General features: G+C 43.5%; 2 protein-coding genes across 3 annotated transcripts; one reads left to right on the top strand and one right to left on the bottom strand.

The window, feature by feature from the left end:
* The first annotated feature begins 20850 nt into the window (after window positions 1–20850).
* Cnih1 (cornichon family AMPA receptor auxiliary protein 1) lies at window positions 20851–32596 on the top strand. Its single transcript, XM_038310355.2, has 5 exons — window positions 20851–21035; window positions 24754–24822; window positions 28717–28829; window positions 30018–30161; window positions 31643–32596. Exons 1-5 carry the CDS (start codon window positions 20955–20957, stop codon window positions 31668–31670), a joined length of 435 nt encoding a protein of 144 aa, XP_038166283.1. The 5' UTR covers window positions 20851–20954; the 3' UTR covers window positions 31671–32596.
* Window positions 32597–36771: 4175 nt separating this feature from the next.
* Cdkn3 (cyclin dependent kinase inhibitor 3) lies at window positions 36772–49226 on the bottom strand. Of its 2 annotated transcripts, none has more exons than XM_038310384.1 (8): window positions 49170–49226; window positions 47145–47227; window positions 44926–44981; window positions 44501–44545; window positions 41299–41521; window positions 39933–39964; window positions 38602–38702; window positions 36772–36977 (listed from the first exon to the last, which is right to left on the bottom strand). In XM_038310384.1, exons 1-8 carry the CDS (start codon window positions 49176–49178, stop codon window positions 36891–36893), a joined length of 636 nt encoding a protein of 211 aa, XP_038166312.1. In that variant the 5' UTR covers window positions 49179–49226; the 3' UTR covers window positions 36772–36890. The 2 variants fall into 2 exon arrangements, with proteins under 2 accessions (XP_038166312.1, XP_038166311.1); XM_038310383.1 differs by having other exon boundaries at window positions 38602–38705.
* Window positions 49227–71598: the final 22372 nt, after the last annotated feature.

Consider the following 71598-nt stretch of genomic DNA (forward strand, 5'->3'; position numbering starts at 1 on the left):
TCATCTCATTTAATAAATGGAATTAGAATTGGTGACTTTTTTTGTTCATATTCCACCCCCACTCTTCTCTGGTGCTCGTGTGTGTGTGTGTGTGTGTGTGTGTGTGTGTGTGTGAGAGAGAGAGAGAGAGAGACAGAGAGACAGAGACAGACAGAGACAGAGAGAGACACAGAGAGACAGAGACAGAGACAGAGACAGAGAGAGATAAAGAGAGAGTCTTCTTGTACCCCTAGACCTGGGAATTGGGCCTCACACATCTGTCTGTGTTCTCCCACCAAGCTGCATCCCCACTTCATCGTCCAGTCTCTTGACAGAGGCAGACTTCTATCTGAGATCCCCAGAGGTTGCCAGTGTGGTCTGGTCAGAAGGAACATTCGTGCTTACTTGTAAAACCCTGTATGTAAGTCTGTAATGGCTTCCAGACCAGTTCCCAATGAGAGGGATGAAGTAGATTTCTTATACTAAATTTAGTGAGATTTTTGCAGACAGATTTTGTTGCCCTGTTGAAATGGCATTGCCATGCTCTATGATCAGACTTTAATAATAACTTTATTAAAATATAATTCACATGGGCTAGAAAGATGGCACAACAGTTAAGAGTGCTTGGTTCGTAGCTGTGCAGTGGGGCTCAATCCTTTATTCTAGCACTTGGGACACAGACACAGATGTGGTATGGGACAGTTGTCTATATTCTGTCAATCATGTTTTAAATAAATGCTGACTGGCCGGTAGCCAGGCAGAAAGTATAGGCAGGAAAACCAGACAGGAAGTAGAGGTGGGGCAATGAGAACAGGAGGATTCTGGGAAGAAGGAAGCTCTTTCAGCAGTCCTGCCCAGACCACGGAAGAATCAGGATGTGACCTGCCCTGCTGAAAAAGGTACTAAGGCATGTGGCTAACATAGTCAAGAATGATGGGTTAATATAAGCTACAAGAGCTAATAAGAAGCCTGAGCCAATGGGTCAATCAGTTTATCATTAATATAGACTCTCTGTGTAATTTCTTTGGGACTTGCCGGCTGTGGGAACTGGGAAGGATGGAAACTCCAACAAGCCTGGTCCTCATGTTACATAGGTGGATCTCTGTGAGTTCAAGGTAAGCATGGTTTACAGAGTGAGTTTAAGGTGAGCCTGGTTTACAGAGTGAGTTCGAGGACAGCCAGAGTTACACAGAGAAACCCTGTGTGACCAGACACTTAAAAGAAATTCCACACTAGCTCAGACTTGAGAAATAGTTATTTATTTAGGGGTAAACTTACAAATCAGAATCCTCTGCTTGACTTGTTGAATCACGCAATCCAAAATGAGCAGCCAGAAGAAAGGAGCAAGGGGAAGGAGAAAAGGGATGGACACAGATTTTTCATCCGTGTATATAGTATAAGAGGCCACATCCCAGTAGGTGGGAACTTACAAGCTGCAGGTCTTCCTACAGCACCTCCCCCTTTTGTTTAAATAAGAGAGTTCTAAGCCTAATACAAAATTATATACAATCAGAACAAATATCCTATTCTAACTAGCTTAAGTCTTGTATAATAAATAACTTGGCCAAGTCATGAGAGGAAAGTAACTACAATTATCTAGTCTTCAACCCCATTGAAGATTCGAGAAGGGAAATAATATTACTTAAGTAAGTAGGAAGTGCAATCAAGCAACTTCCAAAATGTGCAACAAATGACAGAGACAATTGGCTACCTGGATAACCACCCAAAGTCTCATTTGCAACATTGAAGCAACCAACTTTGGCTAAGCCTATAATAACTGACAGACCATTTTCAAAGGCAAGAAAAAATTTTCAAAACTGTCTTACCCTGTCTTGGCAGGATTTGACAGCCCTGATTAACCATTTCCAGATACTATATATCTTGTCAGTGGTTGAGGCATGGGCATTTCTTTGCCCAAAGACCAGTTTTTGCCAAGAAGAAAACAAGCTCCAAGTGGAGTGTCTTTGGTGCAAGGGAATAGATCGGTGCTGTCAGGAGCAATTGTGTCTCACTTCAACAGAACTCTAAGTTATTTAAATGCCATTTTCTACAGCTCTTTGAAGTAGTTGAAGAGTATCTATCTATGCAGAATATAATCTCTATCTAAAGAACATGATTAGTCTAACTATAAGTATGACAAACATAGATGATTACTGAACCATAATTCTTAATACCTATATAAATTAAAGACTAAGACAATAAACAACTGTGCAATAAATGAGAACAATGACCTCCAGATGAAAATAATGTATAAGTATCTTGATCAGAGGTAGAAATGTACACTGCAATATGATAAATATATATCAATATATAAAAAATGATTTAAACAAAGGTAGAAGCATGCATGCATACAATAATCAATATAATTTAACTTTGTATCAATATACAAGAATCTATACCAATGTAATTGTCTATAGATGATAACTCACAAGTATTCACTATTACTATTATTAGTGTGAGTAAGCTTATACCAATCTATGAAAATTATCCCATCTAATTATCCTTTTTTTTTCATAAGGATCCCTAAGCTTATAAAATTAACTCCAACCCCCAACCCTATAGCAATCATAATCAAACCATAAATGATGTCCCTAACCCTGAGGACAAACTTTGTTGGTGGGGGGCAGAACATCATCTTCTAGAATTACTTCCAGATGTCATGGGGGTGATGTTCTTTCTATGGGATCCTGTGAAAGTAAAATGATGGTTAAGTTCAAAGATTAATGTCTGGTATGATTGCAAATAGTCTCTGAATATTTTGTGGAGGTCTGGCCAGAACATTGTAAAAATGCACACCATTTCATCTAACCAAGTTGGAATCATCTTGTTCAGCTGGTACCCAAACAGGTCATATAGTAATGCTATCAGCATCATGACATAATATCAACCAGGTGGAGTTGCTGTTGTGGGGCCCCATCTTCTTCTTCGATACTTCAAAGATTACTGCAGGAAAATTCATTATTCATTGTGGAAAACTTACGCATTATTTATATAGATGTATACAGACATATACTCAATGAAAGGTATGATAAAGACAAAAATAGATATGAAAGAAAAGTAAAATTTTTTTCTAAATTCTTTCTTATTTCTGTCCCATATCATGGCTCCTGACATGAAATAAAAACTCCAGATTTTTCTTTTAACAACATGCTTGGATTTAAAGAAGGACAGAGCCTTTGTCCAACTCCAAACCAGTTCTATATATTCCTAAATATATACATTCATACACACACACACACACACACACACATATATATATATAAATGTATACACTCTGTCATTTGTATTTATGAACCATATTTTATTTTCTTGATGATCCTTATTGGGTAGTTAGTTTTCCATCTGTCATCATTCAAACAGCCAGGGTCTCTTGAATTTTTGAAGATGAGTATTTTCCTGCAAAGACAAGAACAGAACCCTGCCCCCATCCTATATGCTTTCCTTACCACCTGTATGGTTATCGTCAATGTGGATGAGCTGTCATTTCTCCTTTCCAAGAAGTTTCTCCTCTTCAAACCAAATCTTTATTAATTTTGATGGTATCCATAATTTTTCTTCTCCTGTGGAAACAAGAGCAAAACCCCTTCCCCAACACAGCACATCTCCTGGCTTCCATTGTGAGGTCAGCACATCCTTGAAATAAACCGGTTGATTTATAATTCAGCAGACTTTTCCATTATCCAATGTCTTTCTGCTGCTGTTGTTCCTTTCTCATTAGTGTTAAGAAAATTCAAGGTTAATAAAGCATTATGTAATTATTTCTGGGGGCATTTTCCACCCCTTTTTGTCTGTTTAACATATCTTTTATAGTTTGATTTGATCTTTCTATAACTGCTTGACCTGTAGGATTGTGTGGTATACCTGCAACATGCTTAATATTATAATAAGCAAAAAACTGTTTCATTTTCCTAGAGACATGCTGGACCATTGTCTGTCTTTATTGGTGCAGGTATACTCATGATAGCCATAACTTCTAATAGATATGTGATTACTTAATGAGCCTTTTCTGAGCTTAAAGCAGTTGCCCACTGAAAGCCTAAAGAAGTATCAATGGTGCGGTGTACATATTTTAATTTTCTAAATTCTGCAAAGTGGAACACATCCATCTGCCAGATTTCATTCCTTTGAGTACCCTTTGGGTTGTTAGTCCCTGCAGGTAGCAGTGTTTGGTTATAGAAAGAGCAAGTAGGGCATCTCTTTATAATCTCCTTAGCTTGCAGTCATTTAATGAAAAACTCTTTCTTTAAACTTTTGCTATTTATGTGATTGATGTTTTTTATGAAATTCTGAGACCTGTAACACACTACCAATCAATAATTGATCAATTTCTGCATTACTTTGTGCTAGAAGACCTGGCAGACCTGTATGGGATCAAATGTGTGTTATGTACATAGGACAAAGCCTATTCCTGATAATGTCCTGTACCTGGATAAGTGTACGGTCAATTCTGTATCATCTGGTATAAATTCAGCAGTTTCAATATGCAAGACAACTCTTTCTACATATTGTGAATCAGCAACTATATTAAGAGGTTTTTAAAAATTCCTTAGCACCATGAGAACAGCATATAATTCTGCCTTCTGGACAGAATTATAAGGGCTTTGTTCTACCTCACTCAATTCTTCTGATTTGTAACAGGCCTTCCCTGATGGAGCATCAGTATAAAGTGTACAGGCTCTAGTTATTGAAGCATCACATACAATTTGAGGAAGAATCCAAGAAGTTCTCTTTATGAGGTTAAGTCTATCGCTTTTGGGATAGTTGCTATTAATTTCTTCCCAAAAAATTAGCACAAGCTCTTTGCCATGGTTCATTGTCTTCCCATAACTTTTTTATTTCCTCAGTAGTAAAAGGCACTATAATTTCTGCTGGGTCTATACCTGCTAGTTGACGAAGTCTCAATTTACCTTTTATAATTAATCCAGAGACTTTTTCCACATAAGTTTTTAATTTTTTACTTGGTTTATGCTGTAAAAGATCCATTCTAAAATAATATCTTCATTCTACATTAAAATTCCCATAGGAGAAATTCTGGGAGGCAATATACAACTTAGATTTGGATTCACCCTATCCCCATGTGCCTTCTGTAATTTTTCTCAACCATTGTCAGTTCCTTTTCTGCTTCAGCTGTTAATTCTCTGGGACTATTCAAATCTTTATCACCATCTAAGGTTTTCTTTAAATGAATTATTAGATCAGGTGTTATCCCAACAGCCAGTCGTAGACTGGAAATGTCTCCTAACAATCTTTGAAAGTCATTCAGAGTCTGTAACCAGTCGCTCCTAATTTGTGCCTTTTGTGTCCTAATTTTCTGCAACCTATTTTATAACCTAGGTAATTGACAGAATCTCCTCTTTGTATTTTTCAGGAGCAATCTGCAGTCCCCATTTAGGTAAAACTTTATTTCCTTCTTTAAACATTCTTTCTAAAGTATCCATGTTTGAATCAGATAGCAAAATGTCATCCATGTAATAGTAAATTATAGACTTAGGAAATTGTTTACATATTTTTCCAATGTCTGACTTACAAAGTATTGGCACAATGTAGGACTATTGAGCATTGGAGGACAATCCATTGATATCACCTAGTAGGCTGAGAATTATTGTAAGTAGGCACTGTGAAGGCAAATTTTTCTCTACCCTTTTCTTGTAAAGGTATAGTGAAGAAACAATCTTTCAAATCAATAACTCTAAGAGGCCATCTTTTTGGTAATAGAGAAGGCAAAGGGATTTCAGTTTGTAGTGAGCCCATAGGTTGAATAACCTTATTGACCTTATTGTTAACTGAATCATGATGTATGTGCTCAAAAATATTTTCTGAAACAGGGTCTTACTATGTTGTCTTGGCTCTTCTGGAAATTGCTATGTAGATCAGGCTGTCCTTGAACTCAAAGATATCTAAGAGCCTGCTTCTGACTGAAAGATGGCTCAACAGTTAAGAGGGCTTTCAGAGGACCCAAGTTCAGTAAACAGCACACAGTTCTGATGCCTTACAACAGCTTCTAACTTCAGCTGCAGGGGATCTAATGCCCCTTTTGCTCTGCCCCCTCCCCAAGATACCAGTAACATTGTACATATACATGCATAAGTAAAACTCAAATCTTTAAAACTACATGTTTCTTACCTGGAAGGAGTGTTGTTTTGAAGAAATGCTCTAATGTATTTGTTTTGTCTTGGATTCTGGTACTCTGTAACTCATTGCTGTCCTGCCTTAGCCTCCCAACTAAAGAGGACCAGCAGATTCTTGGACCTCAGCCAGGTCGTGGTGATACATGCCTTTAATCCCAGCACTTAGGAGGCATAGGCAGGTGGATCTCTGTGAGTTCAAGGCCAACTTGGTCTACAGAGCAAGTTCTAGGACAGAAACTAACACTACAGAGTAAACCCTTAAGTTTCAAGTAAAATCTTGAAAACACACACACACACACACACACACAAAGATTCTTGGACTGCAATCTCATATTATTGTAGCTTCATATATTGCAAGTTGATTTAAATCAGAGGAAAATATTGCTTTGTTTACGATACTGAGTATTAACTCAGGGCCTTGCACATGCCAGGCAAATGTTCATTTATTAAGACACAGCCTAGGTCAATTTTTTTTGAGACAGGGTCTCTCTAAGTTCTCTAAATTGTCCAGGCTATCTTAAAACTTGAAATTCGTCATCACCTTTCTGAGAAACTGAGATTAGAGAATATGACACCATGCTTAGATCTCTTCTTTTAAAATTATACATTTAAACACTCAAAGTGGTTTTTAAAATTTAAGCAGTGAAATAAAGGACATGGGCATTAGTAATTGTTTTAAAGTGTATATGTGTCTGTGTTTCTGCATTTGGGTATGTGCACATGAGTGCGCTTGTCCCTGGAGGCCAGAAGAGCTCCAGGTAGTTGTTGTCTGCATGATGTGGTGTTGGCAACTGAACTGGGGTCCTCTGGAAAATCAGACACACTGAACCACTGAGTCAGTTCTCCAACCCCTTCAAAGTGTTAATATTAAAAATTTTAATTTTAAAAGTTTACAGCTTAAACATTAACCACACAAGACTATAAAATTTAAAGATTAACAAGTAATGAACACAGATACCTTTGCACTCATTGTCTAGTCTGAGCTCCAAACGCAGAGGCTCTGAGAACGGTGCTCGGTATTAGCTAAAGAGTGTCTCCAGGTACAGGGCAGGCTGTGCTGGATCTTCAGCCTTGCTCATTCTTACACTTTCTGAAGTTGAGGTAAGAAGTTGGAAAGTCAAGTTCTAAGGAAGTTGTTCTTGAAGGCGACATAGACATAGACATAAGGCTACGAATTGTTGTCATGGGGAGGCAGAAACATCATCCAGCTACACTCTACCATTGCTCTACTCCAGTGGTTCCTTGTAAAGGCAGTGGTTCCTTGTTCAGCCCTTCTACCAAAAAAGGATGCAGCTAGAGGGCTATGAACCAGAAAGCCGTTCTCACCAGACCTCAGTTGTAGTAATGAGCAGTGGGGCTGTGTTTCTGCCGCCCAGCTTCCGGCTGCCTGGCTAGCTTATGCCCCGAAATAACAACACACAAACTGTATTCATTTAAACACTGCCTGGCCCATTAGTTTCAGCCTCTTATTAGCTAATTCTCACATCTTGCTTTAACCCATATTTAGTAATGTGTGTAGCACCACAAGGTGGTGGCTTACCGGGAAAGATTTAGCATGTATGACCTGGTGGCTGGCTCCATGGTGTCTGACCCAGAGAGGAGAGGCATGGCGATTGCCCAAGGCATCTGCCTCACTCCCAGCATCCTGTTCAGTCTACTCCACCCACCTATGTTCTGACCTATCAGGCCAAGCAGTTTCTTTATTAATTAACCAATGAAATCATCAGATAGATAGAAGACACACCTATGTCACTCAGTCTGCTGACTACTTGATGTTGGACTTCCCAGCCTTCAGCACCAAGGGATAGAATTGTTTCTAAGCTACTCAGTCTATGATATCTTTTTACAGCAGCCATAGCAGACACGTGGCGTGTTCAACCTTTTGACATTGCCACAAGATGTCATTTACAATATTGATGCTCAAAATTGGCAATTTAAATTTTTAGAAAGTCACATAAAATTTCATAATTTTTTTTGAGACATGTGGGACAGTCTGACTGAAACTCACTCTGTAGAACAGGCTGGCCTCGAACTCACAGAGATCCACCTGCCTCTGCCTCCCAAGAGCTGGGATTAAAGGCATGTGCCACTACTGCCCGGCAAAATTTCATAATGTTTTAAGTAGGTTTTTTTTACTTTGTTTTGGCTGACTTTTAAAACTATACATTGCTGCACTCAGCCCATGAGCTGTGGGTTGAACATGCCTGGTAGAGCAATACAGAACTTTTGTATGATTGTAAATAGCTTCTCACTAGTGTTTGGGAAGGGAAGAAAGTCCCTGTAGGGTGTGGCTACTATTCTACTTAAATGTCGTTTTTCTCCGACTCATAAGTAAGTTATGTTCTCAGCTTATTCTAACGTTGTGCTTGCATCTAGGTTCTGTTGACTGTTCTGGGTCCTGTGCGTTACTCTCACTTGCTGAATGTCCTTGTATGTCTCATATTGAAGCACCTGAGGGGCATAGAATCCATGTAATCTTTTGGGAATTGTTGTCATGGGGAGGTAGAAACATCATCCGGCTAGACTCTACCATTGCTCTACTCCAGTGGTTCCTTGTGGAGGCAGGGAAGCAGAGTGCATGACCCAGGCACAAGCCCAGGCCAGTGGGAAGTGGGCACAATTGGAAGGACTCTTGGTCTCTGCACAATTGTCTTCTATGACGTAGGAGCTTGTGAGTCCTCGTGAGTCCTTTGGTGCCACAACTTTATTTGACAGCCACATCTCCAGTCCAAGGTCACCTCTTATGGGCCTTGTAGCCAGAACCCCTAATCCCAGCAGGCATCTAGATGCGTATTGGAAGACTCACAGCCATCAACTGTGCACTAATTCCTATACTTAGCTAATTTACTAACAGCTGGCCGCACACATAGGATGGACATAAAGAATTTCTAAAGCATCGACTCAAAAAGACTCTGAATTTTAACTAATTAAACCTTAAAAAAATGCCAACTAGTGAGTAAGAGAGACTCCTAACACTTCAGAAAATTGCAGCCCAGAAAGGGACAAGACTTCCTGGCAGCTCCTTCCCACTGCATCCTTTTGGTAAACAATGGACTGTGGCGTCTGGTCAGGTTGTTCCTTACAGCCCCCATGAGCCCGCCTGACTCACTGGTCCACCAGACTGGTCGCGGTGCTCGAGTTGTGTCAGTATGACACAAACATAGGCGTGTCTGGGATGGGGAACCTCGGCTGAGAAAATGGTGTCTCCACGATCACTTGTGGGCAAGTCTGTCAGACATTTTTTTTAATTGATGATTGATGTGAGTGGGCTCAGCTCACAGCCCACAGTGGGTGGTGCCACCCCTGGGTAGGTGGCCCTGAATTATGTCAGAAAGCAGGTGAGCAAGACCACTCCTTTATGGTTTCTACTTCTCGTCTCTAGGTTCCTGCCCTTAACTTCCCTCAGTGACATATTCGAGTGCGATCTGAGAAATGAAACCTGTAATAAGCCCTTTGTTCCCAACCGAACTTACGGGAATAAGGGTTCTGAGTGGTGAGTGGAAGGACCGAGAATGTGAAATCAAGAAGACAAAAGCAATAGATGGGACTGGGAGGTCTTGTGTAAGCTGATGACTTAGGCGAAGCAAGTTCCTTAATATAACATCCCAGGGCCGTGGTGGCGCACTCCTTTAATCCCAGCACTCGGGAGGCAGAGACAGGCGATTCTCTGTGAGTTCGAGACCAGCCTGTTCTACAGAGTGAGTTCCAGGACAGGCTCCAAAGCTGCACAGGGGGCTGGAGAGATGGCTCAGAGGTTAAGGGCATTGTCTGCTCTTCCAGAGGTCCTGAGTTCAATTCGCAGCAACCACATGGTGGTTCACAACCATCTGTAATGGGGTCTGGTGCCCTCTTCTGGCCTGTGGGCATACACACAGACAGAATATTGTATACATAATAAATAAATATTTTTAAAAAAAGCTGCACAGGGAAATCCTGTCTTGAAAAACAAACAAACAAACAAACAAAAGAAGTATAGCATCTTCCTATGGTTCTCAACCTTCCTAATGCGACAACTGTTTTATACAGTTCTTCATGTTGTGGTGATTCACAACCATCAAATTGTTTTTGTTGCTACTTCATAACTGTAATTTTGCTACTGCTATGAATTGTAATATAAACATTTTTGGAGATAGAGGTTTGCCAAAGGGGTGGTGATCTACAGGTTGAGAACCGCTCTATACTATTTGTATTGGGAAAATGGGCCATTATCAGCAGAGAGCTAACTCAGACAGTGTTGGCAAAGAGAACACAGGGTGCCTTAGATACAGCTGCCTTAGGACTGGTAACTACAGCTCTTCAGAGGGAAAGCCAGGATCCTAGGAACTGAAACCTTAACTCTTTCAAGGCCCCGTGTCTTAAGGTTTCTATTGCTGCAATGAAACACCATGACCAAAAAGCAAGTTGGGGAGGGAAGGGTTTATTTGGCTTTTACTTCCACAGCACTGTTCACCATTGAAGAAGTCAAGACAGGAACCTGGAGGCAGGGGCTGATGCAGAGGCCATGGATGGGTGCTGCTTACTGACTTGTCCCCTATGGATTTCTCAGCCTACTTTTGGAATCCAGGAACACGTGCCCCAGGGTTGCATCACCCGCAATGGGCTGGACCCTCTAACATTAATCACTAAGAAAATGCCCTACAGGCTTGCCTACAGCCAAGCTTTTGTTCTGTTTTATTTTAGTGAGAAAGGGTCTCACTATGTAGCTATGGTTAGCCTGCATCAAACTCCCAGAGGTCAGACTGCCTCTGCCTCCATCTACCATGCTCAGAAAGACCCACGGGTTTTCCAGATGTGCACTGGTCTGTAGGGACTGAGACTATGCTGGCCTAATGTTGTTCAGCCCATGTTTAGGAAGTCATGTCCGTGAGACCTTAAGGGTGTAGCTTCTCACATTTATAGGAAACACAATTTCACAGCCACTTCCCCGAACCTCTGGCTCCTACAGTCTTTCCATCCCCTCTTCAGTGACCCCTGCGCCTCAGGTGTGGGAGCTGTATCAGAGCATCCACTATTCTGTAATGGCCCCTGTCTGTTCCAAAGAGAACTTTCCTTGACGAGGGGTGAGAATTACACTTATCTATGGGTATAAGGACAGATATTTAGCAAATAGCTAGGGATTATATTAGTTTAGTAAAGTGGTAGTTATAGGTTCTCCAAGATCCATGACTTCACTAGCCCTAGGTGGTTGGCTAGCTTCCCAGTACCAGGCATAATTTCTGTCTTGTTCAACAGGTCTTAAGTCCAGTTACAGAGATTGGTCACTACCGAGTTATATGTGGCACTATACTGCACCCTTAAGGTTATTTGCCATACTGGTCATTGTGGTGCGTATGTATCCTAGCTGGGTAGGACTATTGGTTGCTTACCTGTTGGTTTTCCGTTGGCTTAGTGGCTGCACCTGAGTCTACTGATACTTTACTACCATCTGCAACCCTGCTGTCCGGCTGCCCTGCAGCCAGTGCTCCTGGCGGGAGTTCTAGTCCTGCCTGCACCAGCTCGGTCGCTGCCACCAAATGAAGTTTTTACCTGAGTCTCTATTGTTCTATCTATCAATAAAGACTTGGGAGTAAGATGTTGGGGTGAAAACCTGATAGGTCAGAGGGGCCGAGAAACAACCAGCTGACCTTCCTTTTGGCTGCAGCCCCATGAAGAGAACATATCTCCATTCGTCCCAAACCAAAAAGACCACAAATCTCTAAGTCCTTTCCTACTCCTTCTTGTGTGACTTTCTATTTGTCTCTCTATGGCTAATTCTTGTCAACTAGTTGCTGGTTCTGCCCCCATTCAAGGTTGATTTTATTAACACAGTCTTGGGGTTTCACAGTGTGATCAAATATCCTGCAACACTCCCCTATTTTGGAAGCTTGCATGGTACCTTCCGGTACAGTGAAAACTAGCCCTTAGGGGCAAGAACAAGAGCCTGTAATGCTTAGAGATTCTCTGGGACAACCCTAACCTACAACTCAAAAAATGTTCTCATGCCTGGTGTTGGGTTTTTAGGGTGATCCTTGACTCTTGGAGGAATTGTCGTCCCTTCAGATGAGAAAGTCTCATTTAACTCTATGTGCGTCTTTGTACACAAACGCATATGTGTTACTGGGATTTTTTAAAGGTATAGTTCAAAGTATGATTCCTTGTGACTTTCCCAGACATGCTTACCATTATTGGCCCCTTCTCTCTTCTCCTGTACATCTCCTTCCTCCAATCAGCCCCCTCCTGCCCCACTCAGATCACTCAGACCTTGTTATTCCCTTCTCTGTTGCATCCTCAGCCTCCACCCTGGCAACTGCCTCTTTTTCCTTTCCTGGCTTTCATAGTTACCCCAGGATATGTACTGAGTGTATAATTTTATCTAAACTCATTGTACTCTTAAATGGGAAATATGTTGTATTTTATAAAGTCATACCTCAATAAAGTTGACTTTAAGAATGAATACAGATATAAAGAGCAATGTGGAAGAATCTCAAGCAAAAAAGAAACTCAAACATATGTTGAGCCAAGAAAGACAAAACAAAGAAGACATAAACAATTTCATTCAGTAAAATTCAATAACATAAAACATCTATGTTCTGTGATGAAAAGCAGAGTATTTGTTACCTGGGAATGGGACACAAGGGAACCTTGTGGAGTGTTGGCAAGACCTTTGGTCTCCTGAGGGAGGGGTGTAAATATAGAAGGGACCACTGTGTATTGTGTGTCTCATTGTCCTCAAACTTTACCTCAATTAAAATTATAAAAAAGACATAAAATAAGAGGAATGCAGGGGTTAGTTTTATGTCAACTTGACACAACCTAGAGTAGGAGCGAGCGTGAGTTGAGAAAATGCCTCCATAAGATCTGGCTGTAGGGAAGCTTCTTAGTCAGTGATTGATGGGGGAAGGTCTCCTCCCATTGTGGGTGGTGTCATCTCTGGGCTCATGGTCTGGGGTTCTATAAAAACGCAGCAAACCATGGGAAGCAAGCCAGTAATGCATGGCTCCTGCATCAGCTTCTACTTCCAGCTTCCTGTCCTGACTTCCTTCAATGATGGGTTGTGATGTGGAAGTGTAAGCCAAATAAACTCTTTCCTCCCCAGCTTGCCGTTTGGTCATGGTGTTTCATTGCAGCAATAGAAACCCTAACTAAGACAAGGAACAAATAGACACAGGTTTTGCACATATGAGACTGTTGGATGAGTCATGTCTGTATGCTTGTACACTAATTGCTTTCCTAATGGTTGTGTAATAGGCACTCCTTGAGCAAAGGCCACACTGGATGACATAGCTATCTGATATTGAGAAATCACATTCTGCCAGGTTCAATGCTTTCTCTTTGAACATAGCCTTGGCCTTATGTTTTAGGGAGGTATATTGTACTGGCTGCTTTTGTGTGTCAGCTTGACACACATACAAAAGCGAGGGTCATCAGAGAGGAAGGAGCCTCTGTTGAGGAAATGCTGCTGTGAGTCCAGCTGTAGGACATTTTCTCAATTAGTGATCAATAGGGGAGGGCCCAGCCCACTGTGGGTGGCCATCTCTGGGCTGCTATAAGAAAGAATGTTGAGCAAGTCATGTGAAGCAAGCCAGTAAGTATCACCCCTCCATGGCTTCTGCATCAGCTCCTGTCTCCAGGATCCTGACCTGTTTGCGTTTCTGTCCTTGACTTCCTTCAGGGATGAACAATGATATGGCAGTGTAAGCCAAATAAACCCTTTCTTCCCCAACTTGCTTTAGGGCCATGGGTTTTCATCACAATAATAGAAACCCTAACTAAGACATATATAGTGAACAGAAATGTATTAGGTTTCTATTGTTGTGATAAAACAGAAAGCAATCTGGGAGAAAGGGGTTTATTTGGTTTGCATGATCTGATCACACGCCATCATTGAGGCAGGTCAGGACAGGAACTCAAGCAGGGCAGAACCTGGAGGCAGGAGCTGAAGTAGAGACCATGGAGGAACACTGTTTACTGTTGACTTCTTTTTTTAATATGCCATGGGACTGTCATCAATTAAGACAGTGCCCCACAGGATGGCCTGCATCCCAATCTGCTGTGGGTATGCTCTATATATTCTCAATTGAGGTTCCTCTTCCCAGGTAACTCTAGCTTGTGTCAAATTGACAGTAAATAAAATAAAATAAAACAAAAAATTAGCATGGACAACCAGTTGTCATCTCTTTTTTTAAATGGTTCTAACAAGACACCATTGTTCTAGGAGGCCACTTGTTTGTTCCTGGCTGCTAAGCCCCAAAATAACCACACAGAAACTGTATTAATTAAACCACTGCTTGGCCCATTATCTCTAGCTTCTTATTGGCTAACTCTTACATCTTAATTTAACTCATTTCTATTAATCTGTGTATTGCCACATGGCTGTGGCTTACTGGCAAGGTTCCGTCATGTCTGTTCCCTGCAGCGGCTACACGGCATCTCCTGACTCCACCTTCTTTCTCCCAGCATTCAGTTTAGTTTTCCCACCTACCTCTATTCTGCCCTGTGCAGGCCTAAGACAGTTTCTTTATTAACCAATGGTATTCACAGCATACAGAGGGGAATCCCACATCACATCATGACCAAGGCAATGTTCAGAAGAGTAAATTAGAAGTTTGAGCAGCTGGTGGGTGAGTCCATGACCATCATGGCGGGCAGCATGGCACCAGAGCAGGAGCAGAAAGCTATGTCTTCGTCAGCAGCTAGGAGGCAGAGAGAGCTACCTGGGAATGGCTTGACTTTTAAAACCTCAAAGCCCATCCCAAGTGACACACCTCCTCCAAGAAGGCCACACCTCCTAATCTGTTCCAAACAGTTCTACCAATGGAAGACCAAGCATTCCAAATCTTTAACATCCTCATTCAAGGCATCTCAGAGTGCAAAGGAAAGTCATTCATCACTCTCGAGGAATGAAAGTTACCTTTTCCCAAGACCATGGGCCAGGAAAGGATCCTCCTCTGAACAATAGCAAAGGGGCCATAAACCCTTGAGCAAACTCTGTGGTCTGCCAGTGAGAAAGAAGTCTATGTTCTGCTATGCTGGCTCCATTGTTTCTGGAAGAGCATCAGGACAGGGCAGGGAGGTGCCACAGAGTTGTCCACCTCTGGCAGCCAGGAAGCAGAGAGGGTGACTAGGCTAGGGACATGGTTTGTCTTTCAGGACACATCCTGTCTTGTCATTGTTCTCTTGCTCTAAGAGGGCATCATGAACAAGGCAGAAGGAAGCATTAGTTGGGGCTTCCTTACAGCTTCAGAGGGTTAGTCTCTTGTCATCATGGCTTGGAGTGGAGTTTGGCAGCAGACGGGCATGGTACTGGAGTGTAGCTGAGAGCTCACATCTGATCTGCAAATTGCAGGTAAACAAAGAGAGAGACTTGGCTTGGCATAGGCTTTTGAAACTTTAAACCCATCCATCCTTGGTGACACAGCTCCTTCACCAAGGCCATACCTCCTAATCCTCCCCAAATAGTTCCATTCTAGGGACCAAGTATTCAAATATATGAGCCTATGGTGGTCATTCTCATTCAAACCACTACATACCACTTGTGACCTACTTCATCTAATTAAGCCCCTCTTCCTGCTTTCTGCTATCTCCCAATAATGCCATCTCACTACGACGCCATCAAGGAATCCATTGATGCTTCATTTCCCCAAAGCCCTACCTCTGAATACTGCTAGATCAGAAATCAAACCTTTAACACAGAAATCTTTTCAAGGATCACTTAATGTCCAAACCATAACAGTAGATTAGGGGCAACCCATAATTCCTGTTCCTTTTCTTGGTTTCCCCAATTTCATAGCTATTCCCTCCAATGTTTATGTCTTGGGCACATGTGTAGATTCCTGTGTTACCCACAGCCACTTGTGATTTCCAGGTAAGATTTCTATTTTTCCAAAAACACAAACCTCTTACGGCAGATTGAGAACTGTTGTCCTACAATCTTCTTTGTGCATGGAGGATCTTTAGCCAAGGAGCAGTTTTCCATCCTCCTGTAGTGGTTTGAAAGAAAATGGCTGCCATAGGCCTATTGGGAGTGGTACTACTAGAAGGTGTGGCCTTGGAGTAGGCATGGCTTTGTTGGAGGAGGCGCATGACTAGGGGTGGGCTTTGAGGTCTCAGGAACTCGAACCAGTTCACTTCCTGCTGCCTGCTGATCCAGATGTGGGGCTCTCAGCTCTGTCTCCAGCACCATGTCTGCCTGCATGCCACCATGCTTTCTACCATGTCGACGACAGACTATACCTCTGAAACTATAGCCAGCTCCAGTGAAATGTTTTCCTTTCTAAGAGATGCTGTGGTCTTGGCATCTCTTCACAGCAATGGAAACCCTAACTAAGATACCCCCCATTGTTCCACCTCTATGGGAGTCCCTATGAGTCCCTCTCATAGGAAGTTGAATGAAGGTAGATTGAGATCTGTCCAAGACTTGCCCTTTTCTGTTACCCCCTATCTTTAAATATCCTACTCTGGCCTCTCCTGGCAGTGGCTGAAGGATTCCAGAGCCTCCTGAACCAAGAAGGATTGATTCCTTAGTGTGAACTGGATTGGTACTGACTAGAATGCTCTGGTCTTCCATCTGGAAGAACAACGGGCGAAGTGTATCCTGTTGTCAGTTGGCAGCACCTGCAGACAGGTAGGTGTTAGGAAAAAATTAAATGAATGAAGAACGAAATTTGGTTGCTAAGAAACTCCCTAGATTTTGGCAAAATGGTGCTGGTTTCTGAGGTCCTGCACATCCTCTTAAAACAGCTTAGTATTTCCCCTTCATCATGTAACACCAGCATTACCTAGTTTGGGGCAGACACTAGATGTTATAATCTGCTGACTGGTCTGTCACTTGGGTACCCTGACCCTTTAAGAGACAAGAGACGAGCCCTGCCCACTCCCAAACCTCCTCCCAGCCTGCTTCCCCCACCCCCAAGAGGTAACTACTGCCTCCCTCTCCTCCCTTCCCCCCTCCCCTCTCTTCTGGAGAGGGAGCTCTCTCTTTTTCCCCCTTCCTCCCCCTTCCCTTTTCCCTCCATAACCCACTAAATAAACTCTATACCCAAACTCTCTCTGCCTGGCATATCTTGTCTGATTCCCATGGAGACCTCAGGCCATCCACTAGTGGATCCAATGAGGCAGCTGCCCCATCTCAGGTCACTCACGTGTCTTTATAAATGATAACACTAGATGCTTTGTAGGATTTATCTTTTAGATCACCAATGTCTGACTGGCAGTGTCTAGTTATATGAGTTGGAGGGCCTGATTAATAGGGGGTGTGGAAGCAAACTCATGGAAAGACAGCTTGAGCCAAGAAGGAAAAGAGCCCCAAGAGACAGAAGGAAAGAGAGTGCCTAGGTCAGTCAGCATCCAGCTCCATCTCTATATATAGTAGAACCAGGGTCTTAATGTGTACTACAAGTACGCCTGTGATTTGAGAGTTAATGTAAATTTCAGGTGAATCCTGGGAGCTGTTTGGGCCCAGGGCATAGATTGTTCACTGTTGGTAATGGCCCTCCAAAACGTCAGGTAGACTTATTAGTTCCCTTGTCTATTGCCTTGCATGGTTGATTGATTCAACTGGCTCTTTGCCCTCATTAAAGAGCATGTGTTCGCCAGCAGTTTACAGCTGCAAGATATTCTACACAGTTCATTCGGTAGATTTTATTTTTGTGATGGCAGACATATCCTGTATGCATAGTAACTCAGTCACATGAGGACACTGAGTGCTAGCAACATGACCAGTGTGGCCCAGTAACTACTTTTAAAGGTTTGGTTTTGGTTTATGTGTATGGGTCTTTTGCCTCCACATCCTATATGTGTGCAGTGCCAATGGAGGCCAGAAGAGGGCATCAGATCCTCCAGGACTGGAGAGAGCCTATCTGAAACGTACACTTATCACATGCCATATTATCCCGGTGATACAGACCTTTACTGTTCACTACCTTAGCTGCGTGTAGTATTTGAAGTTCAGCTGAGGGCTCGAGAGTTGGCTCCAGGGGTAAAGGCATTTGGGTAACCCTTGAGTTCCGTTCCCGGGATCCACATGGTAGAACTGATTCCTCTAATTTGTTCACTGACCTATAAGGAGTCGTTGCATGGTCTCCAGGAATGGACCTGACTGGGGGTCAAGTAAATGAATAAAAGAACAGAGTAGCTGGGGTCAGATGGACTGGGCTCTTGGGTGGAGAAAGCACAACATCCTCTGTGTGTTTATTATGTACAGTGAACAGGGAGAAGAGGCTATTGCTTACAGCTGAACAAGGAGGCATCCACACACAGAGCAGAGAAAGGTTTTGCCATTTCCCTGAGTCTGGGGGTGTGGTTGGATCTGTAGAAAGAAGCGGCAGGGCTGCGTCCCGCCACCCGGCTAGCTTTACCCAAAATAATTACATGGAAACTGTATTCTTTTAAATACTGCCTGGCCCATTAATTTTAGCCTCTTACTCACATTTTGATTAACCCATATTTAGTAATCCGTGTAGCACCACGAGGTGGACCACTTACCAGGAGAGATCTTAACCTGTATCCATCTCGGAGAGGAGAGGCATGGCTACTGCATATGGTGACTGAAGCGGCTGCCTTCTCTTTCCCAGAATTCTGTTCTGTTTACTCCGCCTACCTAATTTTCTGTCTCTTAAAGGGCCAAGGCAGTATCTTTATTAATAATGAAAGTAACACATAGACACTCCTCCATCATTTCCCCTTTTTCTGTTTAAACAAAAAAGAAAGGCTTTAACATAGTAAACTTCTATGTAACAAAACAGTTATCAAGCAAGAATTACAGTTACAATATTTAAATCTATTTTATCTTTTATCATAACTAAGGAAAACTATAACTATTGAACCATTTAACTCCATCAAAGACTCCAGAAGGATATAATACTACCTAAGTAAACAAGTCATATGCAACTTTTAAACTCTAGAAATGACAGAGACAACTTGCTGCCTGGACAGTCACCCAAAGTTCCTCTGTACCATTGGGGCATCCATCTTTGGCCTTCAGGCCCATAGTATCCAGCAGACATTTCCATGAAGCAGGAAATTCCAAAGGCAGTTCAGTCACTTTCTGCTGTGTCCTGCAGAATGTCTCGCAGACTCTTTTATGAATCAGGAACCCCAAAAGACCATCTCACCCTTAGGCAAGTTCAGTAGTTCTCTCTCTGTGGGTTCTTTGTGTCCAGTTTATACAACAGTTCAGGCAAGAGCAGTTTCTTGCCCAAATGGCTATCAAACTCCATAAGGAGCCTCTTTGATGCCCATCTTCCTCTTGAAGTAGATTGGTGCTGCCAGGAGCAGACGTGTCTCATTGTCATGAAAAACCCTAAGTTATTAAGACATTTAAAATGCCATATTTTGTAGCCTTTGAAAGATATGAAGAATGCCTATTTAACTAAAATATATCTCTATATATCTAGAAAATCTAACGACTAAAAGCTTGACTATTATCAATGATTATCCATTAACAACCTATATTTCCTAATTATACATTACATTCTTAAATGAACTACACAATCACAATACCTTAATCAAGAGCAGAAATACATATACATATAACAAAACTGACCTTAAAATCTATACCATCTGCCATTTTCCTGTGGACCTGAGGCTTTAGAATACTTGATATGGCCATGCCATGTCAATAATAGCACACGGTCACTCAGGGCTTCCTCCTCTCACCGCAGACCAATGGGTGTGTGCCCACACAATTCAGAAATGAATGTAGCATTAAAATAAATTTTAATTGATTAAAGTGAGGCAAAATTTACAGTTCAATTCCTTACCCACATTAGCCACTCTGCATCTACAAGTAGCCAGTGGCTGTTGTATCGGATGGATTCCAGTAGGGCAAGTGTCTACCACTGCAGAGAGTCTCTCAGACAGATTGGATATACCTTCTAAACCATTCTATACAATTTGCTAGTGTGAGCAATTTCTAGTGCAAATTTGGCATGTCTTTCTTGCTTAAGAAGCCTTGAGAAGTTCTCACTTCCACCAGCAGCAGTAGGGGGTGAATTGCTTCTGTGGGTTGCAGCCCCCATTAAAAGTGAAACAACTTCTGTTCTGAAGAAATTTTATTTTGTTTTTGTTTCTTTTTCTCCACCACAGCCTTTCTAATTTGCAGTATTTATGATGTCACAGGGTTGCAATGAGAAAAATAAAATCTTTGAAATCCTGTGATAAGCAAAAGAGTTTGAAAACCTTGGCGGTCTGGTTATAACCTGAGCTCCTGCAGGACCTCTTAAAAGAGCTGCACTGCACTGAACATATTTTGGTGTCCAAGAATTAACCTCTCTCTGCTCTTTCACGCAAGTTCCACTAACAGACCCAATGCTATTTGCACACAAGTTTTCCTTTCCTTTTTTCCATCTCTACCTTTGCTCATTCGAACCATTTCCCCGTATTACCAGCGCTCCATTCTCTTTGCCTGGACTTATCATCACATAAGCTTCAGATTAGCTTCAAGGAGGGATAGGTGCTCAGAGGAGGGATGGGTGCCCTTCTATGACCTTTCAGAGCACGCACGGTCACCTGCTTACAGGTTATAACATTGTTATTTAGTCGCTCCTTTCTGGTAGTAGATTAAACCTTTCAATACAGGCATTTTTAAATTTATTTTTGCATCTCAAGCAGGAGAACAGTCTCTGGAACAAACTAGGCATTATTTAACGACAATTCAAATAAACTAGATCAACTGTTGACAACAGAACTGTTAGGCAGACGCCGGCCAAAAGGGGGCGCGCACGCAGGCGACCCTGTGCGCAGGCGCGCCGGGCGGAGGCCGCGGCGGCGGCGGCGGCTGAGGCCGGGGGAAGTGAATGGTTTTACCCAGAGGGCCGTGCGCCGCCTTTCTCCGCTGGCCCCGGCGTGCCTGGCAGCTCCTCCCCGGCCATGGCGTTCACTTTCGCGGCCTTCTGCTATATGCTGGCGCTGCTGCTCACCGCCGCGCTCATCTTCTTCGCCATCTGGCACGTGAGTAGCCGGGGCATGGGGAAGGAGGGCGAGCGACGGCGCAGCCTCTCGCGGCTGCGGGCCCGCGGCTGAGCGGGGGCCCCGGCGGCCGGTGCGCGCCAGGACGTGGTCCGGCCGCAGGGGCGGCGGACGCGGCCCGGCCGAGGGGTCCGGAGGGCCCCGGTGTGCGGAAGCCCGGTGTCCCCGCCGCCGCTGCGGGCCCAGGCCGCGCTCCGCTATTCGCGAGCGGGGCTGGGCGGGGCGGCCGGGCGGCGCCGTGGCTGCGCCCGGGCTGCCCGCGTCCTCCATTCGGGAGGATGCCCAGTGCGCTCCGAGCGGCGACTCTCGGCGTGAAGTTTTCCGAATTTTTATCCTTGAATAACAGCTTGCCTTTTAAGGCTTCCTTGGAGCACGGCCAAAATCAGAGAGTTAGAAGCTACTTTAGCTGCATTTCCAACTCTGCTTTGCAGCACTACCCGATGGGCGCTTTTCTAGTAGGACGACACTGTGGCACGGATACTGGTTCCTGGTGGACTTTGAAGCAGCTTGGATTGATTACTAAGTTGGCCACATTTCCGAGTTTTCCCCTTAAGTCATACTTGAATCGCGGGAGCTTTTCAGGAGTCAACCTTCTAACCCATCACTGTGGCCAGGGCTGATTGATTTAATAGAGGGAGTTTTAATTTGATTTTTGAAAATTTCAGAAACCTTCAGCTCCTCATATCATTGTAGAGTGGACGTGCGTCTTAACTGTGCCTGGCCCCGGTGACAGTTCTATTTGAGATGGTTTCTCTACCGCCTTAGTACTGAGAGCTCCCTGGAGATCACCAATCTTTAAAAGTTGATCTCATTTGTTCCTACCCTTCCAATACCTTCTGGAATAATGGTATAATTTGAATGAAGAAGCGGGTTCCATCACCATCGTGTACCTGACCAAATGGCAGCAGTAACATGTAGCAGAAGTCTCAGAAGTCGAGCGATCCCACAGGCTCCTTTTGCTAAACAGTGCAATTGTACTTCTTTTAGAGCCTTGTGGAATGGGGAGTGCTGGTGTAGGCTGTCACTGGGTCAGAAGTGACTGTTACTTCAAAACGCTCGTTAGTAGGAACCAAAAACTGGAATGGCATCTTCTCCCCTTTGGTGGAAGAACACTAAGATAATTTAGAAATGTGAGCTGGCCCCACCATGGCTTCCCATGAATCTGTAGATGTGGCTTCACAAATGTCCTTTGGGACGGTGGAGATTAATAGAAGAGAGTTAGTTGTTCTGGGCGCGTTCCCCACATTTCCACATTCTATGTTTAAGAAGCCCCCAAACTGCACTTTTAAAAAATGGGTAATTTCATTAGAAAGGAAGATGTCTAGGTAAGGTAGAAGATACTTTTAAGTACTGTTACAGACTTAGAGATTGTACCACAGATCCGTGGAGAGCTTTTAGACCCAGGGATTCCTTACTTCAGATAATTACTGTACTCTTTGGGGAATAATTTCAAGTATATGTCTAGTGTCCATTGCTCTACAGAGACCCATTCAACAGTTTACTTGAAAGAAACTGTCCAATCAAAAAAGGTTTTGACAGGGATGTGGCTCCGTTGGTGAACCCTCTACATCTCAGACTGCATCCATCCCACCACACAATCCAGCAGAGGGCTGTACCGCATTCATCCTGGGCAGAGGGCTGTACCACATCCGTCCCACCACACAAACCAGCAGAGGGCTGTACCCCATCCGTCCTGGGCAGAGGGCTGTACCCCATCCGTCCTGGGCAGAGGGCTGTACACCTGTCATCCCAGCACTGAGGAGGTAGTGACAGGATAACCAGAAGACCCCCAACTCTTTCTTGGCTACTTTTGATTCTGAGTTACATGAAGCCCTGTTTCCAAAAATGGTTTTGTGTTAATTTGCTATTAATTTGAGTCTTGCTAAATGCAATAATCATATTATTGAAGTTATGGCCCTTGTCTTGAACTTCTGCTACTAAAGTAGACTTGGGATTATCTGTAGATAATTTGATGTAGCTGACTATTAATATTTACAGCTGATCAAAGCTGCTTTCTGCCAAACTACACATTTGTACTTTCAACATTTATTGTGCTAGAAATCATTGACAAAGGAAATCCCTTTTGTTAAGTTCTTTACATTGAAAATTTTTAGCCTAGTGGTTTTTTTTTCCTACTTTTTAAAGCTCTCTTCCATTCAATAATGTGCTGCACATTAATTCTTTAGACCCTGGGCCATAGTAATGTACACAGTGAAAACTTTGCTGCCCTGAATATTATATTTTTTAAGTCTTTTTTTTTTTTTTTAAACTTGAGGTGATCTTATTTTTGTAATCCTAGGACTGTAGCAGGGTGTGCTTAAAGGTTCCATGGAAACCGGGGTGTTTATTGTGGCTTAGCATAGTTTGCTGCTTCTGTTCTTCCTCCACCAAGTGTGAGTTGTAGGTGGCTTCTGTAAAGTTCGTTTCCAGGCTGGTGGAAAGGTCACATGTGAATTCTCTTGCTGCCTCCACACCTGGTTTGAGGCCCCATTTCTGCTGTTTCCCCAGCTTCAGCTCTGCTGCTGGCAGCAGACACTGCGCACCGGGGGCTGGTGTCGCCTCTGGCTGAGCAGGGGCCTCCGCCCAGTAGTCGTCTATCTTTTTAAGTGATTATTTTCTTAATATTTTTAAAATTAAAATGTAATTATATCATTTCTCTCCATTTCTTTTTTCTCCTCCAGTTCCTCCCATGCCACTCCTCACATCTTCTGGTTTCCTTGGATATTACATTTTAATATTTCAGTTACTTTTCCTTCTATTTCTGTTTAGAGTTTTTATTACAGAAGGCTAGGGTATTTTATATATGTCTAGAGATTAAGAAAACCTGTACTCTTTTGAAACAAAGATTTTTAACTGAAAAGTGAGCACAGTGAAAGCTAGAAATATGTAACCATTGATCGCTGATGACAGCAGGCAGTCCCATACACATCTGAAGGCAAGAGAGGCAACAGGTCCTCACAAGCCTTCTGCTTTGACTTCTGACACCTGAGTTAATGGCACAAAGTGTCGGGTATCTCCAGCTTTGATTCTTTGTACATTTTAAACTTTGCAGTTCCGTGTAAGGGTGTTAAGACACTTAGGTGCAAAGCTGTGTTCACTTAGAAACATGAGCCTTAGCAGTGTATGTGATTGGGAATAAATTGAATTGTTGGAGTCCGTTCTAGAGTCTCAGAGCACTCTGCCGAGGGAGAGGGTTGCACAGATAATTAAAAATGGTCTTTCTCCCCAAGGCCCTCACAGTCCCCGGGAGCAGACACATCTGCATGCAAATGCAGTGTTCCAGAGCGAGAGATGCCAGACTAACAGGGTTGCCAAAGAAGAGATGCTCACAAGGATACAGTTTGATTCAGGGAACAACTACAGTGGGAGTGGGACCAGAAGAGGGGTTTTCAGGATGAGGACCACTTGGAACCAGTAGCTGTATAGGTAGGAAGAGCTCTTGCGCATAGAGGAAACAACTGGACTGGAAGCATTGGGTAAAATGAAATTTGAGGTCACAGTGGGCTCAGATCGTTGTAGTCAGCAATGGCATGTTGTCAGGGCTTTAATTCTTGTTCTTTTTGGCACATTGGAGTTTTTGTGTAAATTGGTACCAAAATGTTATACTTTGTTTTATTCTGCAATGTTCTGATGGTTGGGGCAGGCTTGTTGTCGCTGTATGTTAAAATGAGTGGTTCTAACTGTTGTAATTTCATTTTAGATCATAGCGTTTGATGAGCTGAAGACTGATTACAAGAACCCTATAGACCAGTGTAATACCCTGAATCCTGTAAGTTATGACATCACATTTATCTTTAGATTTTAAAAACTTACTTGCTTTTAACTTGATGTAACCTGAAGATGGCCAATCTTCTCAGTAGTGTGCTGTCTCGAATGTTCTTGAAGTAGGCAGAATAAAAAGTCCCCTTTGCTGTCAGACTCGACTGTTGTGTTATTAATTTGGTGATGTCAGCCGCCGTACTAACATTCTTCCAATCTGCTTTTTACATTGTCGGCCAAAGACAGTTGAAAAGGTCAAAAAGATTAAAAGAGTCAAAATTGCACTAAAGGTGTGTACTGCTTTTTTAAAAGTTGAATGTTTTCATGCCACATCATTTCGCGGGTGGGCTAGGGCATTGTATCTGTATTGTTCTGCTCAATGTGCTTGTTCATACGCCTGTAGAGGGTTATGATTTCATGAAACTTCATATTTTATGCAAATGTTTGCTTGCTGGCCCAGTCAAGTAGGGAAAGCTGTTAAATGCGTATGCTTTTTTTTTTTTATGTTATGGCCATAGGCACATCTATATTAAATTATGTAGTGCAGTATTTGAAAGGCGGCCAATGTCAGATTAACATTAGTCCTGGGGACTTCTTCTCAGGCTGGGACTTGGACACGTGGACTCTAGTGGGGACTTAGCTGCCATGTCTGCTTTCATCTCTGCTCATGTGGCTGGTGGAATAAATGGGTTCATGCATTTGCTGTCTCAGCCTTTGTTGCAGCTCTGGGCTTGGAGCACAGTCTTGTTTGTGGTGATGCCTCAAGATGGTAGAATTTTGTAGCTAGCAGTTTGTATATAAATGTCCCAGTCTATTGTATCTGCCTCGGAGTTCTGAAACAGTCTCCTGTGATAGATTTATTGATAATGTGTCTCTGTGGTGTTTTGGGTTGAGTCTAGATACATTTTAGCATCTGAGGAAAATTCTCTAGCCTGTGGGTTTGATTTGGCCTAATTGGTCAGAAACTGAAGAGCTGCTTGTGATATGGCAGCAAACAGTAGAAACAGGGTTACCCCTCAGTGCTGGCTTAGGACTGGAGGAGACCAGCGCAGGCGCGTTCTCAGGCTCGTACTTGGAGAAGCCAGTGTGCCACTTGACCCTTGTAAATGTGAGCAGTGCAGCAGCTCTCCAGTGCGTCCGTGGAGAACGTTTACAGTCAGGCTCCGTGTAGGCCTCCAGTGTGTCCGTGGAGAACGTTTACAGTCAGGCTCCGTGTAGGCCTCCAGTGTGTCCGTGGAGAACGTTTACAGTCAGGCTCCGTGTAGGCCTCCAGTGTGTCCGCGGAGAACGTTTACAGTCAGGCTCCGTGTAGGTACAATCCCAAGTTTTAATTTCCTGGCCCCCTTGCTCGTAAGAAGAAAGACGCCAGAGCTGTTTTCTGTTGGAAGGTAACTGGTGTGCATCGTAGAGAGTCTTTGCCTCAGTCCTTAAAAGCGGTTGTCAGGCAGTCAGAGCTGGAGTCTCTGTTGGTCTGTTAGTACTATTTCATGGTCTTGGGCGGTTTGTTAGTTCCGATATTGAGATGTGAGATTGCTAGCTAACATCAAATGAACACTTCCCTGGGTGTCAGGCCCGGCACAGAGCGTTTCCCTGGAGTTTTTCATTCACAGGCGAGTAGTTACTCTCGAGAGTAGGACAGTTGATTGAGTTGCTTTATGAGGTCAGGGTGCTCCGACCAATGCTAGGTCAGAGGTTAAGGCAGAGACCGCAGTTACAAGCTAGACATCCTAATTTTTGAAGCTCAAACTGTGTTTTCTTAATTTATTGTAACTTTAAGAGGGACAAATTTCATCATTGAATATAGTGTGTGACTTCTGACTTTTCTCAATGGAAAGGAATTCATACTGAGAGAAGACATGTGTTTGGACGTCTGCAGCTCCCAGAGGGGAAAGGCCGTCGTTGTAGCCCCAAGAGCTGTGTTTTGGAGAGGGTGCCGACAATTGGCTGAACAGCAGTGCATCTGACAGTTTTCCCTATTTAAGTTTGTTTTGACAGTTCTGCCAAAGTATGGGGGAAGACAAGCATTATTTTTAAAAATGTAAACTTACCAACAGAATACAGTTGTACATGTTTCAGTCCGAATCATTTCAGCCATGTTTGCAAGAGCTACTTTTTTTCTGGATACTAGTCTTAATACAAGCTGTGGGTCATTAATAGAATGAGTTCTGTGGTAATTGAATGATCGGAGAGCTCAGCTTTTTGTGAAAAGTACGTGATAGATGCTTCTGGATGTTTCTGAGGAGCCACAGTGGGGTCTGGTTCTTACTGGAATGGTCAAGCTGCAGGAGAATACAGGAGTAGCCTCTCTAAGGGCGAGTCTGGAGTCTGGGGCGGGGGTGTGCGACTCCAGAGGCCCATTCCCCTCCCCTCAGTCTAAGTAGTTGCAAAGTCATTCATTTTATTAGGCCTCAGTGGCTTCAGGTCTGAAGTAAGCTGGACAGGGTTTAAAGCAGCATCCTGTCCTTTAATTAAACTGCTGTTCCAAGAGCAGTTTCAGTGAAGCTTGTAGTGCGTGCTTTTCTTGGTCCATTCTGGTTCTGGTTCCTGAGTTTCAAAGACGTCCTTTGACATTTTCTTGTCTATAGAAATTTAGCCTGAAATCAGTACATATGTGAAGATGCATGCATGCATATGTGGAGCTTATATTAGATACTTATTATTGCCTAAATTTGTAGAAAACATCTGGTTAGTGACTTAGATTAGTTGACTCTACTAGGATTTTATTTAAAATAATGTTGATTAAAAATCTGATGGTGGGATTGCGGATATAACTCAGTTTTGAGTGTTGCTCAGAACATGTGACATACCCTGGGTTTGATTTCTAACTCTGGGTAAAGTTAATTCACCATATATGGCTTTCATCTGGAAAAAGTAATATGGGGTATTAGAAGATGGGCTTGAATATGCAGGGTGATTTTATTTTCACAGCAGGGCTTACACAGGAAGGACCTGACTCACTGTTTTAACTTGGTGCAAAGCTAGTTGATAACTTGGACTTTGCAGCTATGACTTAGGGGTTTCAGCTAGAAGTAGCGTCAGATAGTTTTAATATTTTATTTAATAACTCACTGGATTAGTTTGAACCTTTTAGGATAAAGAGTGATTTAAAACATCATTAACTCTTTTTTATAAATGCATGTTGTTTGAATTAATTTTTCCTCGTTACTACTTACCAAAAGGCTTCTTTTCTTTTTGAGGTCTGAGATTCTATTGGTCTTCGGCTGTGTAGCATTTTGTTAATCGGTAGGCATTAGAGAATACAAAGGCTAATGGGAACTCTGGGACCTGGCAATTTCTTCATGGTTAAGAATCGCGTCTTTTCCCTCCTACATTGCAGAAAATGTGTCCCTTGCATTGTGTGGCTCGGTGTTCTCCCCAGCTGTGCTGAGATGTTGGCTGGCTTTCCATCGCACAGTCTGTGGGAAAGTGATGTGACCTGCTAAATATTGTACATGCAACAGTCTTGGTTTCGTCTAAGGCTTAAAAACTAACGTCAACTTTAAATGGGAGTTTGTTTTATGGATTTTTTTTTATCATGTTGCATGTGCTCTGGTTATTATTTCATTTTTGTATTCTTATTGCTGAATGATGGAAATAAAAGCATTCTACTTGATTCACAAATAATCAAACAGTCTGGTGGTAACTGCAGTTTAACTTGCTTCTCTAAGGACCTGAGTTTTAAATATCTCATCTTAGTGTTGTAGTAAAAGCTTCATATCCCTTGGCCAGTTTGCTATAATCACTTTCTGTAAAAGGTCAAATATGGAGGTAGGACTCCATAGCATCTTTGATTTCCAGTTCTAGGAAACAGTGATGTTTTAAAATGGAAGCGTGGTTGCCACTTGCTTTCCAGATAAGCAGCTGCAAGCCAGGCAGTGTGATAATCGCTTTGTTTTCCTTTCAGCTTGTCCTTCCAGAGTACCTCATCCATGCTTTCTTCTGTGTCATGTTTCTCTGTGCAGCAGAGTGGCTCACACTGGGTCTCAATATGCCCCTTTTGGCATATCATATTTGGAGGTAATACTTAAATACACTTAAATGTTTTCTTAACTAACTTTTACTTTGGCTGTGGTTGCTCCAGTCATCTTTACTACTGTATATCCACAGGCAGATTCGGAGCCGGGCTTGCTTCCATAGTCCTTAAAGGAGCTTTGACATAGCACGTACAAGTCTGACGTGTATAAGTGAATTGTCTGTCATGCACATGTGCACGTGTGAACTCAGAGATGAAGATTTAGCACTTCGGTCTCAGGAGATTTTCTGAGCCGAATGTCAAGCTGTTTCCCTCAACCGACAACCTTTAGTGGCTCAGCCTAGTTCTGCCATTTGAAACGTCATGGAAGCCCGAATGTGCAATACTTGTCTTTTTTATACTATAATTTTCATTTCTTATTTTATAACTTTTAAAGCATTTAGTATTTTATAGATGAAATCAGATTATATAAGATTACACAATTAAGCCTGACCTGAATAGAGTTTTTTCCCCATTGCCCATAAGTTGAAAGCTTTGTTTGAATGGGAACATCAGAATCTCCTATCTCTCACTTTTAGGAGACGTGTTTAAGACTGTTCCAGTGTACAATGCTATTATGTCTATAACCGAGTGGAGTTTTCAGAGAAACTGTACTCATGGCTAGAGGTGGAAGGAGCAGGGCTGCAAAGCAAGCGTGGCTGATGTAACACGGGGAGACTCTGGGGAGGGCCCTGTTCCTTCTTGGAGTGTAAAATTATGTTGAGATAAAAACTTAAAAGAAATACTTCGGGGCTCAAGAGATGGTTCAGCAATAAGAACACCAGCTGTTCTTCCGGAAGACCTGGGTTGGTTCCCAGCACTATGGCAGCTTAATACTGTCGGACACCCTTTTCTGGCCTCTGTGGCACTGCATACACGTGCACATGGTGCACATACATACATGCGGCAAGCACTCATACACATAATGCAGATATCAATCTTAAAAAGAAGAAGAAAGCAGACACCTACCTTTCCCTTTTACAGTTACTCCTGTTCTCCTGCACTCTGAGCTCCAAGAGACCAGATGTAGCATCCCATTCTTGTTATTTAGTGTCTGTAGTTTTAAGATTTAGATGTAAAGTAGGGACTTGGACCTGCAAGCAAAGGTGTGCCGTGTGTCTGGAGCCCTGCTCCCTGTAGCAAGTGCTGGAGAAGAAAACCCCTCCCTTCTGTGATGACTGTGTTTCTTTCAGGTACATGAGTAGACCCGTGATGAGCGGCCCTGGACTCTATGACCCAACGACCATCATGAATGCAGACATTCTAGCCTACTGTCAGAAGGAAGGATGGTGCAAACTAGCTTTTTACCTTCTAGCCTTTTTTTACTACCTATACGGGTAAGTTTGAAACCACATGGCGTTCATAACCATAACCCCATAACCCAGTTCCGGGGGTTCAGTGCCCTCTACTGGCCTCTGAGGGTACTGTACACATGTGGCACACAGACATGCAAGCAAGACACCCAAACACATAAAATAATAAGAGTATTAAAAATTAGCTATTGTAAGTTGGAATGACTAAGTTCTGTTAATTTATATTTATTATCTGTTAATTTTCTATTCACATTTGTTTCTAAATACATGTTTCCGTTATAGAAAAGGGCAAACGAAGTGTTAGGTTGTTGAGAGGCTGTTGTCTGTGCACCTGGAGACTTTGCCCGTAGGTGAACTATGGTGATAGGTTCAGTCTTTCTGGGTATGACCTTTACTGCTGTGCCGGCTCTAGCTATAACTAGGTCCTGAATGGCGAAATCCCATCTCTTTTTCTTTCTAATTTTCAAGCTCTTAATTTTTTTTTTTAAAGACAGGGTTTCTCTGTGTAGCCCTGGCAGACCTGGAATTCGCTCTGTAGACCAGACTAGCTTCAAACTCAGAGATCCACCTGCCTCTGCCTCCCAAATACTGGGATTTAAGGCATGTGCCACCGTGGCCCCGGTGGTCTTGAGTGTTTTAGCTAACTTTGGGTTCCTGGACTGTAGTAGGCATTTAAAGTATACTTGCGGGAAGAAAACACATGAATACTTGGACTGGAGGTGCATGTAGTAGGCGGTGCTCACCAGGACATTGTTTTGTTTTAGAACTGTCCATGTCTGCTCAGCTCCTAGTTTTGTTTGGGGATAAGAATGTGTACCATCCCCGGTACCCCCACCCATTTTTAAAAAATGTTTTTTATTATTTTCTAGACTTTCATATACTATGTTTTGATTATATTTTCCCCTCTGCCTTTTCTCAGTTCCTTTCTAAAGTTACTGTTGATACAGAATTGCCATTGTTACTTTGTGAGCCTAAATCATGTATTTACTGCCCCCTACTGTCACACCCCACCCCCCCGTTGTATATCTTCTTGTGTCCATTTCTGTTGCTTAGAGTTGTTCTAGGCTGTAATTAGAACATTCCTCCCTTGACCGTTCCCTTGCATAGAATGGGACCAGTAACAAGCACAGCCCCCTGAGTGCTTGGAGGCTGAGTGAGGTCATGCCTGGGGAGGACGAGCAGCTGCAGCACCGAGCCGGCTCTCCAGATGCTCTTCCTGTGATGCTGGTCCAGAGAGAGCGCTGTTTGGATGGCTTCTCTAAGTACTGGTCCTCATTGAGTGCTCGGTCACACTGTTCTGCTTGTTAAAATTTGAAAAGAATTGGGGCAGTAGGCAAAAGTCCATAAATGCAACTTAAAACCACACTCTGAACTTGGCAGTGGTCTTTTCTATGATGCTATGATACCGTTTATGGGCAGGATATATAAAGCGGGCTCAGCTCTTTTGTGCTCTTAGTTTTTGTGATCAGGAGTGTTTGAATTAACAGCTTCTTTCTTCTTTTCAGCATGATCTATGTTTTGGTGAGCTCATAGAACAACACAGAAGAATCGGTCCAGTTAAGTGCATGCAAAACGCCGCTGATGAAGGGATTCTATCCAGCAAGGTCCTGTTCCCAAGAGTAGCCTATGGAATCTGATCAGTTACTTTAAAAAATGACTCCTTATTTTTTAAATGTTTCCACATTTTTTGCTTGTGGAAAGACTGTTTTCATATGTTATACTTGGATAAAGACTTTAAATGGAATTACGTATAAATTAATATAAAATGATCACCTCTGGTGTTGACAGGTTGAACTTGCACTCTTAAGGAACAGCCATAACCCTCCGAGTGATGTCATTAATTACTGACTGCCCTGAGTCCTTTGGGAGCTTGGTTTAGAGGGCTTGTTGGGCTCCAAGATAAATTAGCTGTAGATATGAGGTGCTTCTGGTGAACTGAAAATATATGTCTGACTTGTGGGGAAGGCCATAGGCTTCCGCACTGATCGCTGTAGATGATTATGTATGGACATGACAGTAGGAAGAGTGGGATTTCCTTCCCTGTCGACTTGAATAGTATCCCTGTATATTGCATGAGAGAGGGATCTCCCTCATTTCCATCAGAGTAATACACTTGCTTTAATTCTTAAACATAAGTGATAAAAACATATGCTGAATTACCTGTAAAGAATGCATTTAAAGTGATTTTAAATGTATTTTTATTTGTAAGACATTATTTACTAAGAAATTGGTTATACTATGCTTACTCTTCTAATCCAGTGGTCGAGAATTTGCAAGTACTTTAGATTTCCAAAGTGAATGAGAGAACTGTGTAACCACCTGCTGTTCCTTCGGTGCAACCCAATAAACTCTGAGATGAAGATGCTTTCCGGTGCGTTGTTTTCGAGATCACCAATGGCTATTCCTCATGCTCAGTCAATCCATCATAATAAAAGACATAATGTCATTTTAAAATTTAATCATCATATTGTGTGTTTTCTTAAAACAATACTTCTGAATCCAAAGTCTGAAGAGTTTTGAACAGACAGACCCATCACTGTCCATTTGGGGGGGTCCTCCCTGCTGCAGACACAGGACCATCATCCTCTCGCTGATTCTCCGGTTATGAGGTGTGTGAAGTCTGAATGTCTGGTTTCCATAAGCATTCTCAGAGTGAGGGTGTAGGCAGCTGGGAGTGCTTAAGTGTTTAGAAGTTTCTTCAGCAACTGATGAAAGGCAGCTGAATTGTAGAGACCCCTGATGATGAGTGCGGTACGTGGACATGTGCTGTTTTTACTCGAGGAGGTCTTGAACTGCCCTGTTCTTAGTGCAGTGGCCTTCCCGGGATGGGGAGAGACGCTGCCATCTGGGCATTAGGTGACAGGGTAGAGATGTGGAAGATGGGAATGAAGAACCAGTCTCAGGAGGGCCAGGCTGTGTTGCAAAGAAAGCTTTACAGACTACCTAGTAATCTGCAGAGCACATGCTGGGGATTGCCCCTCCAGTTTGTGCAGGGATTTATTGGGCACGCGCTGGACACTGCAGACTCACAGTCAGCCATTTTGTTTCTAAACCTTCTAATTCTGTCCTAGACCCTCCTCACTTCCCTTCTGTGTTCACCAGGACTATTGACTGTCAGAGACCTGGCCGAGGTTAAGATGCAGGGACAGGCACTGCCTTAGAACTTTTGAGAAACTTCTCTTATTTTGGATCTTTAGGGTTAGTTGAAATTTTATTGGTTTTCTTTCAAAGTCAGATACAGTTTCCAGCTGATTCTTGAGAGAGCAGTGAGCCTCACCATGTCGCGCGAAGATGTTAGTGTCCAGATGTGGTTGTGACTTAGAAGGGCCAGGTGCTTGGGTACAGCCTCACTTGCCTCTTCAGTGTTTTCTGGAAGTGAAGTCTTCCAAGGAGAAAGCGGAAAACAGAATCCCTGGCCATTTTCTCTGTTCTGGTTTGTTCTGTAGGTTAGTCCGTAGGGAATGGTGCGGGCCTGCCCCGTCGTCCTGGGCTGGGCCGAGGCAGTTGACGACAGATGCTCACGTTGTGCTTCCTGTAGTGCCCTTCATCTTAGCACCGGTTCTCTCGCTCTCAGAGTCGTTTCCCTGTTGTGCCTGTCTTCTTGTGTCACATCTGGAGCAGCAACTGTTCTTTGTAGATGCTTCTGCGTTAGGCCTTCCGCAGCAAATGCCTGCTTAGCTGGCTGTTGCATAGTGCTGTGTCATGCCAGCAGGCTCTTTGAGGCTTGAGTTACAGGGAAAGTGATAGGAAATGACCTGCTAAGCCACTTTTAACATGTATTTGAGCATTAGTAACTAAGTTTCACTTACACAGTGACCTGTCTGACTTTTCATTCAGGTTTGTATGTTGAGTAACAGTCTGACTGGGAAACCAAGAACAGGTCATTGGCAAGATGTGTCTCCTCTCAGGCTAGGAGCTAACATGGAGCTCCTCCCCCAGCTCCGTATGTTATGAGGGCCTATCTAATGTATAGAAAGGACTTAAAGTTGTGTGTGCTTTTTTTAATAGTGTTCCTAGATATAATTAGTGGAGCATAACTAGTGACTTCTGTGTATCTTTCTCCTTGCAGGGTAAGTAAGCTTTTACTGTGTGACTATAGAACTTTATCCAGCCCATTCAAATGCTCTGTATTAAAAAGTATCTATATCCAGCTATTTGTCACTTAATATCCACAGATGTACAGCTCAATAATCAGATGCAAGTCAGAAGTTTGCATAACAAAGATATTTTAGAGGGGAAAGAAAACTATTGCCCCATTGCCTAGCCTTGTTCATAAATGCTCATCTCCGCTGGAAGCTGTAATAATGTTGGTTTCAAGCGACTTTGAGCTGTTTTATTCAAACCGATTGATTTGTGGCCAGATGAATAGTTAGAAAGTGTCTGATAGTTAGCATATAACCTAGGAAATGGCTCTGAGTGAATCTTCCGAAGTGATGCCTAGAGAAGATGTTCTGTTCCTGGATTTCTTGACTTGTTTCTCAGAGCCATTTGCTGTGACTACAGTTCAGAAATCTCCAGTGTCTGAAAGAAGTGTGAAACAGCTGCCTATTTATTCTGTTTACTTCGGAAAGTGATATCAAGCACAAGCTGTGAGTCTGAGGTAGAGCAAGGGATTTGCTCTGCGTTCATTGATAACATTATAGAAGACATGAGCGTCTTGACATGCAGAAGACCAGTGTCTCCCAGATGACAGTGTAATTATACAGTGCCTTTTCTAAATACTCATATTTGATTAGTATGCTTATGTGTTCTGGGAATGAGTTTCTTAAATGGGTTGATGACAGTAGAGCCTAAAACTAAGGAAAACACGAAATCACGAAGTGTAGTCATGGTTTATTAAAGCCTAAGCTTGGAGGTGGTGCAGCCCTCCCTTATGCCCTAGAGCGTGCTCGTTTCACTTTTGCATATTTCATAAAAACTGTGTCAAATACTCCTTGTGTCGTTGATGGGTAGTGGTTGAGTCCATGTAGTCTGTGTGCTGATTTCAAATGTAGCGTGCACAAGACTAGGACCCTAGATTGTGTGCCTTTGTGTCCCTATTGCCTTTGGTAGATCATCTACTTTGGGCAGAGAAAGTACTTTCCCTAGAATATTGGCATTGTACTTTATTTTTGTTTGTGTTTTGCAGAGCAGGGTTTTTCTGCCTTAACAGCCTTGACTGTCCTGGAGCTCACTTTGTAGACCACACTGGCCTCAAACTCAGAGATCTGCCTGCCTTTGTTGGGACTGAAGATGTGCACACCACTGCCCAGCCGGCATTGCATGTTTCTAAACCTCACCACACAAGTATATTCCATAACTGTTTCCCTGCTGTGTGTAAAGTAAAAATTTTCCTGTGTGCATGGTATTAGAATAGTTTAGTCAAGCATCTGAATGTAGAAGTTTGACAGACACTTGCAGTGGGAACTGAGAGGTACTTTGAAAATCCAGTTGTTAGATTACTCAGGAATGAGCTTTGTCTTAGGAGTAGTGACTGCAGAAGTTGCTGGAGTCTGGGGCTAGGGAGGTGTCCTGTTGATGGAGTGTTTGCCCTGGAAGCTGAGAACATGTGTTTGCTTCTCGATACTGAGGAAAGGATCTGATGTGTACTTGTAATCTCAGTGCTGGGAAGATGAAGAGTCCGGGACTCACTGACAGTCTAGCCTACTTGGCAGGGTCTAGAAAATGAGACCCTATCTCAAAAATCCTGGTGGACAGATCCTGAGGAACTCGTTCTCCACACACGGAGATTTGCTGGTGTCGGTCTCAGCCGCTGCCTAAAGATTCCAGGTACTGAGATTTTAAAATTAGTTGAAATTGCAGTGTGTACAAAAAAATGAACACACACACACACACACACACACACACACACACACGAAACTTTTGGGATTGTATTGAGGTTTTTTTTTTAAAATGTCCCTGGATTAAACATTTGATACTAGTGCTGTATAATTCTCCCATCTTTCTCAGTATATTTTAAAGGAATCCTAAATTCTAGAAGCTAGTTAGTTAGTTGTGGTAGCGCACACCTTTAATCCCAGCACTTGAGGTTGAGGAAGGCAGAGGCAGGTAGATCTCTATGTGTTTAAGACCAGCCTGGTCTACAGAGTAAAAGCTTGTCTCAGAAATGAAAAGAAGAAACATCCCAAGTGTGCATGGAAGCACTAGGTTGTCCCCACGGTGGTGAGGTGTGCTGGGAGGGAGCCGGCTCTAAACTTAATTAATTAATTAATTAATTACTTAATTCTGTAAGTAGTGAAGTAGGAAAAAGAGAATTTCAAGAGGGGGAGGGTAAAAGTTTTTTAAATGTAGTGAGTAGGGTGTGTGAGAGATGGTTCAGTGAACAGAAGCACTTGCCACCAATCCTGATGGTCTGAGTTTGATCCTGGAACCCACGTGAAGGAAGAGGAGAACTGACTTCTGCCCCTTGACCTCTAACCTTCACCTGTACTGTTAACTGTGGGTGTGCATACAAAAACTTCATTTTCACTGTGTCACATGCCTACCAGTGACCGTCGGAGGAGGCCAGAGCGGGGTAAACAATGAAAGCCCAGTATTTTTCCTTTCTTTCCCTGGTGTCCTCTAGGTAAGCGAGAAAGTCAGTGCACTTCCAGAAAGACAACTGTATCAACTGTGCAAATTCATGACCCAGAGCTTGGAGGATCCACACATAACATTTATATTCAGGATGGTAGCACTAGTAGTTTTGCTTCAATACAAATTATGCTAGAGAACTTGGGAACTTCACATGTAGGCATGTATTTGACATCTTCATTATCTGGACACAGATCTTGATAGTGAATCTCTTGATGATAGATATGTAGCTAATTTATCCCGGAACTCATGAAGATAATTATATTGCTGGAAAAAAAAAAGTAAAGATACGTTGAAGTCCAGAAAACTAGGACCAGAGTAGATAGACCCCATACTTGCTAAGAACAGGAGAAGGAGGTACTAGCCAAGCCAGGAGGTGGGAGGGGCAGGGTCAGAGTAGAGGTTGGGTAAGGAAGCTACACTTACCGAAAGGCAGGATGGAATTCACGAGGGTTTTTAGTCTATACAATGCTCCTTTATTGCTGAGACTAATAGTCAAAGGGCATCTTCTGTCCAATGTGGAAGGGCCTACTTTTTGCTTGTGTGTGTCTGTGTGTGTGTTTTCACTACTGAATATGGAGGAGGGCATTCTCTCTAACAACAGTGACACAGTCTAACAGGTGTTCATAGAAGCCCGAGCTACTTGTGTTCCCTGCACCCCTTTGGTTTTTTGAGACAGGGGTTTTTCTGTAGCTTGAAGCCTGTCCTGGAACTGGCTTTGTAGACCAGGCTAGCCTCGAACTCACAGAGATCCGCCTGCTTCTACCTCCCGAGTGCTGGGATTAAAGGCGTGCGCCACCACCGCCTAGCTGCTACTGGTACTTTTGATGACAATCCATTTGGAATAATTTTCATAAATAAAAATTTAAAAACCAAACATTATACAGATAAGCTAAGTAAGTGCTTTTTGACGATTTATTGAAGTTGAAATCTTTCCAAAAGACAGCTCTGATAGCTACCATCCCTGATAGTGAAACCCTGCCGTGCTGGCTTTCCTCGGAAGAGGTGGGGAGGGCCCATTAGCTACGGAATGTCCAGGTAATGAGCTGACACCCACATGAGTGTGGGCCTCATTCTCGGTGACACATGTATAATGCGTACATTATCGGACCATGGCTCTTGTTAGAAAAAGGAGATTGAACTTCCTAAATTTGAAGTATTTGATGCTAACAGAATAAAGGGAGTTCTATTTTTGGAACTTCTGTAGAGAAGTAGACGCAGTAAGGTGTATTTTATGAATGGCCATGTTTAAAGCTTGAGAAGCAGTTTGCTTGACCTGAATGAGTTAGTACAGTAAGTCCCAGTACTTGATGCTGGTGTAGTCCGCTAACCCAGGGAAGGGAGACTGGGCCACAGGCAGCCTGCGGGTGAGGATTCATGAGCACCAGGCTGATGACAGGCTAAGCTGGTACCATGGGGTGGGGGGTGAGGGGACAGATGACAAACAGCACCATCCGTGATTGTCACATCCGGCGGGCGTGGTGCTGCTGCCTCCTTCCTACTTGTTTCTACATGTTCAGGAGAACGGAAGGCATCTGGTATCCATGGCAACAGACAATAAAGTAAGCACTGCTGCGCAGTTTTGATACCATTCATCAACCTGTCAGGGGCACGGTAGGATCTTTATATTGCTTGGGCTGCAAGTCTTCCCAAGAAAATGAAGGTTACAGTAGCCATTTCCTGACCGAGTGTGATCATTATCCCCAGAACTGACTGGGGCAGAGCTGAGCAGTCCCATCCCTCAGCGAGCAAAGCGCAGAGTTTAACATGGTCATTTTGTTCTAAATTCAGTGGCTTGTGCAGATAGCTTGGTTGTATTTACATGTGAATGCAAAAGGTGAACCCATACATGTGCATCAGGATTGGGAATGTCGGCTGAAGGCCCTCTTACCTTGATGGTCTGTATGGCCCCAGATCCCCTGACATCTCGAAGGCTGTCTATGGCTTGCTGTGGTGATACTGAGTCAGACAAGTATAGGAGGAGACAAGCAGCTACTGAGAACATGACAGAAGAACAATGGGTTATTAAAAACTGGTTTGCTTTTGTTGTAAAGAGGCTAGATAGTCATTAGACTTCTGTGGCCACAGCAAACTCTGTTCAGTGTGACTGCTAACAGACAGACCCTATAGTCTGAGCTCTTGAGGCTTCCGTGATTCATACTAATGGCTTTGTTGCTACACACGTTTCTGTGTGAATGCGGGCTCCATTTCTCTGTGTACAGAGCTAGGAGTAGAGTTTTGAGTCACGGTGACTGAGAAACAGACTGATTTTAAAGAGCATTTGCGCTGTTTTACATCCCCAACAGTAGTGCTGAGCTCCTGTTTCTTGGAGTGCGTGCTGATTCTTTCCATTTTAACATTGCAGCCATAGCTAGCTGACATCGCTGGGCACCATTCTCATGTGCTTTTTGGGGGAAATGTTTACTCAGGCCCTCGCTCGCTTTAGTTGCCATGTTGGTCTATCTGTGTGGGTCCACTACATATTCTAGATGTATTCCCTTACCACGTGCATGCTGTGCGACCCCCTCTATGTACAGTCTTCTCATTTCGGCAGTATCCTTTCATGTGTTGTTCACTTGGATCTTGTTTATCCTGTTTTACAATAATTTTTTTTGGCAGCACACTTTAAAATTAATACACAGAGGCTGGAGAGATGGCTCAGAGTTAAAGAGCACTGAATGCTCTTCCAGAGATCCCGAGTTCAATTTCCAGCCACCGCACGGTGGCTCAGAACCATCTAGTGGGATCTGATGCCCTCTTCTGGCATAAAGGCAGACATGCAGAGAGAGCACTCATACATTTAAAAAAATCAATTAAAAAATTAATAGAGAGTAACTGTACTATGTTGTTGTTTCCTATTTGTTTGGGGTTTCTGAGTTAGGGTCTCCCTGTAGAACTCACCACAGAGCCAAGGATGACCTTGAACTCCTGTTCCTCCTGCTGTGCATCTTCTTTAGCATCTTCTGCCAGTGTCATAACACTCACGGGAAGAACATTAGGACCCAGACACAGTGCTAAGCCTTGCAAGTCATCCTCCTAGGCCAGGCCGAGAACAGCTGGCACACCCACCCAGGCTTTCCAGGAAAAGCCAAGTTTAAGGCTTTACTCAATCTTGGTAAACTTACATTGTGCTTTCTTTCCTGAACTATAAAGGGAGACAAGGTCTCCCAAAGGAGTTTGCCTTTTTTGAAGTTAAAGAGTTAGCGAAAATCTATTTCTTACCAAGACAGGATCTTCCAAGTCCTCCATAGCAGCTGAAAGGGAAAGAGAGTTTTGAGAGCGTCCATTTTCATTCCATCCCAGTACAGCTCGAGACTTCCTCTCCTCTCCTCTGCCCATGTTACCTCTCCAGCACCCGGCACAGCTAACCATGCGCAGCTAACCACCCCAGAGCTGTGTGTGCTCATTCGTATGGGGAGGGATTCTGAATACCTGGAAGGGCCTTAGTGACTGCTGAACCCCAAGACCTATGGCTGGGACACGGAGCACTAAAGAACTAGGAATCAAGGCTGTCTCTCTTTTAGGCAAAATTTGAGTGCTTCTGGACCAAGTGCCAACCACACAAAGATGATCTGTCATCTGTCTCTAGGCGACAGATCAGTGTTAGGGAGGGGCTGGAATCCTGAAGCTGGCCAAGGTCCTCAGCTTGCTTTTTTAATTACTTGTGTTAATAATAGAGGGTTGCCTAAGGCAGTGTTTATCCTGGGCTTAGAACACAGGCTAGCGGAGGAAGAGACCAGTGGACGCTAGTGGAAATGACCTAGCACTGTGAAGATGTCAACAGTTCTGCAAAACAGCCATCAAAGCTGGACAATCATTTCAAAGACTCTAAAAAAGTATATTGTAGGGAAATAAGCAAAAGCCCAGCCATTGGGTGCTTTTACCTTATGAGCCTGAAGCATTCTCCCAATGCAGGAATACCCATCCATCCACCTATCTACATCAATCTCCACAAAACAGAAGTTACTTTGAAATTTTTGAAAAAGAAATTTCAAAACTGTTTGGAAAATGGGCCTAAAAGTTGTATTTTTTTCCTTGCTGCACCTGACGCTAAGTTGCATATGCCTACAAAGACATTATACACAGCTGTGTATTCTGAAATTTTGCCTTTGCGTTACTTCGAGATGGGCCTGCTGTTTTATAGGAGATTCCACCATGCCAAGCTTTTACCTTGGGTGCTGGGGGTCAAACTCAGGCCCTCACACTTGTGGCAAGTATGTTAGCCACTGGGCCGCCTCCTCAGCCCTTGGAAGCCATATTTTAAAAGACTGCTTTCTGTAGGGATTTTTTTCTGTGAATTTTGAAAGATAAGTGACTTTACTGCCGTGAAAACAGCCGATGAGCCGAGACATTAAGTGAGATGTGACAGAGCAATTCCTCTATACGCGCTCAGATGCACTCCCTGCCGGTCCTCCCGAAGGGCAGTAGCAGGAAGTGTCTGACGGCTCGCTTCCTCAGCACCAGGCCCTGAGCTAGCCCTTCCCATGCATCAGCTCTCTAGTCCTGACAAGAGGAGGGAGGTCATGGCCAGCAAGGAAGCGTGTGACTGGCATATTGCTCGTGGGCTGTCCAGGGAAGAAGAACGCACTGTATCAGGGTTTTCCGGTGGTTTTTCAGGCAGGTGGCCAGCTCCTCCATGATTTCCCAGCAGCTGCCGATGTCAGGAGTCCCTCCATCTGGAATTGGGTGGTGATGGGTGACAATTCCAGACTGTTGGTAGAGGTCCAGAAGGTTTGGGACTCGATATTTTGACAGCTCCCCTCTGGTGCAGAAAACAAATACGTCTTGGATCCCGTAGCTCTTTAGTTCCTCTGCCAAGACCAAGACACACACAGATGCACACATAAAACAGGACACGTTTAAATAGTCAAGAGAGTATATAGAGAGTTACATTCTTCAACCAAAATAGTAACAGCTGAGAATTTGTAAATCTGATATAGCTGATGAAAATACCTGAACCAAAAGCTGATGAACCAGGTTGATTTATAAGTAAAATGCTTTTGAACGAATTTCGAGATAGGCTGATGGGTTTCCCTTGCAAAAAATACTGCCTTTAATAGTTAATATTTAAACTCTTGAGAAGGAATGATGGCACTATTTCTAAGTTGTCCTTTTGTCCACTAATTAACCATGTGCTCTCACCCTGTGTTTCCTGGGCAGGTGTTATAAATCAGCTCCAGCTGAAGCCCTGTGTTCTTCCGCTGTTCCGCATTGAACCATACCAACATGAATTTACTTTTATAGACCTGATCTTGAGAAAATAAGGCATTAACTGCACTAACCTTAATGATTTAGAGCTTTTCATTTTAATACTGTGAACCAAGAAGTATTTCTCTAGGATTTTATACTGGAACTTAAAAAAAAAAAGATTTTCTTTTTAAACTATGTGCATATATGTATGTCTGTGTCAGAGTATGTGCACATGTGTGCAGGTGCTTGTGGAGGCCAGGAGAGGGCGATAGATCTCCAGGAGCTAGAGTTACAGGTGTTAAAAAACCACCCCATGTGGGTTCTGGGAACTGGACTCTGGTCCCTTGCAAAAGCAGCACCCACTCTTAACCACCGAGCCGTTCCCCAGCTTCTGGACCTTCTTTATGGCAATATTCATTCTGGATTATTTAGTTAAATAATTCTGTGCTCCAACCTGTGGACATTTATCTAAGCACAAAGTCTTTGCAGTTGAAGTGTAAAACATATATCTTACTTTAAAGAAAGAGAATAAAGATAGAAATGATCTTACTAATAATTTGCTTTACTGCATATTTCCTCTTGTGTGGAGATACTGTATATGATATTCCTAGTATGAATGTATATATACACATACACACATGCACACATTATGAAAGAACAGAAATTATATGGAGAAGAAAAGGATCTAAAGGGAGAAGGAGGAAAAAGAGTAATGTGAAATCAGAGGGGACTACCTGGGGGGAGGAAGGAAAGATGCTGAGGTGAACATGAACAAATATAATAATGTTGTAATAAATCCCATTTTTACAATTTTGTTCACTAAAAATATTATAAAAAGGATAATTTGCTTTCTACTTAAAGGCTTAAATGATGATACTTAGACTATATTAAATTATTAAAATTTTAACTTCTTTGTCTTGTTTTTGTTTTTAGAGACAGGGTTTCTCTGTAACGGCTCCAGCTATCCTGGAACTCACTCTGTAGACCAGGCTGGCCTCGAACTCACAGAGATCCACCTGCCTTTGCCTCCTGAGTGCTGGGGTTAAAGGTGTGTGCCACCATGCCTGGTAGTTATGTCTTAGCTTTTTTAATGTGGCAACTAGAAAGTGTCCTTCCATACACAGCTTCCATTTGTGGCTCTGATTGCATTTCGTTGTGTTTGTTCTCTAAGTCAGGTCTTTTGGTATAATCTCAGGGCGCCTGAAACTTGATGTCCTCCAGCTACTTCCTCAGTGCTGGGACTACAGACATGCACCATCATGTCCCGCTTAGATAGTCTCATCTTGATAAAGCTATCATAGTGTTACAATTGTAAAATAATTTTAACATATTTAATAAAACTTTCAGAAGAGGGGATAATCTTCTATTTGTCTTCCATACACACTTGACAGATTCTAAAATATGGTGGTTTTCAGATTTTCCCAGGGAGGATACACCACATGAAGTTCTAGGTCCCCCACCAAGTGTTTTGATCTGTTCTATATAATAAATCCTATGAATGATTTCATTGTTAAAAAAATAGAGTTAATGAAAAAACTAGAATCTTCCTATTATAAAAGCCACTAAATAAATTGGAAACTCCAAAATGTGTAAGGTTAGTTTTTGAACCCGTGATTTAAACAGTATTTGCTATGTCCTCCAAATGGAACATGGAAGTCATCTCCTGCCACTGTGTGTATACCTAAAGCAGAACACGTTGATAAACACCACAAAGGCCAATCCAAGCATTAGACCCTTCATCCCTTTTGGTTTTGAGACAGGGTCTCACTGTGTCACTCTGGCTGGCATGGAGCTTGCGGTGTAGACCAGGATGGCCTTGAACACACAGAGATCTGCCTGCGTCTGCCCTGGGACTAAAGGATTGCACCACCATGCCCTTCTTCTCATCTTTTTGATAGGTAAGAAATAAAGTACATCAACCAACTATCAGAACATTAACCTACCAGAACAAGTAGGACAAAGTATTATGACTTTAAAAATTCTGTACCAGTCAGACTCAAACCGGTAGATACTTGTCTGTGTGATTAGGCTCTTAGTGTTTAAGTAGGTTACAATATTCCAGCCCAATCAGAATAGAATATGAAATTTCCCATTTGTCACTATCATATAATGCGCAGGAGGACTGCGGATTATCATTAGAGAATGGAGACTGCAGCGGCATGAGCATCCTTGAGCAAAGAAAATGGCTCACGCTGCCTGGCCCACCTGCATGCCGGCTTTATTCTGACCAAGGGTGGACAACTTTCCTGCTACCCGGGGGCTCCCAGCTCAGGCGAAATTTGTGCTACCACAGTCAAGTCTGCAAGGAACAGTGTGTTCAAAGACATGGGCACCACAGTATGCCAGTTTTCTATTTACCAACTTTTCTCCCTTGAACGGACACAGTTTCTATGTGTGAGCAGAACTGTGGCAAGCAAAGTTATGCCCAGATAAATGATGACCCCTGGGGCCCATCAGATACCGCTTCACATGTAAGAGGTTCACAGTTAGAAATGTCATAAAAATGGATTTTATATATTGAGAAGAGAATAGCTTGACAGATTTTCATGCTTAAAACACACACACAAGCTAGTAGTAGGCTTTTCTCATAGTGACCCTACCTGTATCTTTGTGAATGTTTCTTCTAACATCTTTAAATTTACAACCTATAGATAAGGCAAGGGAAAAAAATTATTTTAGGGTTGTATAATAAGGCATATTTGAACACATACAAGCTACTGTAGACAATCATTTCACATGGCTATTCATGTTTCAATTCCACTCTAAATGTACATATTAATTTCTTAGAGTCTTAGAAACAGCTGCAGAAATTGGTAAAATCTACTGACAGAAAGCTCAGTGCTGGCGCTCCTGGCTGCGGGCTTTAAGCCTCACTGAACTAGGCTGGTCAGAAATGTAGCCCTGGGCGTGGAGGGTGTTCCTGAAGGCTTCCGACAAGCTGCCCAGCGCTGCTCTGAGATCACCCTGTCAGCTCACAAAGTCTGCCCTAATATTAATAGGAAGCCAACCGAGTGTTTTTACCTACCTGGAAGAGCACATAAACCGAGAAACTGTGAGCAATTCACTCGTGACAGAGGTAGCCTGTGAAGAAAAATTTACCAAGCTTAGTTTTTAAAAGCTAGAAATGGAGCTGGATGGTGCACGCCTTTAATCCCAGCTCTGGAGGCAGAGGTAGGCGGATCTCTGTGAGTTCAAGGTCATCCTGGTCCACAGAGTGAGTTCCAGGACAAGTTCCAAAGCTACACAGAGAAACCCTGTCTTGAAAACAAAACAAAGCAAAACAAAACAACAACAACAACAAAACGGCTAAAATGGAAATTTAGCCTACCCAACAGGAGGGTCTGCCACAGAGTGAGGGTGTTTTAGCGTTTTTCAGAGGTTGCAAAATACCAGTTAATCAGATGGGGAACAACAAAGGCCTAGAATGACTGGAAGTTTGGAAAGGAGGACTTTAATACCATTTACATTTTCAGAAAAAAGCTGATTTAAGTTTACTTTATAAAGATCCCCTATAGGTAGAGCCAGTAACCTCTGCTCTGGTATGTATCCCAAATGCTTGGGACCACATGTTTTTCAGAGCTCGGAGTTTAGTGATTCTAAAAGGCTTGACCAACTGAGCATCCCAATCTGAATATCTAAAATTCAAAATGCTCAGAATAAAAAATCTTTATTGTTGTTGTTGTTTTGTTTTGGTTTTTTTTTTTTTGATTTTTTTTGTTTTGTTTTGTTTTTTCGAGACAGGGTTTCCCTGTAGTTTCTAGAGCCTGTCCTGGAACTAGCTCTTGTAGACCAGGCTGGCCTCGAACTCAGAGATCTGCCTGCCTCTGCCTCCCGAGTGCTGGGATTAAAGGCGTGCGCCACCGCCCAGCAGAATAAAAAATCTTTTCAAGTGCCAGTGTGAGTCTCAAAAAAGTTGTAGGTTTGGGCTATTTAAGGTTTCAGATCAGAGATGCCCAGTCAGTAGGAACCTTAGTTGAATGAACTGGAAATTTCCATTTTAATACTAATTTTGCAATGTTAAACTTTTTGGTTAAATTGTCGTACAGATATAATTGTATGCCCAGGGACAGAGGCCCTGTCTGTAAGTCAGGAGACAAGTTCGGAGAAAAGCCAAAGGCATCACAGGTAACAGCTGGGACAGAAAATTAGGTGCGGTTTTGAGTTTAAAAAGGAGCCTGGTAGGTAACACTTATTTGATGACAGAATAAAGGACCTTTCGTGACAATTCTTTGTGCTCAGCGTTTTCTTGAGAGATCAGAACTTCTATTCCCAGTGCTGGTTGAACGCAGGGGTTGACAGCCGTGTGCTCTATCGCTAAGCCACGCCCCAGTGACACTGCTGGTTTCATGGGGAAGAGAGAAACCATTTGGTTGCTGGATGTACAGACCCTGGCACAACCATAGCTCTCATGCCAAGACTTGGAAGTTGATTGACAGAGACACTCTTTTTGATTGTGATGGTTGATGTTGACCTGCTTGGCTGGATTAAGGAGCACCTAACCGATTGGGAAGGCACACCTCTGTGTTTCTGTAGGACATTTCCAGAGATAGTGAGGCCAGGAGGTCCTAAGAAGGGCTCAATCTCTTGCTGGATTCAAAATCTAAACGTATGACTAGACGGGGAAGGGAAGCATTCCTTGGGGACATGCCCCTCCCTGGCCCCCTGTGTCACTGTCCACTCTGCTTCCTGGCAGCAGTGGTCTGAACCCCTCTGCCCTGCCATGCACCCTCCCCGACATAATGGATGGAATCCTCTGAACTGATGGCTGAAACCACCTTTTCTCCCTTCAGTTGTATATGCTGTAGTCTGTCACAGCATGAAATGCAGTTGTATTGACATGGCTTTTATATTAAACGGTCTGCTGATAGATACATCACACGACAAATAGTTCTGTGTACTAAATGGGATTTAACTTAACGATAAATTATTAAATACCTTATTTTTGGTATCCCAATGGTTTCTCTAATTCTAAAAGAATACATAAATTTTAGTGGGAGATCATTTCAAAATATTCCACTTCTTACTGGCTTCTACAAAGATTTTTTTCTTCATCGTCCACAAGAGAGATATGTGGTTTTATTTCATATCAGAAAGTAAATAAATCATGGAATAAGGAAATCTCTTAAAGTTGAAAATTCTAGGTTGGCAGAAGAGAATACTTGTTATTCAAAATTACATGCATTATCTTGCCCGAAACTGCTGTACCATCAAACACTGTAGCTTACCACTGAAATGCTAACGTACCATGAGATTTGAATTGGAGTCTGTTCATCTTCAATAGGCTCTTCGTCTGAAGAATCAAACTCACTTGCCTGTATTGAAATGGGCTTCAAAAGAAATGTTATTATTAAATTACTATAAGGAATATTTGCATGTGATTTTTTACATAGCCAATCCTTGATTAAACACCCACTGAATTAATATTTGTGTGTGTGTGGTTTTTTTTTTTTTTTTGGTCATTAACCTGAACTGTCAGCAATATCAATAAATGATTAGTGCTGACCATTTGATTAATCACGGCACTGTATGGTGGGCAGAATTAGACTTAGACCAAAAGAATATCTGACTCCTGGATTTGGTCCTTGGCTAATCTCAGGCAAGGCACCCGGGTGCAGCTCTGAAGTGCAATCTGCCCGTTCCTTTTCAAGCATCTCCTGCACCTTGTGCTGGCATGCTCTGGAGATCCTGTGATCCATTTTCCACCTTTAACATAGCTAAAGAGACAGCAGTCTGCAAGATTACAGAATGGCAGAAGTGCTAAAATCGCAGAAACTATGTGCTGTGGAGCCGAGGGAATAGCTCGCCATTTAGGGAGCAGCAAAGGGTCTCACAGAGACCATCCAGCTAAGCTTTGAAGAAACTGCAGGTTTCTAGGTAGACAGGGAAGTTAAAGCAGTCAGTGTGGAAATTCAAGAGCTGAGCCAGTTATTATGTCAGCACTCGGGAAACTGAGGCACAAGTTCTAGAACAGTGGAATACATGGCCAGGCTGGCTCAAAAGAAAGCCCGAGAGAGAATGTGGGTGGAGGCTTGTGCATTCAGGAGAGGGATGACTCAGAAGAGACAAGGCCAGTGGGAACTGCTCAGCCTCTGTCTACAAAATAATCCCATACAGCCTAGCAAATGGGTGAACACACGCGAACCAGCTCCCCCTCATCTTTATGAGTCACCGGATTAGAAGAACCCAGACCGACCTTACATGTTGATCTAAGCAGCTGGAGCTCAATTCTGGATGCAGAACTTCCACATGGAAGAAAAACATGTCCTCTCCCACTCCCTAGTTGGAACCATCTTCCGTGTTATTGAGTGGCAAAAAAAGAATGTGTGTCTGAGTGATTCCCACATCATTCCGGAATGTGACTGATCCACCACTTCCCAGGCAGTGCTGGACAGCCCAGAATTTCCGTATGCCAGAGAGCGGACAGAAAGCAGGCAGACCTCAAGAGAGGAGGAGAGGCTTCACTACTACTTGTATTCAGTTCCTCTCTACTCAGAAATCAGATAGCTTATTCCTCTTCTCTGGAGTCAGAAGGCAGGAGTGAAAGACAGCTGACATCTCGTGGACACAGGACTCACAAGAGTAACCAAATAACGGGCTGCTTGGCTTTCAAGCCCATGTAGAAAGGTCTTGCCAGAGGAGCTCATGACAACTGACTTAGGCTATGGACTGGGGTTTCTTAGGACTGCTCTTCGGTATAAAATTAAACAGAACCCAAATGAACCCTTTAAGTAAGGTGTCAGCTCTAAGGTAGTCAGGTGTCAGGTGGGGCTTCAACTCCTGACTAGCCTCCAGCCCTTCTCCCCCAAAAGACCCCCCAAGATTTTAAGCTTGTATGGCCCATTCACTCCACTCCTCCCAGCCAGGTGTGGATAAATCCTAACATGCTAGACGTCCCTGCTTTCCCATGCCCAGCGATTCTGACTTTCAGGGAACAGGATGCAGACCCAAGAGGACCCCGAGGGAGGGTGGCGGTCGGGATGTCACCTACAAACCGGGTCGTGGCAGCCTTTGCATCAGAGGCATCAAGTCACCCACAAACCGGGTTCTCAAAAGCCTTTGCATCTGAGGTTTCAAGCCTACTGGCTTGGCCTTCTCTAGCAGGGATGTCGTGAGCCCCCGCAGGCGGTCAGCTCCGCCACTCTCCACCTCCCCGACGCGCAGAACGGTTACTATGCGAGTCGCACCGCTGCCCGCCCAGCCACGCAGCCGAGGCCAGCCAGCACCTGTCCCCGCGGCGCGGTTCCTTCGGGTCCCGCCGGCCCCACTCACCGGCTTCATGGCTGGCCGCGGCTCGCCGTAACCAGTGCGGCCGCTCTCGCAGCATCCGCGTTGCAGCCCGCGCCGTCTGTCCCCCGTCAGCCCATTGGTCCATCCGCGTGGGAGGCGGCGCGGCGCCGTCCAACAACCAATCATATCCTCTCTCTGTTTCTTCCTCTGAGCCCTGGCTTAACCTTTAACTGCTCATTGGTTCGGAGAAAGTCTTTGAAAGACGCGCGGGAGGCGGGCCCGGGACAAAGTTGATTGGCTGGGGGGCTCCGCCTCCTCAGCCAGTTGGGGGCGTGGACGTAGCAAGGGGCGGGGCGTGGTTCTGTAGAGGCTGGTGGCTGCTGACTCAAAGGATTATAGTTCAAGTTCAAAGGCCGACTCCTGTGGCACCAGAAAGAGCCTGTGTTGTAAATGAATTGTGAAAACCATAAGCCAAAGAATCCTCTTTGTGCGGGAGTCTATCTTTCGTAGTAGTCAGGTTTTCAATTGAGTACTAAGGAAGACAATCAGCTTTGCCCTAAGTCTACTGACTTAAACGTATCCCCAAACGTCTGTAATAGTGTTTATCCAAATATCTGAGCCCCTGGCTCAGCTAGGTTGATGTACAGCATTAACCAACATAGTGGCCTGCTACGATTTTCTATATTGATTGCTTATCTCCAAAATCAAAGGTCCATTTAGAACAACAAAGCAATAAATGCTACTTTACAGCTTTCTCTCTTAATGTAAGTCTGCTTCCTTAGATGATGTCGCAGTAGACATAGCGAACTAGTTATCCCTAACCACAAATTTACTATTGGTCATGGTACAATATAGAAGAGCCTCCATGAGTGTGTATAGTTCAAAGAATCATCCAGGATTTAAGCACCTACCTTTTGATATGTGCCTAGGATACTGGGCTCTTTAAGTATAGAGGCTTTACAAAACTTTAAATAAATTTTCAAACATCTCCCAGTGTGCCAGAACGGCTTGTGTGGAACTGTGAAATAGGTAACGTTTGGCTACTAGGGCTCGCTCCCTGACAGCTTGTCCCATTCTCTCAGAGGTCAGTCGGGTGAGAACATCTGCCTTATTCTGAGCTTCCAGGACACTGAAAGGTGAACAGGACTAGGCAGTATGTGGGATGCGGGGCGTACAGGATAGTAAGGTGCACACGGGGTGTGTGTGGAGCAAGGCATGAGGAGCCCAGACATGGAAACACTGGAAAGGAAGCGAGGGGCTGACCTAGGGATGTTGCTAAAGCAACAAAACCCCACGAAACCTCATCTCACATCCAGCCTAACTTGCTTATCATAAACATGGGTTATGGTTTGAGTCTCAAATATCCCTCACAGGGTCATGTCTTGGATGCTTCGTCCCAGCGGGGGGCACTATTTGGGGAAGTTCTAGAAACTTGGGGGGGGGTGTTGTGTATATGTTCATTATGGAATGTGGTGAGTTTAAAGGCCTCATTTTAGAGAGTAGGAATTGTGAGCCTTTAATAGTTCCTTATGCTGTGGTGACTCCCCCCAACCATAAAATTATTTCTTGGGTAGTTCGTAGCTGTAATTTTGCATTGTTATGAATCGTAATGTAAATATCTGATATGCAAACCCCAAAAGGGGTCGTGACCCACAAGTTGAGGACCACGGATGTAGCCCAACCCATAAGTGTGCCTTATTCCTCTTGCCTCAGTCTGAGACCCAGGGAAGACTTGTGACTCGAATAGGACTGTGCTTCTTTTATGTGCTTTTGTATGCCAGTGCTCTTATTTTCCCCTTGCCATGCTAAAGGTTCGGATTTACTACAGAATGATGCCTACTTCTAATTTGCATTGATGGTTGCAGTAGATTATACAATTTATTTTCCAAACTACTTAATTTAAATGGCATTGTGTTTCATAATTGTAATAGGTTGTATTTGCTATTCTAATATTGCTGACCCTATGTGCTTTTGTGAAATGTGATTTTTGACATTGTTCATTAAGAGGCAGAGTCTGAAAGCGAGGTATCCCTGATTTCCTACGATGGTTTGGAAGATTTTACAATGCTCCAGTAAGGCACCACTGGTTGGGGACCAAGTGTTCATATACATGACTGCGAGGGGGACGTTTCACATGTAACCCATCACCAACCGTATAACCAACACATGCTTTAGCAAGGGAAGGAGTGTGGTTTTCTTATTTGAAGATAGATTCTTCTCATACAATACATCTCAGCCACAGTTTCCCTTCCCCATATTCCTCCTAGCTCCCCCCACATCTCCCCTCTCTTCCAGGTCCACTCCTTCTCTATTTCCTCTTCAGAAAAGAGTAGGACTGCAAGAGACGATGGGCAAACAGGACAAAATAAGATATAATAAGATAAGACAAAAGCCCTCATATGGAGGCTGGACAAGGCAACCCAATAGGAGGAAAAGGGTCTCGAGCAGGCAGGAGAGTCAGAGTCTCAGCCACCCCCACTGTTAGGAGTCCTACAAGAACACCAAGCTAACAGCCATCACACGTATACAGAGAACCTGGTGCAGACCCATGCAGTCCCTGTGCACCTGTGTGAATCCTGCTTAGTTGATTCTGTGGGTCATGTGTCCTGGTGTCCTTTATCGCCTCTAACTCCTATAGTCTTTCACTTGATTCCTCATTTCTGAGGGGAGGGACCTCATGGAGACAAGACCTCCAATTTAGGCCCTCTTTATAATGTCTGTCTGTCTGTGGGTCTCTGCACCTGTTCCCATCTTCTGCAGGAGGCTTCTCTGATGACACTGGACAAGGCACCAATCTGTGAGTATAGCAGAATATCATTAGGAATCTCTCTCTCTGTTTCTCTCTGTCTCTCTCTGTCTCTGTCTCTCTCTGTCTGTCTCTCTGTCTCTCTCTGTCTCTCTGTCTCTCTGTCTCTGTCTGTCTCTGTCTCTGTCTCTCTGTCTGTCTCTGTCTCTCTGTCTCTCTCTCTGTCTCTCTCTCTCTCTGTCTCTGTCTCTCTCTCTCTCTCTCTCTCTCTCTCTCTCTCTCTCTCTCTCTCTCTCTCTCTCTCTCTCTCTCTCTCTCTCTCTCTCTCTCTCTCTTTCTGCAAGTTATGTTTGGTTCTACCCTAGGTTCCTGGGCTTTCCTGTCTCTACTTCCTGGCTATCCAGGCAGTATAGGGCATGGGCTCCCCCTTGTGGTGTGGGCCTTAAGTTAAACCGAGTTAAACCGAGCCTTGGAACCAAGCATTGGTTGGCTACTCACACAGGGTTTACAGCACCATTGCCCTGTACATCTTGCAGGCAGGACAGATTGTAGGTGGAGGGCTTTTGGCTGGGCTGGTGGCTTCTTTTCCCATAGCTTGCTGAGTACCTTCTTGCACCAAAGGGACAAGAGTATAGGAGTGAAGGCTCCAAGCCCATACCAGGTTGATTTCTTAGAGAGTGATCTTCTGTCCTAGTATTAGCCTGGGTTGTTTAGGGATCTCAATTGGCCAACAACTTAACTGAATGTAACTTAGTTCTATCGCTGGAAGACTTACCTGGCTACAAAAAGAAAGGTCAATTCCAGAGCTATAGTAATAAAAACCACATGGTATTGGCATAAAAGCTGACATGTTTATCAAATGGAATAAAATTGAAGATTCAGACATAAATTCACACACCTATGGACCTGATTTTTTATTTAAAAAAAGCCAGGAATATACACTGGAAAAAAAGACAGCATCTTCAACAAATGGTGCTGGTTTATCTATCTGGGTATCTGCATGTAGAAGAATGCAAATAGATCCATATTTATCACCCTGCACAAAACTCAAGTCCAAGTGGATCAAAGACCTAGACATAAAATCAGACACACTGAACCTGATAGAAGAGAAAGTGGGGAACAGCCTTAAATGCGGTAGCACAGGAGACCACTTTCTGAAGGGAACACTGATAGCACAGGCGCTAAGATCAACAATGAATAAAAGGAGTGTGACTTTTCAGATGCCGACAGGGTGGGTTTTGTAAAGCATCTGTGAGTGTTGAAGGGATTAGTGCCATGAGAGAGACACCAGGAACTCTGTACCGGGACAACAGAGAAGATGCCTCTCATTCCACATTATGAGCTTTGTTAATAATGCTCGTGTTTTCATGGTAACTGTGATATTTAAATATTTAATTATTAAAAACTTTTCATAACAAAGAGACAGGTTGGCTCCTAGCAGCAGCTCTCTGCTCCCTCCAAAGAAGACAGACGCGCACAGAACAACATCCTTCTACAGTTCACAGTGACTGCTGAGCGCTGACCATTGGGAAAAACTGCCTTTCATCTAAACTAAAGACCTCTAGATGTGGACGGGATTGCTGGAATTGACAGCCTAGCTGCTCAGGTCAAGAGACACCAGACATTTCCATGCCGGTCAGAAGCAAAGAGACCAGCTATGCCAGGATGTGACCAGCACCCAGCCTTCTCTCGGGTTCCCCCCCCACACACACACACAAAGACGACGCCCACAATCAGCTGGAAGCAGTCTTGAGAATTCACCGCCCCAATTCCTTCAAACTGTGGTGTCTAATCTCCTGCTTTTTATTATAAGGAAGACCTGGGAATGTTATGGTTTTGGTCCCTGTCCCTTTAAGAGATGAGCCACGCCCACTCCCTCCCCCATCCGCTGAGGCAGGCTGATCTTCAGCTTCCAGCCTGAGCTCACTCTCTTTTCCATCTTCCTCTTGGAGAGGCAGCTTCGCCTCTGCCTCTCTCCCCACTTCTCTGCTTCTCCCCCCTCTCTATCTCTCTTCTTCTCTCTCTTTCTCCTTGCCCCCTCCTGCCCTTTCACCCCACTGTGGAACACCCCTTCCCTAAGAAACAACCTTTCCACGCACGTGGTCGGGTCCCGGGTTCCTCCCTCCGACTCCGCGGTAAACACAAGCCGGAAAGAAACCCAACAGTAACCATACCATGGCAAGTGAGTCGTCTTATTACAAAGCATTAGTTTAAATTATTGAAAGATTAACATTCATGAGTCAAGCAAGTATTAGAGAGAACCCACAGATGTCATTCTTTCAAAGGTACTGAGCTTTGATAGTTTTTAGGATGTCTTTAAAAATTATCTCTCTCTTTGTCTCTGTCTCCCTCTGCCCCCTCTCTCTTTCCGTGTGTGTGTGTGTGTGTGTGTGTGTGTGTGTGTGTGTGTGTGTGTGCAGGCACATGTGTGTATGGAAGCCAGAGGTTGATGTTAGCTGTCCTCTTCGATTGCTTTTCCACCGTAGTGTTTGAGACAGGGTCTGTAATGAGCCTGGAACTTGCTGCTGGTTGGCCAGCTCTGTTTCGGGAGCTCTGGGATTACGGTATACAGTACTGCCTTGGGTTGTGCATGAAGACCTGAATTTGGGTCTTTATACTTGCAAAGCAAGCACCTTATTGACAGAGCCATCGTCCCAACTCTTAGAATATGTTTCTAGGGGCTAGAAAGATAACACAGAAGTATCGAGTGTTTGCTATTCTTGAAGAGGGACCTGGTTTGATCCTAACACCCATAATGGGTTGCTCACAACTGTTTGTAATTCTCATTCCAGGAGATCTGATGACATCCTTTTCTTGCCTTTGTGGGCACCTGCATGTTCACGATGCAGATACACTTATGCAAGCATACATATATACACATAAATACAAATAAATAAATATTCAAAAAGAAATTATCTCTACATGCTAAGAACTACCAGAGAATACCCTTGTGACAATTTGACTGTGATTGGCCCCCATAAGCTCACAGGGAGTGGCACTGTTGGGAGGTGTGGCCTTGTTGAGGCTATGGTCTTGTTGAAGGAAGTGTGTCACTGTAGGGGTGGGCTATGAGGTCTTTTGTGCTTAAGCTTTGTTTGGTTATACAGACTATTTCCTGTTGCCTGCAAGATGTGGGACTCTCATGTACAGCTCCAGCACCGTGTCTGCCTGCACGCCACCATACCCCACCATGATGATAATGGACTGAACCTCTGAACTATAAGGGAGCCACCCCAATTCAACGTTTTCCTTTATGAGAGCTGAAGTAGAATAAAGGGAGTGGTGACCTCAGGGCAAGATCCCACCCAACTAAGTTCACACCTTGTGAAAAGGAATTGAAGAAAAGCTTAGAGCTGGGTGTGGTGGGGCACACCTTTAATTCCTGCACTGGGAAAGGCAGAGGCTGGTGGGGCTCTGAGTTTGAGGCCAACCTGGTTAGAGATCCAGTTTCAGGACAGCCAACTGTAGGCAATGCAGGATAGAAACTTGTTGAAGATGTAATTGAATGAGGGGGCCATGTTCCAAGCCCAACAAGCAGCAAAACTTGGCAATTTCAGCTGCACAGTTCAGGGGACAAGGATCAAAGAAATGGATTAGGGAAAGCTGCTGAGGTCAGGCTTGTGTCAGGAGTCTCCCTGAATGGAAGCCTAGAGAGGCCATTTCATGAAGCTGTGAAGTTGAAGCCCGGACTACTTTGGAGACCCCAAGAGATTGAAGATTCCAGACTCATGGGATACCTGCTGAGAAAAGCTACTAACAGGGAGTAGAACCACTCCAAGAGAAAGAAGTGTGTTGCTGGGCTGGAGAGATGGCTCAGTGATTAAGAGCTTTGCCTGCTCTTCCAAAGGTCCTGAGTTCTTCGATTCCCAGCAACCACATGTGTTCACAACCATCTATAATGAGATTTGGTACTCTCTTCTGGCCTGCAGGGAGACATGCAGGCAGAACACTGAATACATAATAAATAAATAAAAAACAAACAAACAAAGTAGGTTACAAGAAGTGTGTTGCAGTCAACAAAGCTGAATGGAATTGGAGATCTGAGGAGCACTTTGACATCCAACATGGAGATGCAGAGTTTGGAATTTGCCCAGCTGGTTTTTGATCTTGTTTGGTTCAGTATTTCCTCACTATGCTCGCTTTACTATGTTTTGGAATGTGTATATCCTGTGCCATTATATGCTGGAAGTTTACAGTTAAGAGATTGCATGAATCTCAGAAGAGATTTTGGACTTGAGACTTTTAAACATCGTTGTGATTGTGATAGACTATGGTGACTTTTGAAGTTGGACTTAATGCATTTTGCATTATAATATTATTACAAGTTTATTGGAGCCAGGGAGTGGAACGTGGTAGTTTGAATGTAATTGACCCTTATAAACTCATAGGGAGTGGAGCTATTGGGAGATATGCCTTGCTGCTGAAGTAGGTGTGTCACTGTAGGGATGGCCTATGAGGTCTCTTTTGCTTAGGCTTCTCTCAGTGTCACAGACCACTTGTGTTGCCTGCAAGATGTAGGACTCTGAGTTCAAGCTCCAGTACCATGTCTGCCTACATGCCACCATGCTCCCTGTCATGATGATAATGGACCGAACCTCTGAACTGTAAGCCACCCCAATGAAATGTTTTCCTTTATAAGAGTTGTCATGGTCATGGTGTGTCTTCATGGCAGAAACCTTTACTAGGATAACATATATTTTCTTGCTTTATCTTATAAACGTAAATATCATTGCAATGTATATCCCTTGCCTACTATATAACCATAAAATTACTGATATTAAGTGAATGGCCCAGGAAGTACCCTCTTCTCAAGAAGGTTCTTGTTTAGACTCAGCATCAGTGATGACCTTCCCCTGCAACTGGACAAAAATGACTTGAGTTTCTGGTTATCACCAGCTTGGACAGAAATTGAGCATAATTATCATCTTTGATGAATTATTTCTCTCTCTCTCTTTCAATCCTCTATGCCAGAGGTGTTCTGTAATCAGAGTTTCTCTCCCACCCACCAGTTCCCGAATAACCATTCAGAGGCTTAATATTATAAATGCTTGGTTTATGGCTCAGACTTATTATTAGCTAGCTCTTACATTTAAATTTGTGGGGTTTTTTGTTACCTCATTTTTTACATGTCAACTGGTGCCTGAATTCCAGACCATCACCCTTTCATAGACTACTCGCAATACAGTGCCAACCATTCTACTCTGTCTCTGGGGAAACTGCCATACACACGATTTACCCAACCTCTTCAAGATCTTTGAAAACTATGATAGCTCTTCTAAGTTTCATTGACTTCTAGAATCTGTAGAGCATGGGACAGAGGATGTTGAGCATGACCAACCCTGAATGTTACCCATCCCTTCCCCATTGCATGTCTCGCTGATGCTGAACTCATGGGACAGAGGATGTTGGGCGTGACAAACCCTGAGTGGTACCCATCCCTTCCCAAATTGCATGTCTCACTGATGCTGAACTCATGGGACAGAAGATGTTGCGCGTGACAAACTCTGAGTGGTACCCATCCCTTCCCTATTGCATGTCTTGCTGATGCTGAACTCATGGGACAGAGGATGTTGGGCGTGACAAACCCTGAATGTTACCCATCCCTTCCCTATTGCATGTCTCGCTGATGCCGAACTCATGGGACAGAGGATGTTGGGCATGACAAACCCTGAGTGGTACCCATCCCTTCCCAATTGCATGTCTTGCTGATGCTGAACTCATGGGACAGAGGATGTTGGGCATGACAAACCCTGAGTGGTACCCATCCCTTCCCTATTGCAAGTCTCACTGATGCTGAACTCAGTTTACATGCTTAGGCTTTGCTTTCCCTCAGGGTGAGGTGCTCTCAGGAGTCACTGTCCTACCCTGTCAACAGTCTGAAAGATCACACCCCAGCTGTGATGGAATTCTCAGGCTTGCTTTCAAGCACAGATGTTCAGCACATCTGTGTTGGCCCAGGTTAGCCCTGGCTTACATAGCCATGCCATAGTAATCATTAATGTTTCTGGCCGCTTGGAAGAATCCTTATTGGGACAGTGCAATGCAGATGCTGCTCTCTCTCTAGTCATCTTTTCCATAGCCTAGCTGGAAAGACCTGGGAGGGGATGCTCTGAAACTTGGCCGATAGTAACTGGAGGATTACCCATTATGCACTCTGCTCAGTTTTCCTTGCCTGGCCTCTACCATGATGCGGGGACAATTCTGACCCTGTCTGAAGCCCTGATGGTTTCTAACCTTGTCTCCAAAATCTGGCCTCCTCTATGCCTGGAGCTTCAGTCACCAGCCCCCTTCACCAGCTGTGGCCTTCCCCTCAATGCCTGCCCAACACAGTCTCTTCAGTGTGCTTGCTTTGTGCTTTGGGAGGCGCTTCTATGTCAGGGTCCCACCAGGAATGAGGGTACTCTACCAGAAAGGTCAAAGGCTTTGAAGTCAGAAGCCCCAAATTCAAATTCTACCTTGGAAGTTAGCTGTGTGACATTGGACATGTCCCCTCAATACCCAAAATGGAATGGAATTATTACTTGGAATGAATGGATTGCCTTGTGCACTAGAGGATTTCCTCATCTGCTCAGGTTGATTCAGTTACTGAGGCTAGGTCAGTCTTTGGGAAGTCAGACTTCTGAACTAGTTAACATTACCTGTCAACTTGCCATGGCCTAGAATCACCTGCACAGGGAGTCTGAATGAGCAATAATCTAGATCAGTTGGGCCTGTAGGCATGTCTGGGGGGAATTTCTTAAATTTAATTGATCAGAAAACCCAGACAACTGTGGGAAGCACCATTCTCTCTTGGGGGAGGCTGCTTGTTCTTTCCCAGATTCTCAGACCCAAAATAATCACACAGAAACTATATTATTTGCAATACTGTTTGGCTAATAGCATAAGCGTATTTCTAGCTTACTCTTATCTCTTAAATTAACCCATTTCAATAAATATGTGTATTTCCCCATGGCTGTGGCTTACTGGGTAAAGTTCTGATGAGTCTGTCTCTGGCAGAGGCTACATGGCTTCTCATTTGACTCCATCTTCTTTTTCCCAGCATTCAGATTATCTTTCCTGCCTAGCTCTATTCTGCTAAGCCACTGGTCAAAATAGCTCTTTTATTAACTAATGTCAACAAAACATATTCACAGCATACATCACCTCCCACATCACCTCCCTTTTTCTGTCTAAATAAGAAGGAAGGTTTTAACTTTAACATAGCAAGACTACATTTAACAAAACAGGTATCAAGCAAGAGTTAGAGTTATGACATTTATATCTACTTTATCTTTTATCATAACTAAGGAAATCTATAATTATAACTATCTATTCTTCACTTCCATCAAAGACTCCAGAAGGATATAATATTACCTAAGTAAACAGGAAGTACATTGTAAACAACTTCCAAAACTCTAGAATTGACAGAGACATCTTACTACCTGGACAGTCACCCAAAGTTGTATAACATGGGGGCATCCATCTTCAGCCTACAGGCCCATAGTATCTGGCAGACTTTTCCATGAATCAGGAAATTTCAAAGACAGTTCTACCTATATTGGCAGTTTGTCAGTAACTTTCTTCTGTGTCCTGCAGAATGTCTGGCAAACTCCTTCATGAAGCAGGAACCCTGAAGGACCATCTCACCTTTTTGAGGCAGCTTCAGCAGTCATTTTTCTGTGGGTCCTGCATGTCTAGTTTATACAGCATAACATCAAGCAGTCCAGGCAAGAGCAGTTTCTTGCCCAAATGGCTAGCAAACTCCATAAGGAGCCTCTTTGATGCCCATCTTCCTCTTGAAGTAGATTGGTGCTGCTAGGAGCAGATGTGTCACATTGTCATTGAAAGTCCTAACTTCTTAAAACATTTTAAATGCTATATTCTGAAGGTCTCTGAAAGGTCTGAAGAATATCCATCTGAAATCTATATCTATATCTATATCTATCTATCTATCTATCTATCTATCCAGAAAACCTAACATGTCTATAAACTTGACTGTTGTAGATGACTATCTATTAACCTGTATTTTTAAATTATCCATTACATTTTTAAATGAACCACACAATCACAATACCTTAATCAAGAGCAGAAAAATACATATAGCAAGATTGACCTAAAACTTGTTTCAATAGACCAGGGTCCATACCAATGCAAATTATTCATATCTATATCATATCCCCCTTTAAATGTAAGCAAACATTTATAAAAATTATTTAGGGAATTTGGGCATATTTCTCTCCAAATTGCTTTCTGCTTTTTGTTGGGTGAAGTAATTTTTTGGGAGTGTTCATAGAAACCTCTTTTTGGGGGAGGGGTCTTGGTCCATCAAACCACATTAGTCTGGAAGGATTTCACAGGTTCTCATCCTCTGTGGAAACAAAAGAAGAACCTCTTTTCCAAAGCAACAAATCCTTAGACTCAAATTCTGAAGTCATGATACTTCTAAAAGATATATGTTGGTTTAGCTTAGCTGTCTATACAATGAAATGTCTCTCTGTACTTAGCTTCTTCACAGTTAAAAAATTCAAAGAAAGCACATAATCCTGAATTTCTGTATATTTTCCATCTTTATGTGGCTTTTTTTACTCCTTTTAATCTATGACTGTCTTACTCTGTCTCTTCAAAGACTTTATTTTTTTAATGATTTACCTCTATTTATAACTCTTTATACTCTTTTCCTTTTCTCTCCTAAGCCTACGTACATTTATCCAACACTGTGGGCCATCTAGAAATCTCTTCCATCTGGATTTGTCTTTATTGCATATGTAATTATTTTCTGATCAGGAGTGGCTTCTTTATTAACCAACGGCAATAAAACATATTCACAGCATATATCACTTCCCACATCAGTTCCCTAGGCATGGGTTCCTGAACAGAATAAAGCCAGAAATAAAGAGGAGAAAGCTAGCTGAAACCAAACAAACCAGATGTGTTTATTCTCTCTCCGCTCTTGACTGTGGATGTGACATTATTAGCTGCCTGAGTTCTCCTGAAGCATAGACTGTGACTGGGAGTTCTAAGCCAAAGGAACCCTTTCTTCTAAACTTGTTTTTTAAAAAAATTTTATTATTTAACTATTTATTTATTTATATATTTATTTTGGTCAATATATTTTATCACATCATTGGACATGAACTAGAACGTGTAATAGTTATATATTAAAAAAAAGTTGGGAGAGTTAGCCAAGGCCAACAGAGTTGATTGCATACCTTCATTTGAAGGGAAATTCCAGCTAGTTCCTTCTGTCCACCTTTTCCCAGTGCTCCAAGCCTAGACTGTTCTCACAGAGGAGCAACTGACACCTTTCTCAGTCTCATCAGCTTGTCAACAAGATTCAGGGACATGTGCCAGGAGCAGAAAAAGAACCTTTTTCTCGGTAGTCCTTTCCCCACTTAGATTCCAGACAACGGGAAGAGCATGATGTCAGCACTTCATACTGAGGTGAATTCAGAAGGAATTGGGACCATATGTGTTATAAGCATCCATATTAATGACCTGAAACATAAAGCAAACTGGCAAGGCCACATAGATAACAGTTCTGTTCTTCCTTGGACAGGAGATGGTGCAGAAATTTAAGATTTCAGTAAACATCTCCCTTCTGTATAGAAATCCCCAGCCTGGGACTCAGATCTGATTAAGTGAGCCAGGTCTACATTTATTATGGTATATTGCTAACATTTTTCAGTGTTCAAAAGTGACTGGTGTCTCTGCGGATCTGGTCGGTTCCTGGCAGCCATGTATTTGGCAGCTTGTTGTAATCGAGGCTGCCAAATGCTGGAAGGACGCTCCAGCCTGCGGCTTTCAATCTGGGGAGGGTGCTGTCCCCCACCAGGCCCCTTCCCAAGGTGTCCATATCCTGCCTATGGTGTATTTACATCTGTTTGTTTTGAAACTGTACCAGAGGGGATGCAACCACATCCCTTTGCCATGTTCAGCTTCTGCAGTAAATGTCTGGGGACCTGTGCTGGGGACCTGTGCACAGATTCACAACCTCTGTCTGTCTGTTCTTCTTCTTCTTCTTCTTCTTCTTCTTCTTCTTCTTCTTCTTCTTCTTCTTCTTCTTCTTCTTCTTCTTCTTCCTCTTCTTCCTCCTCCTCCTCCTCCTCTTCCTTCTCCTCCCCCTTCTTCTTTTTTTTAAAGAAGTCACTTCATACATAGTGCCTTAATCAGAAAATCACATTCAAACATAACCTGTTGGATGGATTATTAGAAAATATTAATTCTTTAGAGACCATAGAGTCTACATCCCTGTTCAAATCTTAAACTGAATGATATTATTTGACTGAAAGGTTCATGCAAATGAGCCTGTCCCAATGGTACCTGATTCACACTTGTTTGTCACCACTGTATTTACTTAGGGGGACAGTCTGTCACTTAGCATGTGGGTGCTGGCTAAAAAAAGTAACTTTAAGGAATGTTTGCCAGGACTGCATGGAATATGTGACCATGGCTGCAGCACGTGCTCCTCCATGCCTTGGAACATGTGACAATGGCTGGAGCACGTGCTCCTCCAGACAAGGGATGATTGATTTTTTTTTTTTGACTCCAGAAGCCAGTAAGTGAGTGTGTCTAAGCATGGGTGTACTGCCCAGTGAACAGCATTTTCTTTCTCTTTGTTTAATTTAGGTAGAGCACTTGCCTAGCATGAGTGAAGCCCTGGGTTTGGTCTTTGTCACTGCCAAACCAACAGCAAGGAAAACTCAAACATTTAGACACATAGGTGTGACAGTTTGAATAGGAATGTCCCCCTAGACTCACGTGTCTGAATATTTAGCCCATAGGGAGTGGCACTATTAGGAGGTGTGGCTTTGTTGGAGGAAGTGTGTCACTGTGGGAAGGCTTTGAAATCTTATATACTCAGGCCACATCCAGTGTGACACAGCCTCCCCCTGCTGTCTGTGGATGTAGGACTCTCAGCTCCTTCTCCAGCACCATGAATGCACCATGCTTCTCGCCATGATGATAATGGACTAAGCCTCTGAAACTGTAAGCCACTCGATTAAATGCTTTCCTTTATGAGCATTTCCATGGTCATGGTGTATTTTCACAGCGATAGAAACTGTAAAACAAAATTTAATCATATTTCTCTCAACAGGGCAAGAGGAAAGTGCCAACAACTACGTTAGCCAAGGGTTTACACACACCGATTAGTCTTTTTATTTACTCTTCCTACTCTTCTTCCCGCAATTGTCTCCAGAAGCGGCCACCCTTCCTCTGCTTCCTCAGAGGGTAGCTTGGCCTGGCTGACTCTGTTGGGTGTAGCCCTAGCAATGTTTGCCCCTTTTTTGTTTGTTTGTTTGATTGGTTTGGTTTGGTTTTGTCAAGACAGGGTTTCTCTGTAGCCTTTGGAGCCTGTCCTGGAACTAGCTTTTGTAGACCGGGCTGGCCTCGAACTCACATTTGTCCACCGGCCTCAGCCTCCTGAGTGCTGGCAGCACCTCTTTCCTTTAGCTCACAAGAGGTGCTGCTTCTACACGACCATTGATTTTTCTTCTGTGGAATCTTCCAACATCAGAAATTCTTCTTTCGTTTTCGTCATTAAGCTTTTTTTTTAGAGTTCATTAAAGAAATGAAGTGTTGCAGTAGACAGACAGAGAGACAGACAGATTAATGAAGACCAACCACCATCTCCTCAGACCCAGCACTGTACCCTACACTGTTATCCCCATAGCCAAGATTTTTGATAGACAGAGCTACACAGTCTGCCTGCTTTCTTCTTTATGAAATTCAACAAGAAAAATAAGTTCTTCTAGAAGAAAAGGCAAAAGTAGAGAATAAGAAACATGCCTCTTTATAAGATAAGAACCTGACTTTTTTCTTTCTTACCAGGTAGATTTTCTTAAGCTAGGAATGCAGAAACAGTCTAAGAAAGAAGGGTTTGTTGTGGTTCCCAGGGCCAATGGGGCACACACCATCATGGTGGGGAGCAGAGCAGCAGGGGCCTGAGGCTGGTCCGGCAAGCGGGAAGCAGAGACATCTCCTTTCCTCCTCACACAGAAAGCAGAAGGAAGGAACAGGAAGTAGAAATGGAGTATAAACCCCCACACCCACCCATAGTGATAAACTTCTTTCAAAGGCTCTAGCTGCTAAAGGTTCCATAACTTCCCCCAAACAGTCCCACCAACTGGGCATCAAGTGTGCAAATGTGCGAGCCTGCAGAGGCGGGGTATTTCTAACTCGATCACCATATTCCAGAGGTATAATATTCTCTCTCTCTCTCTCTCTCTCTCTCTCTCTCTCTCCCTCTCTCTCTCTCTCTCTCTCCCTCTCTCTCTCTCTCTCTCTCTCCTTCTCTCCCTCTCCCTCTCCCTCTCCTTCTCCCTCCCACCTCTCATTTTTTTTTTTTATCTTTCGAGACAGGGTTTCTTTGTATAACAGCCCTAGCTGTCCTGGAACTCGCTCTGTAGACCAGGCTGACCTCGAACTCATAGAGATCTGCCTGCCTCTGCCTTCCGAGTGCTGGGATTAATGGCATGTGCCTCCACCACCTGGATGGCTGCAGAGCTTATTTCTTAAGGCGCATTATTGAAATACAGAGTAGAAAATGCATATAAATTCCTGCTTACTAGGGACTGAAGAGATGCCCCAGTCAGTAAAGCACTTGCTCTGTGCCCTTGTTGGTGCTTGTCAATATGATACAAGCTAGAATCATATGGGAACAGTGTCTCCTTAGATAGCTCATGGGTGGGTCTGCTAGGATATTTTCTTTTTTTTTGGTGTTTTCGAGACAGGGTTTCCCTGTAGTTTCTAGAGCCTGTCCTGGAACTAGCTCTTGTAGACCAGGCTGGCCTCGAACTCAGAGATCTGCCTGCCTCTGCCTCCCGAGTGCTGGGATTAAAGGCGTGCGCCACCACCGCCCAGCTAGGACATTTTCTTGATTGATGATTGATGTGGGAGGGCCAACCGCACTGGAGAAAGTACCACCTCTGAGCAGGTGGCCCTGGGCTCTGCGGTAGAGCAGGCTCAGCAAGCCAGCAAGCAGCTTTCCTTCATGGCCTCTGCTTCACTTCCTGCCCAGAGGTTCCTTGTTGAGGACCAGCCTCCACAAAAATACTTACCAGAGTAGGGGCATGGGAATTAAAGAAATATAAGTAAAGATATTATGAAGACACATAACAATAATAATACAGAAAACATAGAATCAGGAGGGCCTTCCAGTGACTGAAGTCCTGAAATCCCCAAATCCACCTGCGTTTATTTTTCCACAGCTTTTATACCCCACATAAAAAGGAGGGGGTAGGTAACAAAAGACTGTATTAACATAATATGAAGGATAACTCACACAGTCAATGGTTTTCTCATTCTGAGTCATCGAATCATTAGCATTCTGTAGTCTAGGTAGATGAAGGTACTCTAGATCTCAGGACCGCTCCTCCCCAGGTGACTTCATAGTTACAAAAGAAGGAGGAGAAGTATGTTTGCATATTCTGACCACCTGTCAGGATGGCATGGACTGAGGCCCACAGTTCTTGCCCTGAGGTTCTTGCCCCAAGGTTCCTTCCCTGACTTCTCTCTATGGTGTACTATAAGCTATAAGCTGAAATAAACCCTGTCCTTCCCAAGTTGCTTTTGGTCATGGTGTTTTATTACAACAACAGAAAGCAAACACACTGCGTGCACATGAGGACTTGAATTGGATCCCCATGGTGACGTACACTTGTGAGCCCAGTGCTGCGGAGGGGACATAGGTTGATGCCCGGGGCACACTGGCCTGTCACTAGCCTACTTCCAGGGGAATGAGAGACCCTATCTCAGAAACCAAAGCAACCAAACAACACAAAGGGAATGATGCTAGAGGTTGGGGTGCTCTCTCGAAGAGAATGATTTTAAGTACTCTACTTCCCTAGAAGACTCGAGAGGCTCTCCTGCCCCAGTCCCTCTCAGAGTCCTGAATGAGGTATTTTTTCCCAAAACAACCACGAGTTCTATATACCTGAGCGTGATTTCTACCCACACCACCGGCTTCGATTGATGAGTTTTTCCCATTCTGCTATGGTTGCTTCTCTTAGTTAAAATTGTGTTTGAACTGACCCAGGATCAGTCCGCCAGTGCTAGCACTGCACACTCTGTGCGGTGCATTTGACTGGGGGCCCAGGGCCCCTCAGATTCTTCTTTTTCCTTTTTTCCTATTTCTTTTCTTTTCTTTCCCCTAGCCGTAAAAGGCCGCTCAGAGTGACTTCTGGTCTCTCTGACTTCTGAATCACCCCCAACTGGATCTAGCCAGGCCATAGTATACCACCTGGGGTCAGGGAATGCCTGGCCAGGGGTCCTGTCGTGTTTGCGCTGATTTGCACCCCACCTGTAGGAGGAGACGTCCCATTATAGGCCTTGTGGTGTTTCGCGGGTTTTCACAGTTTCAGCTGTGAGTAACAAGCCATCCGTGTCTGTCCCCCCTGAGATGGAAGCCTTTTAGAGGCCCCACACCCCCAGGCTTTAAATGCCCTACTTCTCCAGCTCGTACCCTCACTTTGCTGGTGTTCTCCAGCTCCACTTTTATGAGAGTTTTCTAACTATTGTCAGCGCACAGGCAAATGGACCCTGCCATGGCTACTGCTGCCAACAAGATTGGTCGGATCCACCAGGTGGCTTTTTTCAATTCCAGACTTTTGCTCCACAAGATGGCTTTTTTTTTTCAGTTCCAGCCTTTTGCTCTCCTCTGTGGCTTGTGGCATGGCAGTTCAGCGGCAGGGCGGATCACACCTCTAGGTCTCTCTTATAAGAGAGACCTTAAAATCCCTGCAGCTCAAAAATTGTGGCTTTTCCATACAACATGTGACTGCTGCCATTTTGACTGGGGTCAGGTGACTTCACCGCCATCCTGGCTGAGAGCCAGGTCAGGTGACCAAGTCCTGCCATCTTTACTGAGGTATTTCCTGCCTGGTTTCCCAGTGTGATTTTGCCGCCATCTTGGCTGAGAGCCAGGTCAGGTGACCAGGTTCTCCCATCTTTACTGAAGTATACCTTGCCTTGTCCCCTGGTTTACTTATGTTTTTTTCTCTTTCACTAAATTCCTCTTGCTGACTCTGTTGCATGTGTGTTTTGTGCAGTGGCATGCCTTTGGTAGGGCCCACCAAGAGCATCCACTTTCCCCAATTCCTGTTCACTCTCTGTGTGTTCAAAAATGTAACTTAAATGCACCTATGCTTATTTCAGACTACAAAACCAATAAGCCTCATGTTTTAAATTGGAATGTACTTTTTAGTTTCTTAATCCAACCCTGCTTTAAAATATGTTAAGCTGTTCTCTACTATTGTCAGTTCTGCTGTTAACCTTCTACTGTAAGCAGTTTTTTCTTCTTTCTGTCTTTTTACAAGTGTAAATTTTACCTGTTGAGAGCCAGTGCAGTCAAGCTCAGACTCAGCTCTCCAGGATGATTCTATACTATAGTTACACCTAATAAACAGCCCTCAACTGCTCAGAGATCTGGGAAATATGACATTTAAATATTTAATCATTAAAACCTTTCCATAACAAAGAGAGACAGGTTGGCTCCTGGCAGCCGCATTCTATTCTCTCCAAAGAAGACAGAAGACAAATGGGCACAGAACAACGTCCATCTGCAATTTGCTTCAACTGCCAAGCACTGACTATTGGGCAAAACTGCCTTTCATCTAAACTGAAGATCTCCAGAATCACCAGAATCGATAGCCTAGCTGCTCAGGTCAAGGTAGGCTTGTCTTCCTACAGATGTCTTAGCCCACAGGATCTTCTGGAGCCTGGCAGACCCTGTATTAAACAGCAAAAGGCAAATGTGACCTTCAGCAACCATGGAGGACCCTAAGAAGTAGCTCTAGGTGTCAACTAAGTAAGTTCTCTGTCATTTTTAATCAGTAACTCAAGTAAAATTTTATCCTTCTCAAAGATCTCTGATGCAGTTTGAGAGCTGAGAGGTTTTGTCAGTTTAAAAGGACAACCTCACCAAACAAATTTCAGTAAAATACAAATACAAGACCTGCAAGTTTTAAAGGTGTGAGGACAAATACAAGTTATCAATTTTCTCTTTCATGCTGCCTTCCATAGTCTTAAAAATACTTTTCATTGTGCAAAAATATCTGTCAGTCATTCTGACATGAATATGCTACTGTTTATACAATGTATATGTCTAAAACTTCTGTTTTCACAAACCCAAAGAATTCTTGTGAGTTCCAGGGAGCTGAATTGAAGGATTCACCTTAAATAGGTTAGATACACCCCCCCTCAATTCCCTGGTCCTAATTTTTCCCCTTAACGTAACATTGTCCTCTGTTCTGCCAATATCTTAAACAGGTGTAAGAGACACCAGACATTTCCATACCACAAACACTGGACAGGAGCAAACCAACTATGCCAGGATGTGACCAGCACCCAGCCTTCTCAGGTTCCCCCCAAAGACAACACCCACAAATAAGCAGGAAGAAGTCTTGAGAATCCACCGCCCCAATTCCTTTAACCTGTGGTGCCTAACCTCCCATCTTTTTTATTATGAAAAAGAGATGGGAATGTAATGGTTGTTCTGTCTCTTTAAGAGACAAGCCATGCCCACTTTTTTGCTGCTTGCAGTCTTAGTCTCTTTTCTCCCTCTCCCTCTAGGAGAGGCAGTTCTGTCTCTCCCTCTGCTCTCCTCTCTCCTTTCTCCCTCCCTCCCTCCCTCCCTCCCTCCCTCCCTCCCTCCCTCCCTCCCTCCCTCCCTCCCTCCCTCCTTCCCCCTCTCTCTCTCTCTCTCTCTCTCTCTTTCTCTCTCTCTCTCTCTGCCTCTCTGTTCTTCTCCCCCTCTCCCTTCCCTTTCATAATCACTAAATAAATATTCAACCTCACTCTACATGGTGTGTCTGTCTGTCTCTCACCTGCCACCCACATGGCTTGCTGCAGGGGATGCTCCAGGGACCAGCCACCTTCCAAGACCTGCCTCGTGTCTCATGTGCTGTCCCTGCCTGGGACTGGCTGCTCTTGGGACCAGCTGCCCCCTGCCTGCAGGGAATCCGCAGCAATTTTTAATTTTTGCATTACAATAATCCCAAAAGCTTAAACACAAAGAATGCCATGTTTGGCTGCTACCTTCCACAGTCACACTGAGAATGTCAGCCTCTACTTTGGCATTCTTTCAATGGCCTCAGCGGCAGTCTCTGACAATACCTTCATTCACCTCCTGCAATCAGCATCTCATGTGATCTCTCTGTGATGTGTTATTCTGATGACCAATGTTGTCTTAATAAAATTGTTTCTTCCTTCAGTTATCAAGAAGCAATATGACCAAGCAACGTGTGACCCCAAACCTGCAGTTCCAGATGTTGGGGAGGCTGAGGCTGGAGAATCAAAAGTTCAAGTCCTGCCTGGGTTCGAGTTCACTATCAGCTCTATTGCCCATATATACATATGTGTATACACACATATATGTTATGTATTCACATATAACACACACATTTCCTATGCATACATATACCACACATATGTTACATGTATGTAACACATATAATACACACACACGCATATAGGAGATATAGATCAGCGGTAGAATTTGCCAAGCAAAAGCAAGGTCCTGGGTTTCATCCTAAATAAAAATGAAATTATTATTTTTTTAAAAAGAGGAAAAAAAATAAGAGCAACCTGGCTTTCCTCATTTGTTCTATCTTAGTGCGTTTGTGGTTTCAGTGGCTCATTATTTGCTGATTCTGCTCTGCTTCTGACTCTGCCTGTCTCTGAGGTCCTGTTTTGCTAACTGTTTCCCATCTTTGCAGTTGTTGGGCAGTAAGAATCCACATGTTCAAGACAAGAATTCTGTCTCATCCTCAGACAGAATTCTTGTAACTCTGCTCCTGAGTCATTCCACCTTCACCGGTGGATGTAGTTTGGCATCTGACTGTGTATTGTCTCTTTTAATTCCTTCACTTCACATCCCTTTGTCCATCTCCATAGCAACCTTTGTTCTGTTTGGGAAGTCTCTGCTCCTCCATAGCCCTTTATTCTACTTTAAACCATCTCCTAATCATATGCCAAGCACTTTGAAGCTTGTGAAGACCCTCCCCATGAGTCTCTTGGCATCTCCTGATCCCTTCCATGCTGCTTTATTGTGAATATTTCATTTGCACTCCAAATGAATACATGGAGCTTTACAAATATTATTTCTTTCCATGACGTAATCTCTAAACTTCAAGAAGACAGATCCCAGGTATTTTTTTGTATCCCTAGTGTGTCAATGGGAACATGGTAGGAACACAATAAATATCTGACAAATGAATGAACTAGACATTCTAAAATTACAACTTTAATATTTTTAATAAATATTGCTAGAATGACTGATGTTTTAGAATGGAAATTTTAATATTGAGCCAGGTGTGGTGATACACACCTTTAATTCCAGCACTCAGAAGGAATTAAAGGCAGAAGCAGGTGGATCTCTGAGTTTGAGGCCATCTTGGTCTACAAAGCAAGTTCCAGGACAGTCAGTGTTACACAGAGAAATCCTGTCTCAAAAAACAAAACAAAGGAAAACAAACAGCAAACAAAAAACAAACAAAAAAGCAGTATTATTTCAAAAGTGCCATGAATATCAATACCTCTTTTGGAAGTTATCCAAAGCTGGTCTGTAGTTAAATATGCCCCAAGTATTCTTACTTCCTTATTGTTCCCTCCTTACATTCTGCGCTGGCCCAATAAGTTGTTTGTTTAAAAAATGTATTTATTTTTATATGTGTGTATATATCCATGTTAGCATATGCCGGGTGTGCCAGTGTCCCTAGAGGCCAGCTGTAGTTACAGGCAGTTGTGAGCCACCAGATGTGGGTGTTGGGAACTGAACCCAGGTCCTCTGGAAGAGCATCAAGCACTCTCAACTGCTAAGCCAGCTCTTCAGTGCCATTTGCTTTTTAACCAACAGCTTGAGATGGAAGTGGCAATGGCTGGTTTCCAAGTAGGGGTCCTCAGAGGCCACAGAGCTGGAGTGTCTTAGAATGCATGATGTTGGGACACTTCCTCTGGGAATTTAGCAATGTGCTGTGCTCCACAGGTCTTAGGAAGAGGCCAGATGTAGGCCACATACAGACCCCTACAGGTTTGCTCTCAGCCAACAGCTAACATCAACTGCCATGCAGTTGTGAGGTGTGAGCCCACCTGCCCCAATGACATCCCCTCTGTGGGAACTGTCCAACTGAGCCCATTCAACCCACAGGGCTACTGGGGATAAAGACAAAATGATATTTTGAGCCAAGAAGTTTCCTAGCATTTGTCAAGCATCACTGGACAGCCAGAACACCTTTGAAGTGAACAGAATATAATGCTTGAAGTTCTTGCCAAGAGTAGTTTAAACTCTTGTACAGCAGACCTTGGAAATTCATGCTGCCCCTTTCACAAACAGCCCAAACTCAAGTATCAGCGGCTGCTTCTCCAGCCGCGCTTTCCTTTAGTTATATGCTGCTGATGTTTTACATAGCTATCTTTAAAAATCTCTAATTAAGTTCTCTAACAAGCTCATACACAGCAAATCCTCGCATGGCGAATGGTGGGTACATGGTACTTCAGAACGGCAGCGTGAACTCCTTCACTTGTAGCCACTGTGGTTTTTATTTCATTAGAGTAAACTTTCACAAGAGCTTTTTTCTTTTCTTCTTCCTTCCTTCCTTCCTTCCTTCCTTCCTTCCTTCCTTCCTTCCTTCCTTCCTTCCTCCTCCCCCTCCTCCTCCTCCTCCTTCTCCTCCTTCTCCTTCTCCTTTTTCTTTCTCTTCTTGCCCTTTCTATGAAATGGCCATTCTCCAGTGAAATGGTCCATGGTAC

Source organism: Arvicola amphibius, chromosome 13 (genome assembly GCF_903992535.2).
Source record: "Arvicola amphibius chromosome 13, mArvAmp1.2, whole genome shotgun sequence".
Classification (NCBI taxonomy): domain Eukaryota; kingdom Metazoa; phylum Chordata; class Mammalia; order Rodentia; family Cricetidae; genus Arvicola; species Arvicola amphibius.

Excerpts from the sequence above, each read along its gene's own strand:
- Cnih1 (XM_038310355.2), top strand. The coding sequence starts at position 20,955 with ATGGCGTTCACTTTCGCGGCCTTCTGCTATATGCTGGCGCTGCTGCTC. Across the intron at positions 28,830-30,017 it reads TTGGCATATCATATTTGGAG|GTACATGAGTAGACCCGTGA; the intron begins GTAATACTTAAA and ends TGTTTCTTTCAG. Across the intron at positions 30,162-31,642 it reads TTTTTTTACTACCTATACGG|CATGATCTATGTTTTGGTGA; the intron begins GTAAGTTTGAAA and ends TCTTCTTTTCAG.
- Cdkn3 (XM_038310383.1), bottom strand. Across the intron at positions 44,982-47,144 it reads ACTCCAATTCAAATCTCATG|GCTACCTCTGTCACGAGTGA; the intron begins GTACGTTAGCAT and ends TTTTCTTCACAG. Across the intron at positions 41,522-44,500 it reads AAACATTCACAAAGATACAG|AGGAACTAAAGAGCTACGGG; the intron begins GTAGGGTCACTA and ends TGGTCTTGGCAG.